This window comes from Adiantum capillus-veneris, chromosome 8 (genome assembly GCF_014529385.1).
Source record: "Adiantum capillus-veneris isolate H3 chromosome 8, ASM1452938v2, whole genome shotgun sequence".
NCBI classification, from domain to species: domain Eukaryota; kingdom Viridiplantae; phylum Streptophyta; class Polypodiopsida; order Polypodiales; family Pteridaceae; genus Adiantum; species Adiantum capillus-veneris.
In genome coordinates this window covers 32,994,120-33,066,208 of record NC_140938.1, presented here as the reverse complement: position 1 = coordinate 33,066,208, position 72,089 = coordinate 32,994,120, and positions in this window count along the sequence as shown.

Sequence of the window (72,089 nt, the reverse complement as noted above, 5' to 3'; positions counted from 1 at the left end):
TGCACATCAGTCATACCTCATGACACAGTCAGTTTACCCTTGGCTAATGGTTATATCTTATCTTGGCCTCTTTTAGGTTCACTTAGTGTTTCCTTATGACAATCACCTGTTTCTTTTTTTTTTTTTTTTTTGTTGGTTTTGGGCACAGTTTTTATGTTTTCTCGAGTGTTGAATCATAAATTTCAATGTCGACTCTTTTCACCCCTTTCAAGGGTATATCAGGTGGGTTTTGCTTTCAAGGCAAGCAAACAGCCTAATTGTTTCTTCTTTTTGTTTGTTTTTTGCGGTTTTACAGCGTTTTTCTACTCTATTTCTTCACAAGTATAACAAGCACTCAAAACCAAAAACCATAACTCCTCATTATCCTATTTAACTAAATCTAACTAGTCGCAGACCCTCGGCAAGACACAGGCTTCCTGGATATCCACTAGACCTCCGGATACTCTATCCTGGATCTTGTTCTAAAAGTTTAAGCTCTCTCTAGTCAAAACTAAAGTAAGCTAACCATCACACGAGTGACGTAGATCTCCCTACTTAAGGTCGTGTCCCCGGCAACGGCGCCAATGTTTTAGGGCTTAACTACTCCCCTGTTCATACTCACGTGCACGACACAGACAACATACTTATCATCCGATGACACGACTAACCCGTAGGTGCACGTAGGCAATCTCGTTAGCTTGTCAGGATGAGACCAATCTACACATACGCACTTTTATGATGCATCAATCACTAACCCTGGTAGAATGCAACCCACCCTATCCCTTAACTCTCACAACACAGTTTACACGTCCAATGAACTCAGAATCACATCAAACTTACTAGGAACCATCCTCTCACTAGGACATACTTACCTATGAGTCTAATCTCACCAGATTTGAACCCTAGCTATCTCGAATGCTGTCGCGATAGACCAACATGTCATAATCCAAAAGTGGGCAAAAATTAAGTTTATCAGTATCTATGTGTAGCTAATCTCTTTCTCATTCCATGAAGCACTTGATTATTGAAAACAGACACCGTTTGTGCTACTTACAAGCAAAACAAGTTCGAGGAAGAATCGATCGCGATCAACTCGAAACGGCGAATGCGTGGCGTGGGCGCGTAGCTCTCGGAGAGACTATCGCGGTGGTGTGGTCGCGTCGTGAATCTGGTGAGGGAGAAGCACGTAGCGAAGAGGATAAGACACACTCTCTCTCTCTCTCTCTCTCTCAGACTCGTACGACACAGGATTAATTCAAATGTTTTTCAAAAAATGGTTCTAAGGTGACTTTTATACTTTAGTCACCTTAGCTCAAAAAATGTACATGGGGTTCTCTTGCTCATGATTACAAAAGTGGGAATAATTCTGAGTCCTAACTAACTGACTAATTTTTACATAATCCAGACGAATGGATCAAACTGATAAGACGTCTTTGACATAAAAAAATGGAATTTGATATGCTTTACAAATGGGCTCATTACAACAGTTGGACCAATGGGGCTCCAACATTAGCATAGCTTAGCTTAGTAATTAGCATGGTAGAGGAGATGAGGATGCATTGAAGCTTGGCTCTTGGTTTGATTTGAATCACAAAGCCAAGAGTTGTTGGTGTAGGCCTCCCTTCTCACAAGCTTGGAGTAGGTGGTAAGCTTTCCATTAAAGCTTGAGAAGAAGAGAGAGAGAGTCTTCTTGCTTAACACATAGATTCTGTGAGTGTGTAAGTCAATAATGCCTTTGAAAAGTTAACACCCTCTAGGCTCTCTCTCTTGGTCGACCCCTCTTGCTATTTGCTCATGCTCACATCCTATTGGACCTCCCCAGCCTCAGCCAATGAAAATTAAGCAGCATAAGTGATAGCCTTCTGACATGTGTCCCCCTTTTCCCTTTTGTGAGAGCTTTAGGTAATTAATAAATGCAGCTAAACTCTCATTGGATCCCTTTGCCTCCTGGCCAATAAGAATCAGGCAAGCCATTGGGCTGCTGAATGCTCATTGGACCCCTTGGGAGACTATTCGATAGTCTTCTAGAGAGCTTAATTCTTATTGGTTCTTTTATTAAGTGTTTTTAAATTGATTAAACTAGATTTAATCTAGCCTAATTCTCATTGGTCCACCTCCAAGGTCATCCAATAGGATTTAAGTACACCTTGTGGGCATCTGGGCTAGGTAGTTGACATGTGTCCCTCATTCCCTTTGTGTAAAGGGAGCCTGTGTGTGTGTGTGTGAGTTTCTCTCTCATCTCCTACAACTAGGGCTCGCCCCCTCCTATGTAGGGCTGCATGAAGACTTTTGGGACACACACAAAGCATCCAATTTCCCTAATGTTTGACCTTTGGACACAACCTTTGAATTTTGGAACCTTAGCATTTTGGAAATCTTAATGGGCTGAACCTTAGGGTCTTTTAAGCCCATTGTTGCACATTGTTCTTTTGCAGATAGCCCCCCCTTTGGTTCTCTATTTTCTCTCCTTTGGATTCCTAATGTGGCCGGTCTGTCAGCTTAACCAATATTCTAGCTTTTTCTCCCCTGGCACTTCCCCATATTAAATGATCATTTTAACATGAGAAATTCATTTAGGAGAATTAGATATTAGTTATTATGACATATAGAAATTTCCATGAAAATAAAGTGGTAAGACAACCCTTTGTTGTTTGGTCAAGTTCTGGTTTGTCTCACACTGATGGTTGTTTGAGGGAAAAGCGCACACTCACACACCTATGTTATTGTCAAGGGGGGGACTTCTACAGGTGATTGAACTCTGCCATGGACTATATCAAGTCCATAGTAAGTGATTTGGGCTTGGGGGGGGGGGGGGGGGGGGGGGGGGTTGTTGGGTATGCAAGCCCAATTGTGGGAATGTCCAATGTGTTTGGTGTCTAGCTCATGGGAACACTGCTTATAGCATGCATGCAGGTTCAGTTGGAGTTGAGTTTTGCGTGGCAGCTTTTTTTTGGGGCTATATATTGTAAGATTTACAAAGAATAACAATAATAATCATAGCGTGTGTTGTTTTTTTTTCTCTGTGTCAAATTCTCTTTCTCCGTCTTGCTCGTTTTGCTCTTCTCCTAGCCATGGCACCTCACCGTCTTCACCCCCCATAGCCTCGCTCCTATTAGTTAGATGGCTCCCGTAGCTTTGGGTGATTTCCTTGGTAATCATGCAATTTGGTGGGTGGGGGGTAGTTGTAAATCTAGTAGGCCCGCTGGGATGTGGGTTGGTGATTATGAGAAAGGAATCAATTGCAAGTATCTAGAGAGAAATGTGGTCTGCATGGTGGGTTTCTTGAACACACATGCTTTGTACCCCAGTCAAGTCAAATATGGTTGTACTGGTATTGTGTGGTGCAACACCTGTCGAGAGTGGAATTCATGAGAGTGAAAGAAAGAGATTTGCATCTATGGTTTGTGCGCCAAAAAACGCTAGCCAACCATCAACACAAAAGTAAATCTCTCCTACTCCTGGTTATCAAGCTCCTCTAAAAACGACGCGATGACATATTGGCAAATATTAAAAATAAGTTATGAGAAAAAATAAGGGGCGCCCTATCGGGTCAATGAGTTTGGTGCATGACAGCCCCTCTAGAGGTGCATGAGGCTGGGTGTTTGGGTTGTTTAACTGTAATGCAAGTAGAGGTTGACACTGCCATGCAAGTTTGCAACTTTGCCAGCTTGAGCGGCCTATCTCCCTAGTCGATATTTTGCAAGTCAACGACAAGGGCTTCTACGTCAACCGCCATGTTAATCACCCTACACCATCCTCTATTACCTTGCCAACTTTGTGACCAGCCCCACCAGGTTGGGTTTATGGTTGGACTTGCCAAGGTCACTGGTTTTCATAGGTGGTGGTTCGGGACACATTATTTTGATGGAAAAATATAAATTGTTTCAAGTTAATTCTACTAGAGTGGTTTCTCACAACGATCAAGTTCTTAGTTTTGAGATCAAAGATCCCTTGAGATCATATCTTAGACATTAGAGCATTCTGTGCTACCTCTTCTTCTATCTCAATAATAACCTCTTCTCTTAGTGTGGACACACACACACACACACACACACACACACACACACACACACACACACACACACACACACACACACACACACACACACACACACACACACACTACGAGTCCAACATACAAGAAATTTCTTAGTTGATACGTAATAAATACACTACAAGAAGTTGATGAAGATACCAGGGGTGATATCTGGCAAAGTGCTATGCGCGGGTGAGAGGCACAATCATCTATGTAATAACTATGAACTAGAAATTAAGATTTCATGATACATATAGTTTTGTTTCTTCTTGTTATGCATGATTTTTAATCGATTTTTGCACTTAGAGTCATCACACTTAGACTCGTGGTTGTACTAGTATTATGACCAATTACATTCATGCACATAATTTTCTACTATTTTGGCTGATTTCACACGAATAGAATTGTGAGAGTTGCTACCCTCTTTCTTGCTTGTTGCTTTTTGTTTTGCCTGCAGTCACTGCTTTCAATTGTATGATTGTCTCCGAGTTTGATCCACTTGAAGATGGTAAAACCTCCACAATGTTCATTGCCACTTTTCCTACTTTATCTAGGTTTTATGGGAAATCTAGGTACATGTGTTTGATCCCACACTCTCCACATTATCCTTATCGCTCTTCTTCACATGAGGAGTTTTGTCTGCAACATTCGGCTAGTCCTTAGGGTAGTCTCTAGCTAAATGGTCTCCACCACATCTGAAACAAGGTCCCAAAGTTCTCTTTTTTCTTAATATTAATCTTTCTTGACTTAGAGTAAACCCATCACTTTAATTTTACATAGCCCGTCATCCACTTTGAAGCTTTAGAGGATGAAACAACATTCTCCTACTCATAGGATTCCATGACCCTTAATGGATAAGGATCACTTGAATGGTAGTGTCCGTGGTTTTTCTCTTTGTAATATGTATGTACCACTACTAGAGCATTGTCTTCTGGGTACCAATCTAGATACACATACCTCACTACTACATGATCTTCTTCAAATAGTGGTAGTTGATGGACTAACACCGGTCTTGGCCGTTCTACTCCTGGTTGTGGGGTTATTGGTCTTGATGCGTACCTCGACGGTGGTGGTGATGGTCTCTTCTGTTGATATTGAGGACTTGCTGGCATGTTCTGATGGTATAGAGGGTTAGGTTGATTTAGACTTTCCCTAACTTGTCCTCAATTGTAATAGCATTCCTCAATGGTATGGTTCGTCCATTTATTCTCAACGACACACCACTTCTGCTTAGGATATGGATGCGGCAACATAGTGCACGATTATGTTGAATGGTCCCCTCCATAGGTTAAGCATCACCTCAATGGTGGTACTCCATGGTTTTTGAATTCCAAACTTCTACCTCATTCTTCTCATAAGTTCCTTGGCAAGCTAATGTAGTATTCATGGGTGTTTGTTGATGTGGTGGAAATATTTGGCGTACTTGATCCATGTTAAGTATGGAGCCTGATTTACCCCTTGTAATTTTTTGTATTGAATATATAAAATGCACATTTGTAAGGCCCCCTTATGAGGAGAAGCCATCGTGCGTGAAGAAAAATCACTCGCCGAAAACCAAAATTTTCACAGCCAAGGAATATTCCTTTTTGCCAGAATATTATGGCCGGATGGCGGCCAAAAAACGACCGATTGTTTGGCCGGTGGCCGGTGGTCGGAAGCCAATAGCCAATGGCCGGTGGGGCTGAATTAAAAGGCGGACTTGTATTCTCAAGGGCGGCCACACATGGGTGGATTGGAGGGTGCGATTTGGACTTGTCTACACAAGGGCGGTTACACACGGCTGCCTCTCATGAGAGAGGGAAGCCCTTTTGGCCTATAAAAGGAGGCCATTTCTACACACATTTCATAGTGTGAAGTTGATGCAACAAGGTGGGTGTGAAGTGGTGAGAGTAAAGCAAGGCGGGAACTCTATTGAGGGTATAATCCCTTTGTAATCCACTTCTTGTTTGAAGTACTAAAGCCATTAAGTGGCTGCTTTCCCATGGATGTAGCCCACATTGGGTGAACCACGTATATCGTGTGTGCTCCCTCTCTCGCTCTCTCTCTCTCTCTCTCTCTCTCTCTCTCTCTATATATATATATATATAATCTCGTGTGTGAAAATTTTTCTATCTCCATTAAGTAACTTACTCAAATACCTATTTAGCTACATCCTATTTTCTAACAATCCACTAGTTGCAGACCAAGAATTTGTTGAATTCTCATTTGCATCTTGCAATGCTTCTCCAAAAATTTGGCGTTTGTACACTAATTAGATGGCTTATTTTGTGATCTTGTCCAACATCATACACTATTTCAAGTGCAAATTTTTCTTGAGGTGCTCATTCTTGAGCCCCTCAATGAACAACACTATTTGGCCAGTGCATCTCAAAATTCCAAGATGTGCTGCAATGCGTGAGCTGACATTCTTGAGGTTTCTCACAAGGTGGACATCTCTCAATGTATTGCTTGAATTGCAATGTGGCGTCTTGGAACTTTTCACCCCATTTTGCTTGAAGAAATGAGTATGTGACAAATTATTGTGCTTCATTCCTCTCATGGAAAACTCTTCTATGAAATCCTGTAGCAATGCTTCTATATTCCCATAGTCTTCCTTTTTTCAAAAATTCAAACCATGTAAGGGGATGTGCCTTCCTTTGTCAATCCAAAGCCTCCAAACTGGATGTGGAAATTTGTGACATATTCAGCTCTCAATACCTATTTGAATGATGTTGAATGTGCATGGGGATCACCTTATCCATTGCACTTTGAAGCCATGCATTTCACAACTTGGGACACGTGCATGGGCCTAATTGACTCAGCAACATATCTCACCATTCTTGGAGCTACTGAAAAAGCTTTGAGGAGATCCTTAAATTCTTGGTGTAGCTCTCGGTCCTTCTCTCATAGTCATATATTGCCTTACCTATTCAGTAAGGTGTGGTATGGATGACCCCGTAATCATCATATAGCCACATATGATAGGCTCTAGTTCTAACAAGTGACTTTTTCTCATCCAAGGATTTGGAACCTCTGATTTTCTTGATCCCATCCTAAAAGTACTCTCTACATAGGGTGGAATTTCAATGACTCAGTCCACTTACCTCCTTTTCATTTGACTTTTTGTGACCATTCGATTCAAGTAGATGACAAAAAACGGTTCTCTCCAATAGGAAAGCTTTTCCATGTTTGTCATATATGCGTATCTATACTCATGCCACTTGCTATCTACCAATAAAGTTGTCTTTTATAACCTGGCTCTAGGGTTTATGGTACAAAAGCTAGATTTTTCCACGATGATAACAAAAATTACATCTCAGGCTTCAAAACTACATTATGATAGCGGACATGGGTTTTGAAAAAATATATTACAGTCAGTTGGGACTACAAATATGATGAAACTACTTTTGGTACACACTTGGTTTTCATTGTCATTGGAATCTTCCACGTAAAAAAAGCAAAAGGCCTATGTCGATCTTCAAGCTTTGGAATGGAGGGCACCTTGAGCAGTGGATTCAGGCATGTCATCATGATGGAAGCAAGCTTGCAATCAGAGAGTTTCAACACACATCTAGAACTGTACAACAATTCACAAACAACATTTTACCGATATGCAACGCTCTTCTGTAGACAATGAAATTCGTGCATAGTCACGACTTCATTCACAATGATTTACACTCTAGAAATATTCTACTACATTTTGGCGAGCTACGAGTGTATGCCAACATTGCGAACTGGGGACAAAGCACACAAGAAAACACTTTGGCAACATTTTCCAAGCTGCCAAATCTCAACCCTCAAACTAGAGCTCAATTTGAGCGAGATTATCCATGGAGTGCTCCTTAAAATATCAGCACCAATCCTCCTCCTTTCACCAAATCATCTGATATATATAGTCTCTCATATATTCTTTGGGGCTTGGTTGCGTGTATTCTAGAGCCTTCCGAGGTTCTCAAGCACGAATTTTTGCGAAATGTAAACAAACATCTTGCCAGTGGAAAGTTCTCCAAACCCTTAGATAGACCCAAAAATATGGGATTTTAGCCTTTGTTTGAATGGAGCTCATAATGTTGGTTATCATATTGTAACCGAATCTGGCTTGAGGCCTGTTGATGATTAGAACAGTAACAAAATTTTTTGTCACTAATGGTGTGCAATGTGTGGTGATATTTCAAACTAAGGTTTTTCAAATTAAGGTTTTAAAGTATTTCAAATTGGATCGGTGAAATCTTATAAATCATCTCTCTTTTCTAAGTGCTAAGACCTGTCTCATTAAAGTTATTATTTTGCATTTCAGGTATGAAAGATATTGGTCCCGACCAGAATGGACCCTAATGATCCTTTGCTTAATCATGCATTGGCTCAAAAAATTTACAAAGAGGAAGAGATTCGGGTGGCTCAAGGAGATCTCAATGCTTTGGCTACGTCCCAAGAAGAGGAATCAGAACTTCAAGGGGAGCCACTGAATTACAGGCAATGCAGCCATCTATGCCCGAATCACTTTGTGCGCCATACATTATTTTGAGTCAGTGGAAATGCTAAGGCTTTCTCTCCCTTGAAGGTTTCAAATTTGCAAAACACTATCCTCGCAAGAAATACCCTTCTTTTTAGGATTTATCCAAGTGTACAAATTGCCACCAAATAATAATCAAGTGGCAATTTACTTTGTGCAACAATGCTATTGTTATTATGTATTGCGGCTCAAAGTAGATTGGAACGATCGTCCCACTATAGGAGGCGTTATCAAAGGACGCCCAATCGAGAAGATTCATGCACGGGAAGCCAATCAAGAAGATCCTCCTTGCAAGAGAGGTTACACATATTTGCCCAAAGAAACTGCAGTCATTGAGAAGATTTCAACCCAAGGTGTGGATTTGGCACGTCAAGGAGAGACCCCAACCATGCTGCGGGCTTGTATATCAGAGCTAGAAAGAAAGTTGACATGGTACGAGGCAAGGTATGGGCCTGTTAACAAAGAAGAGACGGGCAATGCGGGTCCAAGTGATTCAATTGGCTTCATGCATGTACGAGTAAACCCGTCCAAAGATAGAGGATTCTTTGTCCACCCATTGATCGTATTAGATGAGTGAAGGGTTCTGTGACAATAATGATTTTGTCTAAATTTCTCCAAAAAACAGGAGAGTTTACAAGTTGATAGCATTTGGAAGCAGCAGGTTCATACTTGGGATATTTATCAAGCAAAATGTCCCATCTTGTATCTGCCACTGTTTCAACAAGGGCTGCTTTTGCCTGTTGGAGTGTAGAGAGAACGTAATATGATATCGCAAAATGGGTCACACAAAAAATTTGTAAATTTTTGGTTGGGGACTTTGTTCTAAACAAAGCGTAAGAAAATGAATGCTCTCTTATAAACTTCACCAAGTGGTTTGCATCTAGAAGAGTTTGCTTAATAGAAGGAACTTTTCCAAAGTCCTTTAAGAGCAAATTCAAAGTGTGAGCAGCACATGGAATCCATGTAATCTCTGGATACTTTGCTTAAATTTCTTTTCTAGCTGCTTTGTAGTTAGATGCATTATCTGCTATGACAATGTCAGTCACATATTTAGGTCCCTCTGCTCTTTTGATCGAACACTCATATACACCAACAAGATATCCACTAGTTTTTTCTTTTAAGGATATTTTGATCGCTTCAAGAAAGATGGAATCTCTTGGACAAGTCAACATCACATTAATCAATGGTTTCTTATGACAGTTTGCAACCATCTAGAGCAATTGTGCATCCATACGCCGGCACATAATCAAGAGTTGTGCGCTGTAAAATATTCTCTGATGTAGTTTTTACTTTATCTAAATATTTTGTACTCATCTTATTATAATTAGGAACCACAAAACTCTTCTTCACTGTGCTCATTAAAGCATCTTTGAAGATAGGATTTTGAATGACATTAAAAGGAATTCCACATGCAACAAATGCTCACGTCCATTTAAGATAGAGTTCAAGCAGCCATTACTTCCCAAATGCCTGTTGCAAAGTAGGATCACTTGATGCAAATTCTCCTCCAGTCCATGCTTCACTTCGGCTTATGTTATCAGAGCTTCTGGTAGGATTAGATCTACATTTCCCAGTAAAGGATGACTGACACCCTCCTTGACCTGAAGCAGGGGTCGAGTGAGGGTTTTGATCATTCTCGAGTGTCATCTTGATGTCCCTAGACATAGATGGAGCCATCATTTTGGGACCTCCCTTTTTTCTGCCCTCAAGATGTGCTCTCTTTGCCCTGAGCACCCACTCGGGAAATTTTTCTTCAATACCTCTTGGGGGGTTTTTGCAAGTTGCCAAGTTTCTAGGAATTTTGAAAACATATTCTTTTATCTTGTAAGCATTTCCGCTAAAATTATGGCTGCAAGTCTTACACCTCAACTTTGATCTAGTCTTCCCACAGACCAATTCATCTACGTAGTTCCACTCGTATCCTTTCACCATCTTCTTCAGATCTACAAACTCAAACAAAACTAATTACTAAATACACATGTAAATTGAACTCTAATACCATTTACATTACTTTATTCGTAAACATTTGCAACCTCTGTAAATTATGAATAACAATTTTTTTTTTTTCAAGTGTGAGCTTTCACTTTACACCTGAATCATGATAAATAGATCGCTTGATCCATCTCAATAACTTCCAAGTGTGAGTAAACTCTACACAAAGTAAGATATCTTTAAAAAACCTATCTAAATTACCTCCAAGTGTGAGTGTAACTCTACACATGGCAAGCAATCAAACTTCACTACTTCTCTAAATCTCTTCTAGGTGTGAGAGTACCTCTACACAAAGAGAGAGATTATTATTTATCTACTTAAATTGTATGTAGTGTGAGTATTTCTCTACACATGATAGACAATCATTAGATAAATCTAACGTAAGTTACTTCCAAGTGTGAACATAGTTCAACACACAACAAGTAACTCTTAACTATCTAACTAAAGTTACTTATAAGTGTGAACATAGTTCAACACAAAGCAAATAACTGCTAACTTTAACTACCTTAAATCACCTCCGAGTGTGAGTTTCCTCTACACAAGGCAAGTAATCATTATTAATCTTACTTAACTTACCTCCCAGAGTAAGATATACTTCACACAGAGCAAAAAATTCAAAACTTTAAAGGCTAAAAAGGAAAAAATTATCCCAAAGCTCTAAATTTTCACTAAAAAACATATGACTAAATTTAAACTGACTTTTTAATATTTTTCTTGATGTTGTAAAGCTCACATATGGATGCGATAAGGGAAGAGAGATCAATAGAATGAGCAAAGCAGTCCGTTTTCATGGTATATAAAGAGATTTATTTTGATCTAAATAACATTTCGATCAAAATTATAAGAAATTATACGATACGATGGTTTTGCTGATGTGGCACCGTATAATATGATCGAATAAAAATATGTGTTGTATAATACGTCCTTTTAAAGAATATTATATGTACACAGTGTAACTACTAAAGCAACTTAATGTGCCTACCATGTCCTTACCCTTGGTACTACAGGACATAATGTAGGATCCTTTTGTAGGGATGCAAGTGCTCTTGTGAATTGAATTAGGTATCTAGAGTTCTTGTTCAACCAATTCTTTCTCCATTTGGGGTGGATATCGTCTTAGCCTTCTGCCTGCATATTGTTGTAAAGTCTTTCCTTAACCTGCAGTAGCTCCACCTTTATCAATGGGTAGGATAGTGATTGCTGATGCCATTGAGCATTGATTTGGTTGGGAGTGAGCGGAGTTACATTACTGAGTGGAGAACTCTCAACTCCCAATCCATTGCTGCTTTCCATTCAACATTTGCTTCCTCGACCATCTGCTCCTTCAGTGCATCTTCCTTAGATTTAGAAAGGTGGACCATTGGCACTTGCTCGGCTTCATTGATTGGTACTTGAAAATCTGAGTCTCCTCCTAGCCCTTCTGACGGCTATGTTTCCATATCATCAAAAGAAGTTGATGGTATGTCGATGGTTGGCTATTGAGAGGTTCCTGCCTCCTCGTAAGTTTATGTTTGTCCCTCTCTTAGCAATTGATTGACTCTCTTCAATTCTTCTATTTCCTTGAGCAATTGTTCTTCTCTTTGAACCCGCATCAATGCAAGGTTTTCTCTTTGTGTTTGTTCCAAATTCAGCTCAAGTTCAAGGTCCTTGTTTCTCTTTTCTAAAGTCTTGTAGACTTCATCTATTCCCTTGATTGGAGGCTACAATGAGGTTTTCTCTTATCTGTCTTAGAAATGCCGCTTGATCATTGATTTATTGCTCGGAGTACTGCAAAGAGGCATTAGCTACATTAAGTTGCACTTGGATATTTTGTACTGATAGAGTAGTGGTTAAAAGTTCATTGGTTACTTATGTCAGTTGTTGATCTTTGCTTTTGCATGCATCAGATAACTTTGTTAGGAGCTCTCCTAACTCTTCCATCTCTTGCTGATGTTTCTTCTTTGGAATCTGGTGTATTTCTGCTTCATTTTTTAATTCTTTAATCTGACCTTGAAGATATTCAATGATGTTCGTTCTGTCTTCAAGCTCTCCTTGCATAGCATCAATCACTTGCTCCAGCTCTTTAGCCTTGGAACTGCGGCTAAGTGATCCTGTTATCATCTTGTCTATCATCAGCTGCATTTGCTTTCCATACTCATTTACGTGCATGATGACTTCATCATTGGTTTTCTAGTCTTCAGGTTCTACCTAGGGTTGTTTAGAAGTTTGGTCTGTTTTGTTTTGTGGATTTTTTGTCTTTGCAGTGGCTTCTGCTTGTGGCCGTGGAGGTGGTTCTACTTCTCCTCCTTGAGGCTTTGTGGATTCCTTAGCTACTTCTGCTTCTTGAGGCTTCGTGGATGCCTCGACTGGTTCTACTTGATCTGTTGTAGAGGAAGGTACTGCTGTAGCTGTTTATCGAGGGGTTCACCATTCAATACCCCCTATATAATGTGCATTCACGCGGTGTTAAAAAAACCCCTCTTTTAACGTGTCTGAATGAATAAAATGACCCCTTATTTTAGGAAAATTTTCCAAAATTGAATATAAAAACCCTTATTTTAATGTATTTCTATTCATTTGCCTAAATTTTTTGCATTTAAAAAACCCTTCCGTTTGAACTCATGTTATACGTTAAAGTGAATACATAGTGCACCCCTCAAGAGTTGTTTTGGCTTCCTTAGGTTGTTCAAAATTTTCTTCTTCCTGTTGTTCAGGCTCTTTTTCCTTTGCTACGTTTTCTTTCTTAGATTTATCTGTTGGTGAAGGCCTTGGACTCGGCATGGGCTGATCTTCTTGTTCCGTAGTTGGTGAAGAGAGTCTTGGAGACATCTTCTCGTGGTCATGATGTGACTCACTTTGTTTCGCAGATTTTGCATGTCCTGTTGCTCAACTGCTTCTTCCGTTGCTTTTCTTTGAGCTTCTAAAGTGTCCTTCAGTTTCAAAGCTTCAGCTTCCCCATACATCCGCTCGAGAAAATCTTTGGGATCCTCTGGACCCTTCTTTGTAGGGTTCTTGGTTCTTGATCCCTTTACCTCTCTTGGACTCCATCTTTTGGGGTCTTCACTTGCATTTTGGCGGCCCCTTTTGTACGTTTTCTTTTCTCTTTCATATGTTTGCTTTTCTCTTTTAAATCTAGCCCTCTTTTGCTGTGGTTCCTCTTGAAGAGCTATCACTACTTTCTTTTTCATTTCTTCAATCCTTGCCCTTCTTTCTTCGTTGTAAGAGCTTTCACTGCTATGGGCTTCATGGGAACTTTTTGCAGATTCCTCATTTGATTTGTATATTCTCTTTCTTGATCTAGTGGTCCTTGGAGAAGTTTGGGTTGAAATGATCCAGGTGTTCTGATCTGGGGCTGGCAGTAAATTGTTGGCCATTTCAATAGCATGATATGCTATTCTTGTTAGCACTACTGGAGCACCCAAATATAATGTGATCTTTCCCTCTTTCTTTGTGACCTTCAGTGTTGTAAGCACGTACTACGTGTGACCTATTGCTTGTCTGGTTGTTGACTTCAATACTTGAGTGGAAGTAGTCGCAATTGCATGGTTTGGAGTTGTGTATTGTGATGGTCTCTTTGAGAGTAAGTGGAAATGTTGATGGTATAGGAGAGCTGGATCATCCACTTGCCTTTGGATGAGATCAAAAAATGTGGCAGCAGCAGTATCTTTGGTAAAAGTACCTGCTGTCTTTCTATCTCTTGCCCGTATAGTCACACCTTCTATTGGTAGCTTCAGTGCCTTGGCTACTATTTCTTTAGTGATCACCACTTCAACCTTTTGCCCTTGTTGATCCGCGATCTGGGCCGACCCATCTTACTTGATTGAGGATAGCATTTCATATGCCTTTTGAAAGTCCACTCCGCATGGTTCCTTGTCGTAGAAATCTTGAAGTCCCAACCTTCTGTTCGCCTCCTTGGTGTTTGGCTTTGCCGCTACATCATAAACCTCCTTAGGTAGCATTTGTAATACTACTTGGTGTCCTTCTTCACTCTTGAATTTGCTAGTGAAGACCATTGTGTTGTGTTCTTCGAGCTGCTCTTTAGACAAGTAGGTTGCCTTTACTGTCTTCTCACTGAGCTTGGATCTAACTTGTACGGTGGCAACTCCTGTAGCTTATCTTTCTGGGACACCCTTTTCTTTGCCTTCTCAGCCGCTTGCATTGCTTCTGTTAAGTGAATACAGTGAAGGTAGAAAATTCTGTGAATTTTGCTCTAAAATGCCCTGAGCCTGAATTGCTGACAAATGATGTCCATTTGGCTTCAAATCAATTTTGGAGCATGCATACATGGATAAAAACATATAGGGATCAAAATCATGCAGTTCAGGCAAAAATTGCAACAAAAGTAAATAATCATGATTATTTATAGTTGGGGATTTTTTCTAACTTTTTGCATTTTTGACATCATAGGCTTGAAACATATGGCATTTAGGTACTCTGAGTGAAGTGTTGGCTCATTTGAGTGCACTGGCTAGAAATGGTACCAGATTTAAGCTTTCAGACTCTAAAACAGTAGATATAAAGAGATTTTGAGTTTTTGAGTTTTTGAGATCCAAACTTGCTCAAACTTGATTAGTGGGCTTGGGACATCATGTTCTTTGGTCCCATAAGGTCAAAGTTGCAAATTGCATCCATTTTGCCAAAAAAGTAAATAATAATCAATTATTAACTTTTCCATCAATTTGTACATTTTTTGTTGCAACTTGGTTCTAGGCATGATGTAGAGTCTATGTTTGAGATATTGGGTGACTTGGATCAAAAAATGTAAGAATTAGCTCAAAAAAAGTGGATTGAAAAGACTTTAATGCGTTTTTTGACAAATTCAGAGTTTTTCTTGTTCATGTTGGCTCATACTTGACATGTGGCATGTAATAGATGTGTACAAATGATATGTGAAGTGAAAAGATGAAATTCAAGCCAAACAAGCATAAAAGTAAATAATCACAATTATTTAAAACAATTATTTTTTTTGCAAGAGTTGACAATCTGATGACCTAAAAAACTTTAATACATCTAAAACAAGTCCTCAATTGGTAAAGTTTGGTCATGTCGGCATCACTTCATGCTCTTGTCAACTCTGAAACCCCCAATTTTTGTGACTACTTGGCATCTAGAGCTGGTTAGTCACTTTTGAAGCTATGGACTTGTCCGCTACATAGTCTTGATGCTACTCATCCAGTTTGGGCCCATTCGGAGTCAGTTTGACTTCATATGTCAAATTTGACGCTTTTTAGCCTTCGAGCTGTTTTCTGTTGTTCAAGAGCGTGCCTTGATTGTTTCCATGAAACCATCTAGGTATATTGTGTATAGACCCAGTTTATAAGCTGGCCGTGGAGTCAAAATTCAATTCTGGCATATGGCAAAAACCTAGATTATTTACTTGGGACCCCCTCAACCCATGGAGTGTGTTTTTTTTGCGAGCTTCTGATTTCGAGCTTTTGCAATGAAAACCATTTTTGTGAGCTTTTTGACTATAAGATTGGATCCTTTTCTAACAACACAAAAAGGTTAACCAAAAAAATAGACATAACTCATACGATACACACCAAAAAATAGGTATAAGTTTCCAAAAGTCCTAACTTTGAGCTTGAATACCTGGCAAGATATGAACCACGAAGTATACCTCTATAACGAGAAGGTATTGAAAAAAGACTTCAAAGGGTGGAGAGAAGTAATTTCTACAAACAAAATGGGGTATAATTTCTTTATTCAAATTTGCATCTAAGTAGTTACAACACACGTCACTATGCAAATGTAGCAATATAGGGCATGCATTCATATTGCTAATGATTATTGGAAACTTTTTTTTCCTTATAATAGCCATCAATGTTTAGTTCCACTACAATTTCAACACAGATCTTGTGGTGTCCACCCAAGCGATCCCATGCAAGCTCCCACCGAGCCCCTTGACGTTGACGTTTCTAGTGCCACTACTATTGTTGGGGTCGAATTCCAACTTGCAGGCATCGGAGAACACCCACTTGGTGTCTGCATCCTTCAAAAACGTCATGATGAATCAAAGCTTCTTAACCCTACTCAAACCCTTGGTGTCACTACCTGTGATAAGGCCCTCCTATCCAACCACCCTTTTCCTGAGGTCCCACTAACTCAAGCATGGCTAGTTACGGGGAGTGCCCACCCAACCAACCATAACCTTGCTACTCCAGTTATCACCTCGATCCAAGAAATCCACAACTGATAATACTCGAGTGTCCACATGCGGGACTACAATATCAATGCACTCCACTTTGTCTATAGAGTACTAGTTACCAACCTATAATTATATTATTTTCCTGTTTCAAGAGCGACCATTGAGCTTCATTGATATACATAATCTACCAATAACCTTGCTATCAAATGGAACATTTGAGCTTTGGAGAACCAATCTAACGATTGATGGCTACTACACTTGTCTTATCCTAGAGATCCACTTGCATACTCCTATAGTTTGAGCCGACGACTAGGGCCTAAAGGACTTCCTCTACCTCATTGCCTTGACAACTAGGTTCTCCTTTGACATGTTCCAAAAAGGCTAGGATGCTAAAGAAACTTTGGTCATGTTCTTATAGGACGTGAATTTTAGAAGTTCATTCTCCATGCCATGCTATTTCTAGTTGTCCTTTTTGATCAAGTGACTTTTGATTTTATAACCAAGTCAAGCAATATCATGAAGATGATAGGAAGTTATAGGGCCATCGTCTGCTATGTTTGGCCTAGTGTAAACACGAAACCCATCCTAATATCTAGAACTTAGCAATAGGATGGCATGCTAAGGAACCATATACATCAATAAGACCCTCCTTGTTAGGAAAAAACTTCACCTTCACTACGAGTTGGCATGTAGGACAATCACGTCTGCTTGCCTTACCGCCAATCACCTCTGCTTGCCTTACCGCCAATTACCTACTCTCCAATCTCATTTATCCAAGAGAGCTTGACATCATCTCTTGCTATAGCTGTTTGCAAATTAGAAGAAAAAAAATTTGCATATGAATTCACCACCCATTATCAGTGCCAATAATATTTCTCTTACTTGCTATCTGAGCAAGTAGGCCTTCTCTCTGCAGCTCAAGGTCCCTCACCTCGACATAATTGGCATCCTACTACACCTTCAATGCAACTATATTCCCCCCTCAAGAGAATAGCAACATTCTCCGATAATCGCATGTTGATATGATACCATGTATTGGTGGAAGAGCGTTCAACCGGCTCACTAGCGGACCCACTATTTGTTGTCAAAAGGTTTTTGAGAAAATGCAGGTGCCCTGAATTTTTATATGGCCTTGAGAGGGACATGTTTAAACCTAGTGCATCCCTCAGCATGTCTGACATGCATTCCTTTTCTAGAGCAGAGCCATAAGTCCGTCCACCTGTATCGAGGTGTAGGTGCCAATTGTCTTCTTCTTGGTTGCGTCCTTTGAGATCTTGGAACCGCTAAATCCATTTGCCTTATCTCCTTAGCAATCTCGCTCTAACAACAACAAACATCTGTCCTAGCCACCACCACAAGAAGTTTTGGACAAATTCTCACAATAATTCCCACATTGTGACTTACCTCAACATCATGAGCTTTAGTGAGGGAGGCACCACCGGGCCGGCAGTCCCCTACCCCCAATCGTACCTAGCTAGGTATGCAGTGCCTCTCGAGCAGAAGCTCATGATGTTGTGCATTGTATGAAAAACACTGTAAAAGATTCTGTTTTCCTACATGAGAAATTTTCTAAATCTTCTTGTGCACAAAAGGGGACTTATAATTAGTGACCTATTCTAACTTCTAAGTATACCTTCTAAGATTGTGGAAGCTGATTGGAAACTAATTGTCGAATTTTTGTTCCATCACAAATATGTAGCAATTTCTAGAAATGCTTCAGGTTTCAAAGCTGTAAGGATAGTTCAAGGCCTTCGAAAATGCAGTTCAGTTAGACAACTTAATTGTGTCTTCACTACAAACCCCTGCACTGAAGTTCTGAATTTGTACACCTAGTGCATGCATTTCCCTTTGCGCAACCTCAACCGTCGACTGCATCAAAGGGACCGCCCTGGCGCGCAGAGAGCGGTGATGAAAATTCTCTTGCTGTGCATTTTTACACCTAGTGCGTGCATTTCCCTTTGCGCAACCTCAGCCGTCGACTACATCAAAGGGACTGCCCTGGCGAGCAAAGAGTGGTGATGAATTTTTTTTTGCTGCACAACAATAGGACGCAATGGTATCATCCTCCTCGGAGGTACTTGCATAGCCGTTCTCAGCGGTCGCCTGTGGGATATGCCCAATTGGGCAACACCAAGAAACTAGCAGTTGTTTTTGGCAGATGCAGAACAAGGGTGTCTTCCACTCTCTTGATCTCTAAGCGCCAAAAAAATGGGAGGGCCAAGAGCCCCCCCATCGTCCGCGCGCGCGCTGACGATGGAGGGGCTCTTGGCCCTCCCATTTTTCAAAACCAAAAAGTAAGGCCATTGTTACACATCTAGTTAACAAGTGTGATCTGGTTGCTTATGGAGGACTACCTTTTTCATAGCTCAAGCCGTTTCCGCTCATCACAGTCACACAAGGAGGTATCCGGCAAGTCATATACAACGTGCTCAACCAAGCACGTGTGCTTTTCTCTAGACGGACGAGGGAAGGATGGCTTTGGGGGTGGCCATGACTTGGCTACAAGCTCGAACGCTACTTCTCTGTCCACCAAATGGGGTGTCACCCACATCAATAGTAATCTCGTCCATGTGGATGCCATTTGACATAGGATTAAGTGTTGTGAGATATTGACAATAAGTGTTTTCTACCTTGCAGAGATATTGGATGTGGAGAGAGAGAGAGAGAGAGAGAGAGAGAGAGAGAGAGAGAGAGAGAGAGAGAGAGAGAGAGAGAGAGAGAGAGAGAGAGAGAGAGAGAGAGAGAGAGAGAGAGAGAGAGAGAGAGAGAGAGAGAGAGAGAGAGAGAGAGAGAGAGAAGAAATGAAATGAAATGAAACGCTATATTAATGTCTTCAAAAGGCCAATATGACCTATGACCTAGAGATATGGCTTAGCAAATTTTTAACAGATAAAAAGGGGGTGAGCTAGAGCCTTCCCATCATTCGCATGCAAGCGGATGATGGGGAGGCTCTAGCTTGCCCCCCCTTTTTTCTAATGCAAAAGATCCATTGAGGCCCATTAGAAGATACAAATCGAAACTTTGCAAAAAGAAAAAGAATGTGCAAGCAATATTAAGGTATGGTAGAGTATAAATTCAAATTTTTGGGGAGAAAATGGGGACAGAAGCCCCCCAATCATCCGCGTGCAGTGAGCTCCTGCACCTATATTTTTCTTCAAATTTTGGGATATTTTGATCGTTTATATACCTAAAAATATTTTTGATAATATGTAATTCAATTTGTCAAAAATATTTGTTAAAGTTAGCTAGTTAAAACAAATTGTAAAGAGATTTTGATTTCTCAATTTATATATTAATGATAAGACTCTATCTATATTTGCATTTATTGTGACCTATATTGTGCGCACAAGCGGGGTGGCATGGGCTTTTTGTAGTGTTTTTCTTAGGACACATGCAAGAAAAGTGTGATGGAGTTAAAAAGCACAAGAACTAAAGCACAAGAAGTTCTTACAGGGATTTCTATCTGGAACATCTTCACTTGGAACATGTTGATTGCAAGACTCACATGGCTATGGCAAGGAAGCTTTGCTATGTTTGACATGAATGTTTTAACCAGATGCAAAGGGATTTCCTTACTCCAAATGCTTTCCTCTCCTACACCCTCGTCTCCTGTCACTTAGAAGAGTTTCATCGATGGTTGGACACTAGCTCGCAGTAGTGACACGTTCACAAGAAAACGAAGGAAGGAGCACCCTTATCGTCTATGCACCCACAAACGAGTTGGCCTATCGATCAGATCTTATTTTTACTTGGTTGGCCTACTAATATGGAACTATAGCTTCAAAAGTGTTTTTGGGGCAAGAGCCACGTGAGGACGAGGACCCTATCCTTGTTTTCTTGATTGGCTACGGAGTGTATCAAAAGTTCTTAATGTAGTGGAAAAGCCTCAAATTTATGTACTTGATGGTAGAGGGAGCAATAGAGATATGTAAAAGGAATTTTAGCATGAGCCTAAGTCGAAAGAAGAGGACCAACACAAAAGTAGTCGATGGAGGACATAATACTAGAAGTGAACATGATGGCAAAAGTAATAGAAGAGATGATCATGGAGATCATGGTAGACACGACCAACATGAGAAGAAGTATGAAAGACAAAGAGACCATGATATTCAAGATGAACATGGAAGGGATCATAGCCACATGGATGATGATCATTGATGTCCAGATTCACACAGAGAAAGATGATTGCTAGATACAATGGATATGCTGGCATTGACAATCATGAAAAACATAGAGACCCAATCAAGAAGGATCAAGGTAATAAATACTTGAGCCATCCTAGGGTTTCACGTGTCATGATCATGGCCATTTTGCCTAGCTTTCTAGTACTCGTGATCACAAGAAAAGAATTGTGCATGTATTTAAGGTTATAGTAAAATATTCTAAAATTATCCTATATCTAGTTGGGTGTTGCCTCGTCCATAACGACACTCCTAAAACACAAAAACCTCTTGTTATCCCACTATGTCTTCCGGCCCCAAAAACCTCCCACTAATTCACTTTCTCCTACCCCCAAAAATTGTGTACTCTCTCTGTGAGGGAGTTAGTCTGTTAGTAGCCAACAAAAGGAAGGGTGGTGCTCCTCATAAGGTGACCCTTCCCACCTCACACCTAAAGCTAGCACTTCATCTCACATCAATCACTTCATCTTCAATGGACTCATCTACTCAGGTTAATTTCTTGAGGTTTTTCTTTGTTCTAACATCAATAACAAGTAGGAGCATCTTATGACACCTTCATTTGGTCTAACATGATGCTTTTTCTCTGGTCTAACATCAATAACAAGCAGGAGCATCTTTAGAGAGAGAGAGAGAGAGAGAGAGAGAGAGAGAGAGAGAGAGAGAGAGAGAGAGAGAGAGAGAGAGAGAGAGAGAGAGAGAGGGAGGGAGCTCTTAACAAGAGCCTTAGTTGTAGGCTTACTTTCTCTTTGACAAGCATCACATTGCTTTGCCAATTTCTTGGCATCTTTAGACAAAGAATCCCATCATAGTCCCGTCCGACAAAATTTCATACAAGTGATTATGCTTGGATAGTGTTCTCATGAATTTACTTCATGTCCTATTGTCAGAATGTAAGCCTTTCATCTTTAAAGACACAGTATCAAAGAACCCTATCCTTGTCTAGGAGATTAAGGATGTAGTTCATCAAAGAAAATTTCTATGAGTGTAGTACTAGGGTCCTAAATTTGAAATAAATTCCATGTGGAAGCCTAAGGTGGGGTGGATAGTTTGTTTTGAAAAAGTGTTCTCCGTATAAAGCCTAAGGGGGGGTGGATAGTTTGTTTTGAAAAAGTGGTCTCCGTATAAAGGAGACTCTGAAAACATTTTTAAAACTCATATGTCCTCTTTCGTTCGTTAATCATTTGTGATTCTTTTTAATTCTAATTGCATGTGCTTACAAAAGTGGACGGTGCATAAAACTTTGTGTAGATGGATTGTGTAATGCATAGAGGAGCGGCAGTTGGATGCAACCACAATATTCACTATAGAGTGGATTAATGCACAATAAGAATACCATGTATTCTCCAAATTGTCTTGAGAGAAAAGTGATAACCTACGAGGTAAATTTTTGCCCTTGGTGATTGGACTATCCAGTGGGCATAATTCCAAAGCAAGAGATAAAATTACAAGAGAGTAAGTACTCCAACACGCGTGAATTTTATATGGGGCTTGTATTCTATTGGTCCACTACTCAAGGCGGCCCTTCAATAAGTGCATGGTGACCATATGACATGGACATGGCATTTTGGTGAACATGTGACAAGGTAATGTGATTAGAGGTTTATTATGATAGTATGAGATGCATGCTACACTACCACTTGGAATGTAGTTTGGTTTTGAGGCTCCTTGAGTTGATTTGATAGGTAACTCTCTCTAGACATTGCATTTTTTAGTTTTGATTTGTGTGTTTTGTGTACATGGTGGCGACATGATGTGGACACAGAACTTTGGTAATGGTTACTAAATTGTCTGATTGGAAGTTTACTATGTAGTATGATATGCATGTCACACTACCACTTGGAATCTAGTTTGGTTATGAGTCTACTTGGGTTGACTTGGTAGGTTACTTTAACACTATGTGTGTTGTTTTGTATTATTCACAATCGGATATTCACCCAAAACTAATTACAGATGAGGCTTTTTAATAAGTTACATTTAAGTCTAATAACAGAGTGCTTAAGCTTACATTCCCTCAAGCATAGACATGCATGCATGTCACATTTGATTGTTTGGTAATTGGAGAAATGCACAATCTAGTGTAGACTTTTTCTCATGCCACAATGATATTTTAAGATATCGCTAGTGTAATGCGGGCGTTAAAAAGCTCAAAAATAAAGTTTTAATTGCAAAATCTAGAAAACAAAAGCTCGCAAATATAAAATCCCGGCCCAACCCATGCCAAATTGTCATCTAGTGATATGAAAGTGTTCTACTACATAGGGGCATGCTACAGTTCAAGTCTCGTCCAATTTGGTTAAGTTGACAAGACGCTATGGTAAATTTTGTGTCGTAGTACTTTGTGCACAACTGGGTTTCTAGGGTTTTTTCTTGAGCCTAAACTTGCTACCCGGCCATATAGAAATGTTCATCGATAAGTTTAGAACTTATCCCTCATGTTTTGTGTGAGAAGGCACTGTAAATGGACGATTGTAGACTCCAAAAATCGTGCGCAAAGAAGGCAAAAAATCTCTCCCAAGAGTGACTAGTGGAAATGAGGTGCTTTTGGGCTACCTTGGATATCTATACTTGGACATCCTAGACTATTTTTCCCCAGATTTCCCTGTTAGTCCTACTAGGCCGTGAAATCTATGTTAGACTCAAAAATTTCTTCAATCAAAAATTTGTTAGCTCATTCTGCAAGAATCTGCGTGAAAGGGCGGTGGTAATGCGTGTGCTAGTCTCCACCCAACTGTGCTATCTTACAGACTCCCCCTAGCGTACACACTGTCCGATAATGCCGGTGGCCTTGCCCATAGGACCCATGTCCTTACATTACCCCCCCCTTGGAGAATTGTTTTCGTCCTCGAGAATGAACGTAGGAAAACGTTTCTTAAGTGTGGAGACATTCTCCCATGTAGAACCTTCTTCAGGTCTATCCAGCCATTTTACCAATACCTGTCGTCTGACATGATGTCTGGTGCGAAGTTCATGAGAATCTTAAATCTTTTCGGGCTCATGAGGAATGCTTGGTGGTTCGATAAGGTCAACTAACACACTTGTGTCAATGACGTTATCATTCCGTCCTAGCTGTTTTTGTAAACGGCTAACATGAAAAACAGGATGAACTCGTGAGTGCTCTGGGAGAGCTAACTTATAGGCCACTTGACCTATATGTTTGAGAATGCTAAACGGTCCACAATAGCATGGTGAAAGTTTAGCAACTTTTCCCGTCTTCAGATTTCCTGAATGCTCCGAAAATTTGAGGAAAACTTTGTCTCCTTCTTCAAAAGTAGCAAGATGACGATGATCATCTTCGTACTTCTTATATCAATCTTGAGCTTGCTTAACATTTTGTCGAGAAACTCGAAGCATGTCAAAATGGTCTTGGAGAAAATCCTTCGCTTGTTGTATCTTCTCCTTAGCTAATCCCACCATAATGGGTGATCTAGGTTGAAATCCATATAAAAGCATAAATGGACTAAACCCTGTAGTCACATGCTTTGAACTATTATAAGCAAATAGGTAAGTAGTCTTCTCAATTGGTTTGTTTCTTGCTAACGTATGCTCGTAACATATCCTCTAGCACTTGATTAACTCTTTCTGTTTGACCATCTATTTCGGGATGATCATCTATACTTAGATTAAGTTTAGTTTCCAACTTTTGGAACACAACTCTCCAGAAGTGATTATCAAATTTTCAATCTCTGTCACACTAATGATACTAACTGGAAGACCGTAGAGTTTATATATATGCTCTACAAATAGCCGTGCTAATTTTGGTGTCTTAACCGTAGTCTTAGTGGGAATGAATCGACCCATCTTTGTGAGACGGTCTACAATTACCCAAATGGCATCATGGCCACAATTTGTAGTAGGTAGTCCTACTACAAAATCCATACAGATACTCTCCCACTTACCTTGTGGAATCTCTAAAGGATGTAAAAGGCCACCTACCTTGAGGCACTCTGCCTTATTAACTTGGCACTATTGGCAATTTAGTACGTACTCTTGAATATCATGATGTAAGCCCGACCAATAAAATTGCCGTCAAACTAAGGAAATACCTGGATGACGAACACTTGGACTATTGTGACACTCAAATAAGATTTGGTGCCTAGTGTCTGAGTCCTTTGGCACACATACTCTACCTTTGTGGAGTAAGTATCCATCATCAACGGAAAAATTCTTCCATCACTTAAGCTCTTCCGGAGTAGGGATGGAGCTCTCTGTGTTGGAGTTTTTATCTGTGCGTGCAGAGACCTGTTGATCTGGCTATTCAGAGACATGTGAGTGTGAGGAATCCCTTTTTAAAATTGCACTCTATACTTTAGCATATGATTGATTGTGTGCACACTTGCCACGTAATGACTCCAAAAATCCACTCTTTAGTTTCATGAAAGTGAGTGAATTAATCTAAGGCATCCGACTTAGTGCATCCGCTACTACATTATATTGCCCCTTGCGATATCGTAGCTTACAATCATAATCTTGAAGGATTTTTGCCCATCTAGCTTTACGTCCCTTCAAGTTTTTTTGAGTAGTAAAACATTTGATACTCTCATGGTCAAAAACTACTTCAAACTCGACACCATATAAATAGTGTCGCCACTTCGTAAAGCGTGAATTATGGCATAGAGCTCTTGCTCATAAAAATAATAATTCTGTTGAGCTCTATCTGACTTTTTACTTTCAAAGGCTATAGGTCTTTCCTTTTGGAGAAGTACCGCACCACTGGATTTATCACTAGCATCAGTCTCTACCACAAATGGCTTAAGTGGGTCGATGATTGCTAGGATTGGAGCAGTGGCTATAGCTACCTTGAGCTGTTTGAAACGCGTTTTTGGTCTTCTTCTCAAGAAAAGGTCTTACCTTTTGCTTTAAATTGATCCGTCATAAGAACAATGATTTTCGCGTAGTCAAGGATATACTGTCAATAAAATCTAGCCATGCCTAAAAATATTTGAAGCTCCTCAACCGTGTTGGGATGTGGCCATCGAAGAATGGAAGAAACCTTGTCAGTGTCCATCTTGATGCCAGAATAAGAGATCACATGACTGAGGTAATATATCTCTGTTTTAAAGAAATTGCACTTGCTTTGCTTAGCATACAACACGTGAACTCGTAGCTGTTCAAACACTAATGTAAGTGTTCTATGTGTTCATCTTCAGTCTTACGGTAAATGAGAATGTCATCAAGGAAAACCACAACAAATTTTCCAAGATGGGGACGTAAGACACTATCCATGAGTGTCATAAATGTAGCTGGAGCATTGGTTAGACCAAAAGGCATAACCAAAAATTCCAAATGCCCGAACCGTGCTCTAAAGGCAGTTTTGGAGATATCTTATAGTAGGATATGTACCTGGTGGGATTCTGAACGAAGATCTGTCTTTGTATAGTATCTTGCCCCTTGGAGTTGATCAAACAACTCATCCACTCGAGGTAGAGGATACTTGTTCTTGATGGTTATCGCATTTAATCCGCGATAATCTATGCACATGCGCATAATACCATCTTTATTATTTACCAATAGAATTTGTGATGCCCAAGGCAAAGTGCTAGGTCTAATGAAACCACGAGTGAGGTAGTCAGCCAACTCACTCTCAACCTCCTTGGCTTCTTTAGCACTCATATGATAAGGTGGTTTACTCACTGGTTTAGTGCCTAGCAAGACATCTATGCCATGCTGCACATCACGTGTAGGGGGTAAACGCAGTGGTAAATCACTTGAGAACACATCACTATACTCCATGAGTAAGTGAGTTAGCTTTTGCCGTGCAAAAGGAGAAAGTAAACTAGAGTTATGTTGGGATGGAGAATCTTGTAATATAAATGTTTGTTTTACAACAGTTGCATGTTGCTCTATAGAATTAAAATTGAGAGCACTTTGCTCATTAGATTTTTTAACACTTTGTTTATCAGTAGAATTCATTGCACTTTGCATACCATTAGAACTCATTGCACTTTGCATACCATTACTAGAATTCATCGCGCTTTGCTCTTGAGAATTCACAAGACTTGGAGACAAGCAGTAACACAAAAAGACTTCATATATTAAATTTTCTTTTTGCAAAATAGAAAACTCAACTGTACGTATAAGAGGTGCAGATGGCATATTTTTCTCACCAAGCAAAAGCACATGTTTACCATTGGCCATAAAGGATAAGGAGTTGTGTTCATAACTAGTGTGCAATGTGTTTCCTAAACCATGCAGCCACTCCACTATATCATCACGGTCCATGGTCATAACTTGGAAGTCAAGGGTCATCGTATGATCTTGAACAATAAGCTCAACGAAATACCGTGTCCTATACTTCTTTATCATTCCCAGACATCTGCTCCACCACATACTTGTGAAAGTAGGGAGTCTGTGTAAGCTTCAATTTCTTAACTAGCTTATAGTTCAAGAAGTTATGAGTTGCACCATCATCCACTAAAATACAAACAGGTTGTCCGTTAATAGTGCCATGCATGCGAATCAAATCATGGGAGCCAAAGGTGGGCTGTCACATTGAAGCAGGCACACAACACTTGTGCTTTTCTTCCATATGAAGAAACTCTACAACACAATATTTAGGAGATGAATCTAATGTGAGGCGTTGCACCATGTGCATGGCCTTTTCTTTGCCTTGCAAAAGAGGAAAATCTTTCTTGTTATGTTGGTCCGAAAGACATCTAAAACACAAATTGTGTTTCTTTGCACGCTCAAAATCAGCAGTACTGAGAGACCCACACAGAGTATCTCGTAATTACTTAGGATTCTTAGCCTCTTGTGGGCGTGGAGAGGTAGATTGTCTCTTATTCCTCTTGAAACGTGTGGGAGATCTACCACACCATTGGATCTTAGCCACATTGCTCTTAGCAAAAATATTCTTAGAGTAGGGAACATTTCCTTTCCTCTCTTGGTCATCATCATATCTTTGGGCATGACTGATGGCTTCTTCTAAAGTTTTTGGATGTTGGGCCATGACATGAAGACTATAATATTTGTCAAGACTCTTATTAAAACCCTGTATCTTTTGGAATTCATTTAGACATTCTAGTTTTTATATGATTTCTCGATACTTCAAAAGGTACTATATGAGAGAGAGGCCAGACATGCGGCATGCATCCCATGCTAACTAATTCTTATCTTCTTCATTGGAGTCCAAAAATTCTTTGGAGAAAGAAGCTTGAAATGCAGCCCAAGATGGAGGACGAGTATCTATTGGAAATGTCATCCACCACTTATAGGCCTTTCCTGTAAGAGGTAGACTTGTTTCCACAGCCGTCTTTATATCCGGGGTGTGTCTCAATCTATGAATATCACTCCATTTCATGTGTAAGAACGTATTGACCACATCCTTGTTGCAATCACGCTCTTCCATGTGAAACTCTGAAATGGTGATATTATTAAGTAATGCATTGCTACCTTCTGCATCTTTGGAGCACTTGGCTCTTGGACTCCTTGAGTTGTGAGAGTTTGGTTCCCTTGAACCGTGCCACTTGTGGCTCCTTGAGGCGTCTGTGAATTCATAAATTTCACAAGTAACTCCGTAAGATTGGTAACATTTGCATTGAGTGTAGAGAGGTTGCTTTCAAGTATGCTTTGGTGATGTTCCAAAGTTTTGAAAGAAGCCATATCTACAAGCCCATGATCTCCTAGATCATCATCATCATGCATATTAGTGTCAACAACACCCGTGGTGCCCTGATTTTGATCTACGTGCTCAAAATCAAACGTGTGTGTAGGTGGGATATCCTCACTGGCCATGGTAAACACACACTAATGCAAAGAGAGAAAAAAAAAAACGACAACTTGTACCTTGAGAAATTGAAGTCTTTGTGTTTTGTATGCTCCGCGATTTGCGTTGCATGCGAACCTCGCCTTGCGAGAATTTGAGCGCTTCACTTGTCGTTCGTTGTAAGAACACCTTTGATGATTCTTCACGAAAATCCGTCGTTTTTGTGAAGGCGTTAGTTCACCTTAAAGCTACCTCCTTGAGGTAAAAAGAATTTTTGGAGAAAAACTTGCTTTCCTCCAAGAAGTGAAAAGGAAGGGTGAAGCTACGTCCTTGAAGTTTGAAGCTTTCCCTTTCCTCCTAGTTTTCCTTTTAACACAAGTAGGCTATCTTTACTTGTTATACATAACAAGTATCAATAGCTTGATAGTAAAGTGTTGGCCTCTTACCCTCATGGGGTGGGTTCAACCCTCCTTCATGCAAGGGTTAAGCGGGCCTTCCTACGTGCACAGCCAACAGTGCCAACGGAAGCCTTTGGAGCCTCGGTGCATCGAGTTGCCGGTTGATTTTGCCTTGGTTGCCTGTTGTGGAGGGCGTAGATAGGGCGGTCGGCTGTCGATGTCTGTCCATGTGTTCTTCGCACAGAAAACTATGCCTGCCTTCTTTTTGCTCCACAATGGAGACGTCGTTGTCTGCAAAATGTGGGAGAGAAGCAGAGCATCGCACGCACATACATTGTAGCATTTCTCTTTCAAAGGAGATTTTAGCCCTTTCTTTTGAGCTTCTTCCCTGGAAGTCATCTTTGTTAAAATATTTCTTTTTTTGGAATATTATGTCCAAAAGGTGGTCGAAAAGTGATCAAAAAATAGCCTCCTCCCAAAAATAGCTCTGATACCTGTGAAAGGGTGGTGGTAATGCGTGTGCTAGTCTCCACCCAACCGTGCTATCTTATAGCCTCCCCCAAGCATACACACTGTCCGGCCGTGCCGGTGGCCTTGCCCATAGGACCTGTGTCCTTACACTGCGAAAGTAGGCCTTGGTGGCCTAATTTAGGCTTCTCGCTTCTATCTATCAATTCGATTAATTTTTTTTGTGGCTGTCCACCTTGTTCTTTTGATCCTCAACGTATCTTCAGCTTGCTATTTATTATTAATTTTTGACATGTTTATTGAAAAAATCAAAGAAAATAATAAAATGCGCTAAAAAAGCAAAGTGAAAAATCAAAGATTAAGAAAATCCATTGAGAAACACCGTTTTATTGTTTTTTGGTGGATTTCTCCAATTATAAGCTACAATATTAAGAAACATGATGAAAATAAGCAAAAAAGGCTATTTTTGATGATTTTTTTGATAGTATACATCTATGTACACTCATCGGGGAGATGTTATTAGTTAAATTCCCCTCTTGATGATTTAAAAAACAAGGATATTATTAGGTATTTTTGCAAAAAAACACACGTTAACATTCAACTTTTTCCTCCCTCTTCAAACAATGCCCTTAATTACTTAGTTCCCTTCCACCCCTCCTAGATGGCGTACTCCGGGACGACTGTGTAGATGGGTTGAACAATCATGGATATGCATAGCCTTGGCTGGATCTACCATGCTTCAAAGATCAATGCAATTTAAACCATTGTGCTGTGCAAGTGTTGGATCTTGAGCAATTAACTCAAGGGTTTCTGGGATCGAGATTTCCTGTTGCTGTTTCCCAAAGAGCAAATCTTGTCTCTTGTGTGCTCTTTGCTTTATTGCATCGTCAGGATGCTTTGGCACGCTGATTTCTTGAGCTTTCGGTATCAATGATGACGATTGTTGAGCTTTAACTCACCAATGGTATCTTGGTTTTTCATTGATGAACTGTTGTGGTTGAGTGTTTTGAGACTTAGCTCTCCAATACTTCATCGGTTTTATAGTTTGCGGAGAAGATAAGTACTCCTTTTTCCTCCAAATCCATCTTGTGTTATGTTCCCTGCTCAAAGATGCTCTTCTTTGTGTCTTTAACTTTGGAACCTTCTTTGGTACGATAGATAATGTCTTGGGCATCCAAATTTGAAACAGCTTGTCCTTAAGTTGTGCTTTTGGTACCCAGATATGCCTAAATCCTTGCATGCTACTTGTAGCATTTTCTTGTCTAGAGGATGAAGAAGATCGATTGCTTTGTGTTTTGTTCTGCAGGTAATCTCTTTTCCATTCTTCTTTGCTTGGTGCAATTGGAACAATGAGTTGTCCGCCTTTAGGTGATAGCTTGAGTTGATTGGTATCCCAATCTGGTACTGCCTTGTATGTCCACATTCATGAGACTCCAAGAATCATTGTTTCATTCATGTGTTCATCTGGTAAGCATACATACCGATGAGGGCAAAAACATCCATGTACTATCACATTTAAGTTGACTACTTCCAATGCCGGCGTTGGTTTCTTGTTGCATCCTTTGTTAGCCAATATTCCTGATGCCAAAGACTGATTTATTGCTTTCTTGTACGTGGAATAGCTTATTTCATTCACTTGAGCTCTTGTATCGACCAATGCATTTGTGCTATGATTGTTCAGCTGTACTTTGATGCGAAGGTCCATTATATCTAACCATTCATCCTCTGTTGACACTGCATCCTTATGTAATTCCCATAGTCATCTAGTTCGAGAGTGTTGATGGGAATAGGTACTTGTTGATTTTTGAGAGAAGCTTTCCTTTTGAGTACTCAAAGTCAAGCTTCCTCTTGGGCTTCATCAATGACCTGCTGTCGTTTTATCTTTGTCTGCTTTGTTGCATACATCTCCTTTAGCAATTCATTGGTTAGTGAAAAATTGTACTTCTTTAAATGACATCCAATTGGCCATTGTTTTACCATCTAGAGTGGAAAACTTGACATCCACTAAACCTGCGGGGAGGTCACCTAATAAAAATGTAACCTATCACTTGAGTTCAACAAAAGGGTATTTAAAGTTCTTGAAACTTACAGAAATATATATACAGAAGGGTGTTATTTTTCAAATTTGAAAAAAACTTAAAGATTTATAAAGAAAAGGGTACATTGTATTCTTAGAAAAATTCACAGATAAGGGGTTTTACAAATATGTCTTGAACGCACGTGATATGGTAGTTTTACACATAGTGAACCCCCCGAGACTAAACCAATTGGCCATTGGTTTACCATCTAGAGTGGACAACTTGATTGCTCCACTTGGGGATACATATTCAATGATAAATGGTCTGTTTTCCTTTTTCTTAAACTTAGGTTGTGTTGTTTAAGGGAGTAGACTAAAACTAGGTCCCCTTTTTTGAAGATTTTTGTGACTAGATGGGAATCAAAAAATATTTTTGTTTTTGCTTTTGTGCATAGATGTGAGCTACAACAGTTATCCTTTGATCATCAAGCTTTTTTAAATCTTCGAGCCTCTCTAACAATTCATGTCAAGTCCACTCAAGATCCTTAGCTACCCTTAGTGTCGGCAATAGAAATTCAACCAGCAATATGACATCAAGGTTAAAGGGTACGTGTAGCATTTAAAGTTGTCTTGAATGAAACTCTATAAGCCCATAGAGCGGCATGAAGATTCATTTCCCAATCAATCTGTCCTGAACTAACCACTTTAGTCAATACCGAGCTAATAATTTTATATGTGTGCTTAGCTTGTCCATTTGCTTGTGGGTGATAGGGAGCTGATTTGTTATGGACGACCATAAATTCATTAAACAGATACTCAATTACCTCATTGAGGAAACGAGTTCCCCTATCACTGACAATTTATCTTGTGAACACATTCTCATACAAGAATGTGGCTGTGGTTCTGACATCATTCTTTTGGGTTGCCTTGGCCTCTGCCTACTTGGTCAAATAGTCCGTAGCTACAATGATATATTGAGATGGGGTTCTATAAGTAGGTGATTGTATTGGCCCAACAAAGTCTATACCCCATTTTGCAAAATCTCTAGCTCCCATCAATGGTCTTAAAGGCATGCTATCTACACGGGTTGGCATTTTTGCTTGTTGACATGCAGCACACCTTCGAACATATTCCTTGGCATCTGCAAAAAGTGTTGGCCACCATATGCGTGCCATTAAGATTGCTCTAGTGGTGGTTTCACTAGAGAAGTGACCTCCAGCTAATCCAGCATGTGCTTGTTCTATAATGGGAGTATATTCGTCTTCATTTGCACAAAGACGCAGATGTTCATTCTTCCCTCTTCGATACAATTGGTTCCCAATAAGAGCATAGTCTCTTGCTTCAGTTTCAATTGCTCTTTGGCGGCGTTTACTCATATCCTCGGGAAATGTTTGGCTTGATAAGTAAGTAACTAGATTGTTACTCCACTTAGGAGCGAGTGATACTTGGAACAATGTCACATGAGGTATGGGTGCTTGTTTTTGGCATTAATGACGTTTAAAAAAAAATGAGTGAACATCACTCCTCATGGTTGGCCAAAATACTCCAAGTCTCAAGATCCACTACATCTTCCACAAAGTGAAGTGCTACTATGGTAACATGTGCTTGACTTAGGTATTGGGCTTTCTCCTCATGATAATGCATAAAAGCCATATTCCATCTTGATTTCTTTTGTATAGCCTTCCAACTAGTGATTGATACATAGCCAATTGCTCAATTAATCAAGTTGTGATAGGAAGTGGTATTTGCGAATCCACTTGAGCTATGGTCATCAATGATACCATATTTTTCGATCATCGGGGTATCATTTCCACGGAGAAAATATATGCATTTGGTAGATCATCATCTACTCCCTTTGGTGGTTCTCTTGAAATAATCCTTGATAAATGATCTTCTCTTTGGTGAGTGGTGCCCTTTTTCACAACTACAGTGAAATCAAATTCCAAAAGAATGATGAACCATTTCACTATTCTTCCTGTTTTGCATGGCTTTTGACCAAGTACCATATGGCTTGGTTGTCCACAAAGAACAAAAATTTGTTGGCTAATAGGTAATGTCTATACTTTTTTATGACATAGATCATTCCTAATCCTTTCCTTTTGGTGGTTGTATAGTTTTTCTCTGCCATATTCAATTGTCTACTAGCATAAGAAATAGAAAAATCAAATTTTTCGTCTCTTGGCAGCCAGTATACACCCACTGGAAAAATTGGAAGCATCTATGTGAAATATGTTATTCCAATCTGGTGCTTTCAATATTGGGGCTGAAGTGAGAGCTTGCTTAAGCTTCATGAAGGATTCTTCACACTCATCAGTCCATTCAAAGAGTGTAATCAAGATGTACATGGATTTTGCAATTATAGCGTACATGTAAATAAATCGTTTGTAATATCCACAATGTCCCATGAAAGCTTGAACCCCATTTGACTGTTATCGGTTTAGGCAATTCAGCGATAACATAAGTTTTATCCATATTAGTAGCTATGCCATTTTTTGACACTATATGTCCAACAATTTTTCCTTGTTTGCCCATAAATGTGCACTTTTCAGGATTTAAGAAAATCCTATAAACTCTACATTTTTCAAATACCTTTTTGAGGTGTTCAAAATGATCAACCCTAATTGACAAATGTACACATAGATCATCCATATATACTTCCAAGAAATTTTGAAGATATTCTTTAAAAACATGGCACATCAATCTTTGAAAGGTGGCAGGAGCATTAGTTAACCCAAAAGGCATAACCCGATTGTAACGACTCCAAACCCACCGACACCAAAAAGTGGGATGGATCCTTGACGGGTCTCTAGGCCTAATAAAATCAGAGTCTCTAAACAAGAAGAATCCAGAAAATGTACCTTTACCATTAACAATGGTTTGGGTTTATAGCCCTAGAAGGAGACCTAGTCCTGTCTCACACAGTGAAAACGGTACAACTTTTGAATTTGTAAAACTATTTCGGCCCTATAACTTCCATCATTTGGATTAAGGTTTCCTTAGCCAACGTTTTTTCCCCCGTAACATATGTGAGGGCATAGCCGCTGATGGACTCCTGTTCCAAGTGGAGAAGTTTCTAGACGTTTTCAGTGCGCAAGAATGGATAGTTACCTAACTAATCAGTTCCACCCGTCCATGATTGACAACCTTAGTCAATCCCCACTTACCACCCCGCACTCACACATGTTACTTTGTTATTTAATTACTACCACGTTCTTATCACAATTAAAATAATGGTTCCTTTTATCCTTCATAATAGGATTTTATTAAAACAGTATTGAAAACATTCTTTTAGCAAATAGACATCTTTAGACTTAAGACAAGGTACTGTCAATTTGGAGTAACTCTGACCAGTACTGGCTTGTCTCAAGACCACCTATACAGGGGTGAAAAAAACCAGCACCCATTCCTTATTTATAAAAATCGGGGTGAAAAAAGTCATCAGTCAAAATCCGAGCGTCCATACGCCAATCGGTTGCCCATACAATCGGGCGGTTCCTCTAGGATAAAAATGATATCCTAAGTAATATCCACCAGCATAGACAAGCACAGGGTAAAGAATCCACATGCATTGAGGGAACCGAATCATCCATGACTGATCTGCCATCAATACTCATCACATGGAGTAAATTATTCCAAGGAATCAGAGGTGTCTTGAGACAAGTTGTCTTTAAAATGATCAATCATTTCTTTCCTAGGTCAATCAGTTGTAGCCTAGACATTTCTTTCCTATTTAAAACCAATGCTCCTTGGTTTCTTGGAAGTTACCTTTTGTTTTTGGCCAGTTATTCCTTCGTAGTTTTTATGTATGCAATGTTAATTTATAAAAGAAATTTAAGCTATTTAATACTTAAGTGAATAAATGGAAATCCACCTGAGACTAGTCATCCATCTGCTACTGCATTGGCGCTTGCAGACTCTCCTCCGTAGGCCTATGACTAGGCCCAGCCCTATGGTCATGGGTTGATCTAGTCCTTTTGTGTGTTGTATCTACTTCATTGGACATAGGATTTCTTCGAGTCCTTTTTAGAGCCATAGTGGTAGCCTTTATAAAAGGATACTTAATTGATTAGATAAGTAAATGAATAATCTCTTTTATCCAAAAATAGGGATTTTTGAAGTAAATAGGTATCTTTGATAAATATCTGGGTGATATATTTTCCCCTTAGCTTACTAGTAGTGTTATTATCTTCACATACTTATCTTATAATTATCGGAGTTATTTTTCTAATTTCTCCCTTTAATTTATCCTCAAAAACAAGGTTTTTAGCTTAAGATAATTAGCTAAATTAACCATCTATGGCTAAGCTAATTATCACAGCTTCTTTAACATGAAAACTAGCTCTGATAAATAACACATAATTGTCTAGCATGTTTTTCTAATTTTCTCTTTTAATTTATCCTAAAAAATAGGGTTTTCTACCTAAGATAATTAGCTAAATTACTTTTTTGTTTCTAAGATAATTATCATTGCTTCTTTAACATGTAAACTAAGTTTTTAAAATAGCACATAATTTTCTAACATGTTCTTCTAATTTTCCCCTTTAATTTACCTTAAAAAACAAGATCTTCTGCTTAAGATAATTAGCTAAATTAAATTTCTATGGCTAAGCTAATTATCATGACTTCTTCAACATGAAATATCTTCTGATAAATATCGCATAATTATCTATCATTTTTTCCTAATTTCCCCCTTTAATTTATACCAAAAAACAATTAATCTTAGCTTAATTAAATATTTAGGTTAATTATCTATTAATGAGTAATTTATCCTAGGTCTCTAACAATATCTTCTAATTGAGATAATTAATCTAAGAATTTTTGAGCTAATCAAATAGATTTCCCATCAATTTTAAATTAAAAATAGCTAAATTTTGCTTGATAAATTACAAAAACTAATTGAAAAATTAAGAGATAATTTTTCTAGCATATTGATAGTTTAATATAGCTTTGACAATTATCCTATACAATTCTAAGTTCAACTACTATAATTACCATTAATTTATGACTAAAATGATTAATTTCAATCCTAATAGAGCTTACTAATTAATTAGATTAATGTCCCTAAGTTAATCTAAATAATCAATAGAAAATTTAAAATTAGGAGAGTAATTTATATTGTAAGTAAGTTTAATATTCTTAATTAATTGGATTAATTAAGAAAATATAAGTAAATTAGCATAATTTTGCTAATTAAAAAGGGTTAAACTAATTACCATGGATTAATCAATTATAGTTTTTTCTCTCTAGTAATTTTTGAGTAGAGTTCTTTCTAGGTGAAAGAGAAATGGCCAGGAGTCCAAGTTTGAATTTTTTTTTGTGAAGAGGGGGGACCTATTTATAGGTTTTTAGGGCTCCTGGTCTGATTTTGGCGGTCTCTTCGACCTCAAAGCCAGCCCCCAGCCTCTCCCTGGCGCCACCTGCTGCCAAAATTTGCATGAACCAGTTCATCACTGTCCCACACAGCCCCCCGGATCTATATAATCGATTTTTTGCTATCTTTTAGACTTTTAATGATTATTTTTGGAAATATATGCAATTATTTATAAATATCTAGGAACTTTAGGATAAAATTCTTTTGCAGCAATGATTACTAAAACCTTATAATTTTATTTAATTAACTTAATTCACAGTGTAACCTTCCAGGCCCCGTAACTTTGCCAGTTTTTATCAGAATTCAGTTCTGAAAATTCCTAACCATAGTAAAGTCATGATCACGGTTCCAAAAATACCAATATTTGCCACAATTGAATAATTCTACATTTTTTTCTTAACAACCAAATTAATTTGATTATGCTTTATACAATTTCTAAGGTTTTAGAAAGTGGAAACCTTATCTCAAGAATACAAACTGGTTGCAGTTCAAGAATTCCTTGCTTCTGCATCTCAATCTGTTCGTCGTCTAGAGTGTGATTGGGGTTTGAAATATAAGGTTTTGGAAGACTGGTATGGAATACATTATGGACCTTGAGGTGTTTAGGTAACTTTAGTTTATAAGCTTGATCACTGATTACCTTTATCACTTCATAAGGTCCACAATATCTGGGGCTAAGTTTTTTGAATTTTCCCAAGGATAGATTGCTTCTCTTTGGCCGGACCTGAAGGAATACTTTATTCCCTTGCTTGAAGAACCAATCAGACATTTTTGATCATCATAATGTCTTTGGCGGTCCTTAGCTGCTTGAATGTCCTGTAGTATGGCCTTAGTTTGGGCATTCATCTCATCCAACATTTGTTTTGAACCTTCTACTCTTGTAGTGGGGTCAAAAAAGTTCAGGGGTGATATACATTCATGTTCATAAAGTGCATTAAAAGGTGACATCCCAATGCTTTTATGGAATGAGGAATTATAGGCGAATTCCACCAAAGGAAGAAATTGTATCCATTTTCGGGGTTCTCTACTACAGTAAGCTCTAAGGATGTCTTCAATAACTTGATTCACTCTTTCTGTTTGACCATCAGTCTGAGGGTGATAAGCTGTACTGAAACATAGCTAGGCACCTAAGGCTTCAAATAAAGCCTTCCAAAATTTTGAGGAAAATTTTGCATCTCTGTCACTTACTATCCTTTTTAAAAGTCTGTTAGTAGCTAACACAGGCTACACTGAATATGCATCAAGCGGGAGATATGCTATGGATGTGACTCAATACTTCCCACTCACTTTGTATAAGCCTTGGGCTCACTTGGAGTTCCAAATTTGTATATAGTAGTTTGAGGGCTCAAGATTAAACCCATAGTAGAAGGGATTGTGGTGAAAGCCCTTAAAAGGAAGCCTTTAGGCAAGGAGGCTTCATTCTTGAGTATCCACTCTTGAAGATCCACTTTTGAGCGCTCCCTCTCTCTTGAGTGTTCACTCTATGGCTTAGCCTTGAGCTTAATGTTTATGCTTGAGAGGCTAGTGCTAACCATTGTAATTAGAGTAAGCTCTTCTTGATTAATCTAATCGCTATTTTCTCATTAATCTACTTCTTCTCTATATTCATTATGTCACGAAGTAGTATTACACTCTCATTATTCTAGATTTGAGAGAGGTATGTACTTCTTGCTATTGACCACTCTTATTCTTTCATAAGCATTCAATTTGTGATATTAAGCATCACTAATTAGGTTGATTAAGTTGGGTCTTAATCTTGTAATTAGTGTGTGTGCCCAATTGTTTGCTTGTGTGTAGATAGGTTTTATGAAACTCTAGCTATTGATGAAGTGCCGTGATTGACATGTGGTAATTAGTGTGTGCTTATCATTAGTGTGCTTGGGGTTTCTAGTCTATGGTAAGTCGGACTTCGGTGGACTTGATGTGTATAGGAGTTTTTAGATTAGTGATTAGATAATGATTAGAGTTAGTCTTTCCATGTCTAATCTCTACTTGCATTGGAGAGGTGATCTCTTGAATCCTCTATTTCTATTCATCCGATGCTTGTGCTTCCATACCCTAGCCGGGTTGCCAATCCATGGATTTGATAATTTTGTGTGGGTTGCGATTAGTTTGTGCTACAACCCACACAAAATTATTAAATTTGTGGATCGGCAACCCGGCTAGGGCATGGAAGCACGAGCATTGGATGAATAGGATAGAGTATTCAAGAGATCACCTCTCCATTGCAAGTAGATATTAGCCATGGCAAGACTAATTCTAAACCTACACTAATCACTAATCAAATAACTCCTACACACATCAAGCCCACTGAAGTCTGACCATAGACTAAAAACTCCAAGCACACTAATGATAAGCATACGTTAATTACCACTAATCAAGCATGGAACTTCATCAATAGCTACACACACGAGGTAAATGGTGCTAGAGCTTCATAAAACCTATCTACACACAAGCAAAGAATAAGGCACACACAAAAATTACAAGATTAAGACCCAACTTAATCAACCTAATTTGTGATGCTAAATATCGCAAATCAATTGCTCGTAGAGAGATAAGAGTAGTTAATAGCAAGAAGTACATACATCTCTCAAATTTAGAATAATGAGAGTGTAATACTACCTTATGACATAATAAAATGTAGAGAAGATAAGACTAATGAGAAAATAGGAATTCGATTAATCAAGAAGATCTTATTCTAATTACAATGGTTACACTAGCCTCTCAAGCATAGACATTAAGCTCAAGGCTAGGCCATAGAGTGAACACTCTAGAGAGAGGGAGCTCTCAAAAGTGGATCCTCAAGAGTGGATACTCAAGAATGAATCCTCCTTGCCTAAAGGCTTCCTTTTAAGGGATTTCACCACAATCCCTTCTACTATGGGTTTAAGTTTGAGCCCTCAAACTACCATATACAACTTTGGAACTCCAAGTGAGCCAAAGGCTTATAAAAAATAAGTGGGAAGTATTGAGTGACATCCATAGCATATCTCCCGCTTGATGCATATTTGGTGTAGCCTGTGTTAGCTGTTGCTAACATTCCCCCCTTCCTAATTGGTGCACGTCCTCGTGTGCCGGTGAAGCAAGACATGGTGACATGGTAGAAAGCAAGTCCATGGAAGAAATATTGAGCTGCAAAACATAAGAACAAGTAATGAGCATCAAAGGCCAACAAGGATACAAAACATGAAGTACAATGAACAATCATGCAAAGTGAATTTTTTGCTTGCAAAAGATGGGTGAATCATATTAAAAAACTAGACAATATAAAGCAAAAAAACACCTAAACTATCGTGAAGATTAAACAACTTGAAACTTCACGTTTATGCATGAAACACAAGCAATCAATTATGACCCTAGGCTAATGCAAATTCATAAACTTACTAGCCTAAAAGCTATGTGACCAATATTAATATATCATTCAAATCTGTCATGTCTACGGGCAAAAAGCTCCTAATCTATTCGTACTTTGTCACAGCTTTTTGAAGCTCATGGAAGTTTTGGTTTTGTCATTCATTGAAAAAAGTTAAGCACAATACAAGGCTACCACTCCAAGGCAAGTCTAGGTGCGACTCTCGGCTTCTTGAACCCTCAAGAAGGTGTTCTAAAAGCCTATTAGCCTACCAAGGTGACGGCTAACCCCTATCAGCCCAGGGCATCTTTGAACATCCTTGAGCAAGCATCCCCTTTGTGTAGAGAAGTCTCTTGATCTTTTTTATTTGCAAAAGAAGCTGATTTGAAGCTAAGTATAAACACAACCTTCAAAAAGGCCTTTCATTGAAAGCCAAAAACCACAAAAAAACATTAATGAAAACCTAAAGCTAGGGTCTTGAATACTCGAATTGCCAAAGGGAAAAAACCCGAAGAAAAAAAGTGCCTTTGATTATGCACATGATGCTCTTTGTAGAAAATTTATGCATACATAACAACCATGAGAGATAAAATGAGCTTTTACATAAGCAAATTTTGCAATTTTTACAACCTCTCATGCATGATTCAAAACTCGATAAATTTCTAGCTCAAATGAATGTGAAGATTTAAAGCAAGCCATGACCTAGAAATAATGCACTTTTTGAGTGAAATGAAGTGGCTCTTGATAGCCAAATTTTACAATTTAAAAGCTTTTCAAAAAGTTGGCTAACAACTAGCTCACATGAAATTTTACAGTTTTTAGAGCAATCTATGAGCTAGAGATGACCGCAACTTGATGAAATGAAAATGAATGGCTCTTAATTGCCAAATTTGTACTTGAAAGTTCCCAAAAAAGTTGGGTAAACAACTAGCTCAAATGAAATCATTTGCGTTTTAGACCAAGCTATGAGCTAGCATGTACAACTTTTAATCCAAAAATTTGGAGTGGCTCTATTTATCCAAATTTTGCAATATTTTGCAATGATGACCCCTTCTTAGATCAATGAAAGTACACTTCGCCACATACCTTCAAAATAAAGCTCAATTGATTAGTGCTATACATTCATATGGTCAACACGATACAAGCACTACAAATGTCATGTTCAATCACAAATTGTGCTATTGCTGTCTCATGATCTTTCAAACAAGCTCAATGATTTAGTGCTTTTGCAAGAATTTGCATTCATATGAAGCACTAAAATGCACAGAATACCTCTCAACCAAACCTGAATGCATACACGGGCTATCACTGGTTCTCTCATGCACCAAGTATGGCATAGAAGAGAGTCATCATGGAAAGGGACCCACAAATTCAAATTTCTCTTAAGTGGCCATTTGCAGCTAGCATGCATAGTTCTCGGTCACTCAACGAACAACCTCAATTGAGGTAGCCAAATATTCAAATCAAATGGAATTATTCTTTGAACTTGCAATCTTTATTAAAATCTTCATCTATTTTTGGCCAATGCCTGGCTCATTAGAATACTTCCTGTTGAGTCACTTGAAGAGTGGGAACCCATCCTAGCCCTTTTTTTTAAAATTATTAAAAAAACATGTTTTTGTATGCTCGTGTGTCTCAATATTGCGCAGTCAGAGGACGGTGTACTGGTGAGCATGGTGCTCGAATTTCTCAAGAGCACACTGTATCTGCGTCGAGGGCACAGAAAAGATCAAAACTACCGAGGCCGAGCCTGCAGAGGTGGTGCGTGGCAGTTTGTGCGCCATGTTAGCGCTACTCGTTGGGGAAAATTGGGCTCGTCAACCAGCAGTATCAGAGTTTGTGGGTGTGTGTGATGGCGTGGATAAAGCCAAACCGACTCGGGACCAGCAACTGGCGGGCCAACGGCCCAGCTTGCGTGTGTCTAGCTGGACCAAGGATAGCGAACAGAGCACGTCACAGAGAGTGTGCACTGTGTGTTGTCGTGTATTGTTTTAGTTGAAGATTTTTTTAATGCAGCGGCATGAGCTGAGGGCCTTACGGACCCATGTGTGTTTGTCTGTGTTCATTTTTGAAGGAGGTCGTCGGGCTACAGCCTGCAACTGTGAGTCGCAACTTTTAGGCCTGGGAGATGATTGTGTAGCAAAAAGACAAATCGCCACCAAGCATTCAAGGAGAGAGCAACCTGAGATGGGGTGTTACAACCTGGCGACTCGCGAGTAGTGTGGTGTAGGCTTTGGAAGGCAACGGCTTGGAGCCCAAAAAGGTTGCAGCCGAACTTGGACTCCATGTGTGTGTATTTGGTTCAATTTTTTTAATGTCCTTTTTTTTTGAAAAAATCCACTAAGAGCATGTTCAAGCTCAAAGCACGCTTGGCACTTGTAGTGGGTACGGTTGGGCACACCAAGTGTGTGGACATTTCTCATGATGACGCACACACCACAAATGAAATCACTTAATCATTATTGATTTCTAAGTTTATTCATGATAGCCTTTCAAGTATCCATTGCTTTTGCACAAATTACATAGATATGGCAATTCATTTTAATGGTCATGCACAAACCTCCTTCCATTAGGCATTATTGAGCATACCTTAGCCAAATTCAAGCCAGATATCCATGTAGCAACACGTTCCTTAATTGAGTTACGTTGGGAATGTCGTTTAATGTCACTCATGCACCAATACTCCTATGCAAGTCCGAACACGTTTGCTTTTCAATTGAAAGTAACTTGGAATCAAGCATTGTATACATAAGATGCAAGGTAAAATTATTTTCCCTTTTCACGACCATATGCATAATCATAGCAATCTTGATTGCTCATATCCTTTATTAAAGACATTCAAACCGCAATTGAATTTTCCATTTTGGTGCATGTAAGGCTATGCACATTTGATTATGGCAATTCATGATTGCGCAAATTAGTACTTGCTTTACGATCTTCAATCAAATTAGCAATTATCATTCTCAATCGTGTACCAATTGAGTCATCAACAATCATGCACACCAGCGTTTAGGTGTAATAATCATCATAATTGGTAATTGCTACCAATTATTAATTTTCTCATTGGATGGATCATGCCATTGCGTAGGCACACATATCCAAATTTAGGCCAAAATTTTATGTAAAAATTACATCAATTCCACATTGCAATGCTCAAATTGCAACTCGATCAAGCATAATTGAATGCATGCATGCTCAATTTCTGAAAAATTAACACTATTTTTACCCAATCAAGCAATGCACACACTAAAAAATTAAGCACAAATGATCGATTTTTTCTCAATTGGAAATGAATTTAGGCTTATACCTAATGATTTCACACACTTTTCATGATCATTTTGCAATAAAAAATCATTTAGGTGCCCTAATGGACCATCAATCATAGAAAATCAAGTGGTCTTGGATAGGCACACACACTCAAGTTTTGCCCAAATTTTTGGCAATTAGGCTTATCCAATGATTGAATTAGCTTAGCATACACATCAATTACATCGTTGCATACTCATGTATCATTGATTCCATCACTTTATATGCATGCACACACTAAAGATTAGGTGCACACACTTGAAATTTTTGACAATTTTTTTCCCTCTTTGGTACATGCACACACACAATGATTTTTATGCACACACATGAATTCTTGATGAGAATTAAGCATTATTTGGATACACGCAAAGTTCATTAGTCACAATTTGACTATCAATTTCCTTCCAAGTGTATCAAATTAGGTGCAAAGTGTAGGTCAATTTGTGTTACACACCTAATTTTAGCAAATAATTAGCAACATTGAACCTCATTAATCAATCAAGAATTGACAATGATAACAAGTGAGTGCTTACATCGTACTTACACTCCAAGCTATTCCTTTGCTCCACGTAAAAATGCATCATTGCACACACAAGTGTGTACACCATCAAATCGGCTCCAAAATGGACCATTTGTAGGTCAAAGTCAAACACTCAAATCATCAAATTAGGCATAAATTGGTACAATTAACTTGATTAGAGTGATGATTCCACCTATAAAAAGGGGATTTAACATTCATTACACTTTAATTTTAGTGGTTAGGCTAGCAAAGGTAGTCAACAATTAGTAAAAATTAGCATGGAATTAGTACAATTAGCATGGAAATGAAGCGAATTAGCAAGGGTTAGCATGAAATTAGTGAAATTGGGGGTTTGGGGTATTCATAACTCAACATTAGCATCAATTTCTTGCACAATCATCATCAAATCACACCAAAATTTGAGTTACACACACTAAAAAAACCGAGAAATTAGTAATGAAATTACTCTATTCTACACATCCTAAACTCACTAGCTCAAGTTATCGATCCCCGGCAATGGCACCAAATGTTGGGAGGTGTTGTAGCACAACCTAATCACAACCCACACAAAATTATCAAATCCGTGGATCGGCAACCTGGCTAGGGCATGGAAGCACAAGCATCGGATAAATAGGATAGAGAATTCAAGAGATCACCTCACCATTGCAAGTAGAGATTAGCCATGGCAAGACTAACTCTAAACCTACTCTAATCACTAATCAAACAACTCCTACACACATCAAGCCCACCGAAGTCCGACTTACCATAGACTAGAAACCCCAAGCACACTAATGATAAGCACACGCTAAATACCACATGTCAATCAAGGCACTTCATCAATAGCTACACACACGAGGTGAATGGTGCTAGAGCTTCATAAAACCTATCTACACACAAGCAAAGAATAGGGCACACACACAAATTACAAGATTAAGACCCAACTTAATCAACTTAATTTGTGATGCTAACTAACACAAATCAATTGCTCGTAGAGAGATAAGAGTGGTTAATAGCCAGAAGTACATACATATCTCAAATCTAGAATAATGAGAGTGTAATACTACCTCATGACTTAGTGAAATGTAGAGAAGATAAGACTAATGAGAAAATAGGAATTTGATTAATCAAGAAGATCTTACTTTAATTACAATGGTTAGCACTAGCCTCTCAAGCATAGACATTAAGCTCAAGGCTAGGCCATAGAGTGAACACTTTAGAGAGAGGGAGCTCTCAAAAGTGGATTCTCAAGAGTGGATACTCAAGAATGAAGCCTCCTTGCCTAAAGGCTTCCTTTTAAGGGCTTTCACCACAATCCCTTCTACTATGGGTTTAAGCTTGAGACCTCAAACTACCATATACAACTTTGGAACTCCAAGTGAGCCCAAGGCTTATACAAAGTGAGTGGGAAGTATTAAGTCACATACATAGTATATCTCTCGCTTGATGCGTACTTGGTGTAGCCTATGTTAGCTGCTGCTAACATAGTCCGTTTAATCTAAAGATCTCTTTGACAAATAGATGGCTTATGTCTGATGTAGTGTAAGTTGTTTTCACAGGCATCAAATGAGACACCTTGGTCAGCATGTCCACTACCACCATAATGGAGTTGTAACCCCCTTGAACTGTAGAAAGGCCTGTTACAAATTCCATGCTAATGAGTTCCCACTTCATTTGAGTAATGTCAAGGGGTTGAAGTTTCCCTGGCATCATTACCCGTTTAACCTTAATCCTTTGACAAGAAAGGCATTGTTTGATGTAGCAAAGTATGTCTTCTTTCATACCTAGCCAAAAATAGCTTTTCCTCATGGCATTTACGGTCTTTGCATAGCCATGATGGACGGAGATTGGAGTGTTGTGTCCTTCATAAAAGATTAACTCCTTCAAGGTTGGGATCTTAGGAATGTAAAGTCGATGCTTGTAATAGAGAAGCCCATCTTCAAGTGAATAATCCTTGATTTTATCCTTCTCTAGTGTCCCCTTTAGGTCCTTTTGATTAATAACCTTTTGGAATTTTTGATAAACCTCATCTTCCAGGGAGTCTTCATTAACCTCGTCTAGAATTGGATTTTCCACTATGGAAATGGCCCCAAGAAAAACCTTGCGGCTAAGGGCATCAGCAACCACATTCTCGTTTCCTGGTTTATACTTTATTTCAAAATCATACTCTTGTAAGAGTTCTATCCATCTTCGTTGCCTCATGTTGAGTGTTGCTTGAGAGAAAATCCACTTCAAGATTTGATGATCAATGATTAACTAAAATTTCCCCCCTAGAAGATAGTGCCTCCAGAAGCTTGAGAGCATGGATGACGGCTTGGAGTTCCAAATCATGAGATGGATAATTCAGCTCGTGGATTCTCAATTTTCAAGAAGTGAAGGCAACTGGTCTGCCTTCTTGGTTTAAGACTCCTCCTATAGCAAGGCCGTTGGCATCGGTTACTACTTCAAACTCTTGAGTGAAGTTTTTTGTGGGTCGCCGCGATGGACGTCCATAGCATAGCTCTCACGCATCAACATAAAATATCAATACAAGGGAAGCGAATAGGATGAGGCATGGAAACTCACTAGGGTGTTATTCCTAATGAAGTGAACTCGATGAGATGCAACTACTAACTCTGCAAGAAAATCATACACACGAAAGCCAAGTAATCTGCCTATGTCCTTCTACACAGCTCTACAGTCATCACGCCCGTTTACCATGCAAATCATGTCGGAATCGCACGAAACTTGAAGGGAAGCTACACGGGACTATTAGGAGCATATCCTATCACTGTCATAGCATTCTGGAGAGGTACAAAGATCGCGATCGTTCATCCCAGAGTCAGCAAAAACAACGAACATATGATCCTAAAGGGTTGTTTTAGGGTCCCTGAAGCCTCTCCTAGGGTCAAAACAACATAAAATACTCATATAAACACTCAAAACAGCAATTTAAGGTCTCAAACTTGTAGTTGAACACTTACGCCAAATGTTGAATGATTACACTTGAATGGAAGAGCAAAGTAAGAGGAACACAATGCAATAAACGAATCTGAATTCGGATTACCGTAGCCACAATAGCGAAGATTACAAGTTGGAGAAAGAAGAAGCTCTCAAACATACGCTATCTTCTCGGTTTTCCATCAAAAAGATAATGTTCAAACTTCCAAAAATGACCTTTATAGTTTAGGTCTTTACAAATGGCTTGTCCGGCCAAAAGCTCCTAAACTTCTAACTGGCTCTCTTATATACATTTGCTCCCAGAAAAATAATCGTAAATTCTTTTGGCTCAGAGAAGCTCTTTTACAAAAGGTCAAGATTTTTGAAAAAATGTAGATTCTATCTTTGGAAACAGTAGCTTCATCGCTTCGTCCGCCAAACACTCCCCCCTTCCTTATCCTTGCACGCCCTCGTGCATGTTCAGAGCTTTCGTCGTTGATGGGGCTCCAAGGAAGCAAGTGTTGCTGAGAAACTCCGTGTTTGAAGGACAACTTCCAGGGCTTCTTGATGCTGTCTGAAAGGATTTTTAGATAAAGTGTGTTGTTATGCTATGTACCGTGCCTTGAGGTCCTTCGCAATAGGATGGAAGATCCTTGAGTCGATTTCGAAGAAACCTATGAGACGAAGGCCTCTTCAAACGTCTATAAGTAATGTGAAGGCATGTACATTAGCCTTGAGTACATTGCCATCAGAATATGTCATGGTGGTGAATCTTGGAGATTCCAGCAGATCCCTCTATGCCCTTCCAAGAACAGATTCCACGGATGATCGTCGCCTTCAGTGTCTTTGAACACGTGGATGTAGGTGATGATCATCCGGGCTATCTTTACTAGCATCTGACAAGCCACATCGGGGACATCCTGCAGCATGGTGATTGTCGAATTCAGGGTGTTGACTACATAGGCTACTGTAGGAGGATGATGTGCCTCAGGACTGGGTAGTTCAGCTTTTTCTACCTTGCGCCTTTCCATGTGGCAAAGTCCTTCCACGTGCGTCTTCTAGGGATTGGTCAGAAAGTAGGATCTATCTGAATGTGCTGAGGAGCGTTGTGGTAGTTGGTTAGATCTTGTGGCCGCTTGTCCAACCACTTCTGCCTCCACTTTGGGTGGTCGTCCGACGAGTACCTGTGCTTCTTCAGCCGTTAGTGCTACACCTTCATAATCCCCGTCTTTGTTTCATGGCAGGGTCGGCCGCATCTTCTCCTTCCATAGGATTGCTTCCTGGCATATCAAGGGAAATGGTAGGTACTCATGGCTAAACCCCTCCACGTGCTCTTCACGCTGTAAGAACGCCAGGGCCGTTGACTCCATTATCTTCTTTTCGTATATCATGTAATATTTTGCTGGTTCCTTTGGCTCATCTCTAATATCTAGATCTACCTCTGTTGATCCTTGCTCTTGTTCTCCGTGGTGTGATGTTTTAGGCAAGTCAGGAATTTCTTGTCCTGAAAGCAGTCGCGGTTGCACTTGGGCTGCGTCTGTTCTGATTTGCTGTTGAGAAATCAGGTCTTCTTTTTCTTTCAGCAGTGTCTCATTGATCTGTTTCTGAGTCTCTAACTCGGTCCTTGTTTGTGCGAGTTGCTGCTCCAGCTCTTTTACCCTTTGCTCGTTGGCCGCCGTCTGGATCATCATTCCCGATAAGAGCAGCTGCCTTTGAAGTTTTTCTTGCTCTAGCTCCCCTTTCAGCAATGCTAGGATGTTCTCTGCTGTAGCATTGTCTAATGTGGAGACCAATGCTCCAGCAGGTTCCTGGTTCGCCATCAAGGTTGTCAGAGTACTTTTGACAGTGATGTATGAACTATTAATTCTCTGAAACCTTGCGCTTTCATAAGCAAGCTGCTCGCTACTCGCTGCTTTCTGTACCTTTGCTGTCAATTCTTGGCATTCTTTTTCCTTGGTGGTCAACTCTGTCCTGACGTCCACCAGATCTCTGATCAGAGACTGAGCCTGTTGTCGCTTAGTGTCTCTTTCCTGCGTTGTGAGCTCCAGTTGTGCCCACAGGCTCTCTAACTCCTCTTGCCCAGATGCTTGCTTTTGTTGAGCCTCCTGTACCTACTTTTCTTTTTCTCTCAGCACCACGTGCTGGCATTGGAATTGTCTTCCTAATTCCTGTAAGGTTTTTCTGTAGTCAAAATCAACAATAGCCTGATAGGCTTCTTGGTATCCTACTGCTTCTGTAGGCATAGACTCTTTTTGTGAGGATGAAGGAGGAGGAGGTGGTGGTTTTTGGGTTGATGGAGAAGGAGGAGGAGGAGGAGATTTTGGAAAAGGAGGAGGAGGTGCTGATTTAGGCGAGGGAGGAGGTGGTGATTTTTCCACTTCTCGTACACGCCTCTTCTTCGATGCATCTTCCCTTGGCTGTGAAGCAGAAGCTTCCGCTTTTCTTTTCTTTTAAATCTTTATGATTCTTTGGCGAGTCAAATCCACCGCCCGCCGTGCTTTCACATTCCTCTCTCTTTGAGCTTTCTTAAGCTGCTCTGCTTGGTTTGTATCATCAGCCGCATCTTTTTCCTTTGTTCCTTCAGTGGACTGCGAAGAAATGTCCACTTTTGCAGCCTTTTGTTCCGCTTCTAACCTTTTCTTTTCAGCCCGTATACGAGCTGCATTTTCTATTCTTTCTTGTCTTTCCTTCTCGAACCTTCGTTTTTCTGTTTATTGTGTTGCAGCAGCTCTTGCCTGTCTGTCAGCCCGCAACTTGGTCATTATTTCCTCAACTCTTTTTTGGGCCTCTGCATATGCTTTTTGAAGGTCAGACTGCGGCACTGTACTTCTTTCCCTCTTTCTTTTCTCAAGTGGTGTGATGGTGTCTTCCTCCTTGCTTTCTTCAAACTCAGATGGTCCTTTGTCTTTAGACCCTTGAGAGTTTCCCTCTTCTTCGGTCTCAGTATTTTCTTCATCGCTTGAGATCTTGTTGGATGCCTTGGTCGAGCGCGATGATGTTGCACTAGTGGTCGTCCTAACTGAATGAGCAACCAGCTTTGCTTTCTGAATCAGGTCCATTTGAGAAATGGCCGCCGGCAGATCTTCAATCATTCCCAAAGCTTGGTATGCTATTCTTGTTAGCATTTGCCTTGCACTCATGTAGCATTTTCTCTTTGCCGAGCCTTTCAAATTTGCTTTGACCAGGTTCTCCAAGATTGAACCATAATCACAGCGGATGGTTCTATTTTCAGTTGTTGCTAGAGCCATGATCACTACGATGTGCAGGATTGGCTCGGTGTAACGAGGAGGCTTTTGTACTTTGAAATGCTGAGAGATCAATCTCATCGGTAATTCCAGCTCCCCGTATATCATGTCATTGTATTTGTACTTGTTTCCTTTTTCTTTGATAAATGCCTTCTCGTTATCTAGTGACTTGGTCTTTGCCAGCAAGTCGTGTTGCCCTGGAAGGAAATGCAAAGCTTCATTGATGATTTCTTTTGTGATCTTTACTTTTACCTTTATCCATCCTTGTTAGTGAGCATCAATGGCCCATCATACTATATCGAGCTCATGAGCTCGTGGGCCCTCATGTAGTCAGCTCCCCATGGCTGCAATATGAAAAACTGCTCCAAATGCATAGCACACATGGCTTCTGTGACCTCCGGCCTTCGGTGGAGATTCCATATTTCTCGTGGCATGATAGTCGTCTTTACCATGTCACCATCAATATCCCTAAACTTCGCGATGAAAATGTGAGCAGGGATCTGAGCTAGTATTTCATCCGAGATGTGAGATTTTTTATTTATAGCGAGCTCGTCCACTTCATATGGTGCAGCTGTCCACTGTCTTTCTTTCTTTTGGCGAGGCATTCTGTGTTAGTAGAATCACAAGCTGTTAGGATTTTCCTTTCGCAACCAGTAGCATTTAGACTTTTAGTAAAAAGCAGTTCAAAAGTAAAAATTGATCATAACTTGAACAAATCTCATCCATTCTTGTCCATATTTCACCAGTGGGACTAGGAAGACTAGAGCTATGACTGATTGAAATCTGAGCCAAATCTGGGCCTGAGGTACACCGATCGTGATTGTAGTACAGAGGCCAAAATGAGATCTGATCACATGAGTGGTTTGCTGATAGCTAGAGGGTCATTTTGGTCCTCTCTGTGTTTTATTTGAAGCACTTTTGAGTTTATAGGTCCCAATTTTGGGCTACAAAGGAGTTTTGGACTAGACTTTGATTTTTCATGGGTTTTTGATGTCCAACTGGCTTGAAACTTGATGTGTGACTTGCACAGGATGTGTACAAGAGATTTGTTAAATTTTGGTCAAAATCTGATACTCAGGTACATCGATCGCGATTGTAGTACCTAGGCTTTTTTGGGTGAAAACTGGATGGCCTTGGTCCCCTATGCCTACCTAACCCACTGATAATTTATTTTCAAGTTTGGACTTAAAATGAACAAATCAGAGCAATTTTTCACTGTTTGACCTTATTTTACTAAGTCTAACCATATTTGGTTTTCCTGATGATTTTTGGTTGGAGCCTGGAGTTAGGTGGTGTTAGTTTTTGAGCTTTTACTACTTCCATGATGTGTTGCTATCATCAGCCTACTCCGTTGTCTGATTCAGACTTGATCCGACACTTTTTACCCCGTCTTGGAAAATTTTCCAGACTTGTGCATTTTTTAGGCATTCTTTGGATACCAATGTGATAATTGGGCATCTCTAAGTCGCCTTTTAGTCTTTGACATTAGTTCGGCCAATTTCTTCCCTTGTGTGATCACTCGAGACTGAAATGGTCATCTCTATTGTTGTAGGGGACTCTGAGATCCATTCGGGGTTTTCTACTACCGTGCTGGCTCCTAGTCAGACATGTATGCCTTTCAAACCACCCGTCATAATTTTCAGTCAAATTTTGGTAGTTGTAGGTCAGATTTTCCCGATTCGGGTGTGTTTGACAAATTTGGCCCATTCTATGAGAAAAAGTTTTGCATTTTCCATGAAAATTCAAGAGAGTGTATCCCTCACTGAGTTCTAAGCCTGGGCCAAGCTAAAAGTTGCAAAACCTGCATCTGGGGGCACCGATCGCGATCGTACCCTGGATCCCAAAATGAATTTTGACACTTGCAGTTCGTTGGCAAAGCTGAGAGGATGCCTCTTGCAATTTCTATGCCAAGTTTGGTCAGTGGGGTACACTGATCGCGATCATTGTACCACCACCACACTCAGATTTTATTACATGGATTTGTTCCTGACATTGTGGGGAGCACATTAATGTGTTCTGTGCTTGAAAAAAGTTTTGTTTTGATGCCTCTAAGGGCCCTTGACCTATTTGACTCAATCTGACTTTGATTTGATCCATTTGCCCGTTTGTGCAATGATTCGCGCTTGCATGCGTAATAGACTTGATCTTCACTTGATAAGGAACATACCTGTGAAATCTGGTATGAAATGCTGGCTCCGACCGTCCGTACGGGTAGAAATGTGGCAGCTCGCTCTAGGTCAAGAAGCTCTCTTCTTCTCTCTCAAAATGTGAAAATGAACAATGAGCTAGAATTTTGGCCTACCTGACCTATATCTCCTCGAGGTTTTCGTGACATAGGGCTGATTTTCCTTACCTTTGATCTCGAGATAATCTGCATACCATCTGTGGGTCGAACCGTTCGTCATTCTGGCGTCGTATGACCATTTGATGCGATTCTGGCGAAATGTGGTCATGATCATTAAGGTTGAAAATCGACATCTTCAGATTAGCTTCATATCTTCCATGCTTGATAACCCTATCATGATACTTTGGCGTTTGCTTCCAGAACTCGATTTCGACACTGTGGGAGATATTTTTAAAATTTTGGAAGGTTATTAACGAAAATCAAACAAATAAATTGAAAATACTTATTAACTGGCGCAAATTAGCCAAAAATTATTATACTCACCCCTAAGCATATATTTTCACTAGAAGCATCCTAATGCTCCGGAATTTGTCATTACAGCTCATTATTATGCTGGTTGGATGATAAAAACGCTAAAAAATGCCAGATTTTGATCAAATTTGTTCGGAATTGAACTCTAAAAAATGAAAAAAAACAACAAACACACGTATTATGTACATATATACATGTTGGACCCCTCAATGGTTATGACTGCTGCTAGATTCAGCAGTTACTCCCCTCTTCGTAAACTGTATTATGTACATATATACACGTTGGACCCCTCAATGGTCCTGACTGCTGCTAGATTTAGTAGTTACTCCCCCCTTCCTAAACTGAGTTGTCCCGGACGAAGGTTGAGTGCATGTGCGTGGGTTTTGAAATCTGTGTCTATGCACGGCCGTGTAATGTGGCCATATCCTCATGTTTGAGACAATCCATTGGGTAACAAGGTGCTGTGCAAGATGCGGGGATTGAATGTAATTTTCAGTGGCTTTGGATGGCGAGGCTAGCTGTTTATGGAACAGAAGAGCTTACAGTTCAATTGCTCTCTCCTTGATTGTCGATTTTTTGATGGCAACTATTTTTGGAATCCATTTGTATTTAGTGGTTTTAATAGTTGCAGATTTTAATGTAGATTCTTGAATTTTCTTAGGTTTCCATTGCCATTTTGTTAGTTCAGGCTTCCTATGTTGACTTTTTGGTCTCCCTTTGATCTTGGTCACCGAATTGTTGGTTGTCTTCAGCTTTGGTTGCCATTTCCTCTCTAGATTAGCTCATGAAGGTCTTTGATATGGTGTTGCTGTCGTCTTGAGTTGTGCCTTGGGCAGCCATATCTGTCTTGGTTTGTTTTGCACGACGGTTTTCTTTATCCTTACTTTTCGAACAGCCGTTTTCGGTGTTTTTGGCTGATGAGCTGATTGCTTTTTGTCGACGGGGATAATCGGCCACGAGTGATCTGTTTTGGCGAATGGAGTCATGTACGTGTTAGAGTTGTGTGTGTACATCAGTGCATGTTCTGACCATTCAGTGACTGCATTGTATGTTCTCATCCATGGAACTCCCAAACATATTGATTCTCTGATCCATCTGTCTTTCATTCCGTGAAATTGATGAGGACAACTATTTCCATCAATATTGATTGGTAAGTTTACTATGCCAAATGTTGGCATTTTTGCCCCGTTCGCGGCTTGTAAATATCATGTGGATTGCACTAGGGCTTCATCGCTAAGCATTTTGTAAGGAGAAGTTGACCACATTGACTCTTGCCCTTGTGTCAATCAATGCTTGTTGAAATCTGCCATTCAGAAGTCTGACATTGATGCGAACATCGATTCTATCTCCCATTGCTTGTCAGTGTGAATTATAGAAAGAGGAATTTGAGCCGTATCTTCTGGTTGAGGAAGTCCTTGTTGTTGTAATTTTTGTTTCCGCTTAAAAATCCTGATTCTGGCCTCCTCTTGTGCTTGAGCTTTTGTCTCATTTGCTTTGTCCTTGCGCTCCTTCGCAACGTGGATTTTGGCAAGCATCTCTGAGGTTAGTGGTAGGTTGTACTTCTTTAGTCTACAGCCACTAATGCAATTAGGCATCTCCTCTCCCTGTAATGTCGCAACTTAGCTGAATGGCACCGCTAGATGATATGTCATGAATCACATAGGGTCCATTGCCTCGATTTTTTAGTTTTCGGGAATTTTGTTTTAGGGTATACATTAAGAGGTAATCCCCCGTAGCAAATTCCTTGCTGATAACATGTTGGTCAAAGAATGATTTCATGTTTTGTTTTTGGGCGTAGATTGATGCAACTGCTCTCAATTTAGTTTCATCCAATTTTTCCAGGATATCTATTTGATTGGATAATTCATGGCCCGTCCATTCTAAATCTTTAGCTACCCGAAGTGTGGGGATAAGAAATTCAACTGGCAAAATCGCTTGAATTCTATAAACCATGTTGAACGGAGTCATTCTGATTGAGGTTTTGTATGCTACTCTATATGCCCACAAAGCTGAATGCAGCTTCTGATCCCAGTTGGCTCTCGATTCGCTAACAATTTTCGTGAGAATTGTCACCAAAATCTTGTTCGTACTTTCTGCTTGGCCATTAGCTTGTGGGTGATAGGGAGCTGACTTCTTGTGAATTACCATGAATTCATCCAATAGGAATTCGATCACTTCATTGACGAAATGAGTCCCTCTATCGCTCACTATCTCTATTGGTAAGCCATATCTGGTGAAAATGTTCTCATACAAAAACTGTGCTGTCATTTTCGCATCATTTTTGGTTGTTTCTTTCGCTTCCACCCACTTTGTTAGGTAATTTGTTTCCACAATAATGTATTGAGCATGCGTTTTATATCCAGGAGGCGCAATTGGTCCTACAAAATCTATTTTCCATTTCGCAAACGCTCTTGCCCCCATCATTGGCCTCAAGGGCATGTCATCTCGGGCTCTAGGAATTTTGTCCTCTGGCAATCGTCACATTGTTTCACAAACGCTTCAGCGTCCATGAATAGTGTAGGCCACCATATGCCAGCAATAAGAATTGCTTTGGCCGTTTTGTCAGCTGAGAAATATCCTCTAGCTTTTCCGCCATGTGCTTGCTCTAAGATAGGAATGTATTCCTCTTCTGTCGCACACATTCTCAATTGATTGTCTTTTCCCCTCTTGTAAAGATTGTCCTCAATCAATACATAGTTTTCTGCCTCTTTCGTGATCGTCTTGATGCGTGATCTACTCATTCCTTCAGGCAGTATTTCGGTGGTGAGGTATTCAACAATGTAGTTACTCCATCGGGGTGCTACAAATAATTTGAATAGAGTCATGTGTTCTATCGGCTTTTGAAAAGTGCAGATAACACATGATTTGATATGCATATGAACACTTTGTTGCATTTTCGGCCAATATACACCCATTCTCATCAATCTTTGATACGTTTGTGCATGCCCATTGTGAATCCCTGTTGTTTGTACATGAGCCTGGTTGAGATACAAGTCCTGTTCACTTGATTCAACACACAGCCTAAGGATTTGATCCGAACCCTATTTGTATAGCCTTCCAGCCAGCATTACCAATGATCTGGATGCTATAATGGTAGATGGTTGTCTTGTCAAATTCAATGACCCAATAGTCAACAAAGGAATTACGCCCTCGTTCCATCTTGGAACCATTTATATGTTGAAGAGATATGCATCTGGCAAACCATCATCAACTCCTACAGGGTGTTCTCCATGCATCATTCTAGATAAATGATATGCTCTTTGGTGTGTAGTTCCTTTTTTTTACTACAACCGTGAAGTCAAACTCAAGCAGTATGATGAACCATCGTACAATCCGCCCCGTACTGCAAGGTTTGTTTACCAAGTACAGCAGTGCTTGGTGATCAACGAAGAATAAAAATTTATTGGAAAGTAGGTAATGTCTAAACTTTTTCACAGCATAGATCATACCCAAGCCCTCCCTTTCAGTTGTCGTGTAATTCTTATCTGCACTGTTTAGTTGTCTACTGGAGTAACTGATTGGAAAGTCCATGTTGTTTTCTCTAGGTTGTGCAAGTATGCATCCTATAGCATAGGCTGATGCATCTACGTGGACGTGGAATATCTTTTCCCAATCCGGAGCCTTCAAATTGGAGAGGATATCAATCTTTGCTTCAAAGTTTGAAAAGATTTCTTGCACTCATCTGTCCACTCAAATTTGGTTATCAACGTGTAAAGTGGTTTTGCAATTATAGCGTATGAGTAGATAAATCTACGATAATATCCACAATGGCCCATAAATGCCTGTACCTCCTTTACCTTTATTGGTCATGTTAGATCAATGATTACGCTGATATTCTCTATGTCTATCGAAATACCATTTTTGGACACTATATGTCCCAATATTTTGCCTTGTCTTACCATGAAGACACATTTCTTCGGATTCAGGCAAATCCGATACAGTCTGCATTTGTTGAACACTTTGGTCAAGTGCTCTATGTGCTCCAATCTTACGAGAGAGTGAATGCACAAGTAATCCATGTAAATTTCTAAGAAATGTCTTAGATATTCTTTAAAAGCATGACCCATCAGCCTCTGAAATGTGGTTGGTGCATTCGTTAAGCCAAAAGCCATTACCCTGAATGCAAAAATTCCCCATTCAGTTGCAAAAGCCGTCTTGTGTTGATCCTCTGGCTTAATTGCGAGTTGGTTGTAGCCTGAAAAGCCATCTAAGAAGCTATAAGCTTCTTTTCCTGCCACTCTTTCTATTACATGATCAGTAATGGGGAGGGGATAGTTGTCCCGAATTGTAGCAGCGTTTACTTTCTTGAGATTGACACACACTCTCAACTTTCCATTTTTCTTCGGGACCACCACAATCGGTGAAACCCAGTCAGTGTGCTCAATTTCGTAAATAAACTCTGCCTCTTTCAGCTTATCTATCTCCTCCTTGATCTTCCTTGCGAATGTCTCATTGTAAGTATAAGGACGTTGTCTGCTTGGTTTGGCGTCATTCTTAAGGGGTATTGTGTGTTGACAGATACTTGAATCCACCCCCTTAAGATCTTTGTATGACCATGAAAACACATCCCTATACTGTTTAAGAGTAGCTATCAAAAGCTTTTCCTCTTCTTCAGTAAGATCCGTGGCAATATATGTAGGTTTTGGATCTTCTCCTGGCTCTATTAGATCTATTCGTTTGGCTTTTTCAGGACCGTCGTAAGATATACCAGGTTCCTTCAATTCACTCATCGGTTGTTGCACTATGATCTTTATATCTTGTATGGTATATTTCTTACAATGGGACGGCACATCCATCTTGTCAGAATTCGTGTCCTCATCTGTTTCCATTTTAGTTGTCCATATGTCTTTGAGGGTCCGTTTGAGATTATTGTACTCTGTTTTCCTCTCTGTTTTGGTCATTCTAGACCCTGTTTCCCCCTTCTTATGTGTCTCAGTCGTTTTCTTTTCACGTTTGTTCTTCTTGTTGTTTTTCCATTAGTTTTGATCAACCGGCCAGTGACCTTGTTTTTGATACAATCGTCAGCTTTTACAAGCCTTAGATATCCCATTTTGTCATTGACAAGAGGCATGGGTTTATGCTTATTCACCCGTGATTTCCTTGTTCTCTTTGATCTATACCGCTCTTGTCGTCTAGGTTTTTGATTAGGAAACTCATAAAACCTGTCCGGTCTCGACATATACTTCCTATTCGTCTCTGATCCGCTCGATCTTTCGTCATCAGCATCTATCATTTGGATTTCATCACCCAGTGATGGAAGATCATTGCTTAGTGAATTTGTGAATTCCTCCTCTGTTCGATTCCTATCGTCCACTATAGATATCTCATCAACTATTCTTTTACACTCAGTCTCACGTAGTGGTTCTTCTTGCTCGCTCTCTGATCCTGATTCAAGGATGACGCTAGCCATTTGCAATGTTACTAGGTCGTATCCCTCATCGCCACAAAATTTCGTATGCGTGCATTCGTTAACACATACATCCAAGGTTGACAATATTCGAGTCCACCCAAATGGCTCAAATAAATGTTCAAGGAAAGGTTCTGGAAGATAAGCCTCGTCTTCTACTGACCTTTCCAACACACATTCCTCTTTGATTAAGTCTCCACATTCAGATGCTCCACACATCCAAACATGTACTTTCATTTGTAACCACGCAGGTATTTCCTTTCCGTTCACTGTGGTTGAATCAAATTCTTTGTACTGGTGTTTTTGGAACGTCTCTATAGCTGTGATCCTTCATGTTGATTTTTGTTATTAGCTCCTCATGCCTTAGGTAAATTTGGTTGTACCCCCAATCTTGTATCATTTTGAGTTGACACATAAAAGGTCGCCCAAAAATAATATCAAAGTTGTTCGTTTTTCTGAAATCTACCACAACAAAGGTGTGCTCATAATTAATTCCATACGAAGTTACAACTATTTGGTCCAGGATTCCCAATGGTCTCTCGACATACCCATCTGCGAGTTGCAGTTTCATTCTCGTCTTTCTGAGAGCAGGACGGCCCCATATCTCCCAGATTTGCTTAGTAGCAATCGCAACTCCCGCTCCACTACCTAGGATAGCTATCGTCTTTATATCCCGATATTCGACAGGTAAGGTTGTATTACCTTCCTCGCCTTCACAGTAATCTCTGACCTTGTTTATGGGCACAGGTTGGGCTTTGGGTTGAGCTTCCCGTTTGTTTTCTTCTACCGTAGGGTTTGTCTGAAGAGGAATCTTTATTCCTTTGTTCTCCAAATGTTTCCCCATGTCTTCCCATAAGTGTGGTCTGACTCTCAAGAATTTTGACAGGGTGATTGTGCATGTTACAGGTATCGACAGCATCTCTTGAAGACTTTTTGAGTCAATCATTTGTGGAATAGTTCTCATCTAGGATGGAACTAATCTTATCTCCAATTTTGCCTCGTGTTCACCTATAAATGAAGGCAGGGTTTTCAGGGATTGAGCTTTGCTTTCCATCGAAACCTCCGTTCCTGCATCTCCATACAACGATTGTATATCTCTTGGAAAAAATTCGTTATCCATATTAGCCTCAGGAATTGGTGCAGACTGTAGCGTCGGGCTTCCATTCTTTCTATTTCTAATGGTTTCCTATAAGTGTTGTGGAATAGTTCTCATCTAGGATGGAACTAATCTTATCTCATATTTTGCCTCGTGTTCACCTATAAATGAAGGCAGGGTTTTCAGGGATTGAGGTTTGCTTTCCATCGAAACCTCCGTTCCTGCATCTCCATACAGCGATTGTATATCTCCTGGATAAAATTCATTATCCATGTTAGCCTCAGGAATTGGTGCAGACTGTAGCGTCGGGCTTCCATTCTTTCTATTTCTGATGCTTTCCTATAAGTGTTGTGGCCATGGTTCTTCCACTTTTGGAATTGGCATTATAGTCATCGACTTAGCATCATCAGTTCGGCACCACTCGGTGATCCAATGACACTATTGCTTCAGGCTTGGGTTTGTTTACATGTTTTGATTCATTGACCTTCAGTTTTTCTTGCTCTTTGTGAATCAACACTTCTTGTTATGGGGTTCTAATCACATTAGGTTCCATCAATGCCTGGGATGCTTCAATGAGGTGTTTACACATTTCCAAACGCTTCATTTCCACTTCAGGTTGAGGATAAGTCAACCATCTCTACTCTAGGGTTTGGTTTGTTTTTAGCCTCGCGTCATACGCTTATAGTAGAGAATCTAAAGGCTCTAGCGCTTTCTCGACCAAGACTGATCCCCTTGAGGAAGCTTTCCTTGGCTTGTTGTTGTCCTCAGTAGTTTTACTATCTCTCTCTTGTTTCAGTTTCTCTTTCGTTTCATGTAACTCATTTTGCATGGCAATTTGGGTTTTCATCCTTCTTGTTTTCATTCTATCTCGTTTCGCTTTGTAGGATTTTCGATGTGTTCTCACAGATAAACTCTCGTTTTCAGTGGGTATTGGCAACTCGATCTTTTCTTCCAATGGCTTGTTTTTCTCTAAGTCCTTGGCTTGGGCTCTGGTTATCGCATTGATTTGGATCATGGGTTTGGTTTCTGATCCACTGTTTGCACTTGGTAACACCCCCACAATATTTATAGTTGATTTTTCCTTGTTGTCCAGATTCTTTGGGCAATCTGGCAATATGTGATTCACACCACACCCATCACAAAACCCAAAATTTTTCACTCTTTTGCCTTTGAAAGGACAATTACGCTCCCAATGATCTGTACTTCCACAGCTATAGCACGGTCCAATTGGTGCTTGATTTTGAGGAGGTGGTCCCATAGGTTGTCCCACCCTGTTAGGATACCCTCTTGGTTTGTAGTACTGGTTCGCAATGAACATTAGCGTTCTTTCTTCCACCAAATATTGATCCCTCGAAGGTTGTGCTACATATGTTGGTGGTGCCATACCCTCGTTATTTTCCCACATTTGATAGGCTTCTTCTACGTACATCTGTGGTTCATGTTCAATTATGTAATGCTCATTCGGTTCCTCGTAATAAGAAATTTGAGGCATACTATTTGTTCTTGGTGATGGTTCATAAGGTTGTGCATACCTAATCATGGCCCTATTTTCCTGTGGTAAAGGAGGTTGTTGACCCAACACAGGTTGAGGTCTGTCTGCTCCTGCTACCATATTCACTTTTGTCCCAACTTGATATCTTGGAGGAGGTGGATGGGGTGGTCCTGCTGGAGGTCCATACGGCCTTTCCCTCACATAGTTTTTGTTGTAAAAACACTCATCCGTGCCATGGTTTGTCCATTTTTGCTCTATGGCGCACCATTTCAGTACTCGTCCATTCGCAACTGGTACTTTTGGCTATTGTGTGCACCACGGCATCGGGTGATCTCCCCCACATATGCCACATTTCCTCATCTGAGGCTGTCTCATCCCCGGATTTGATCTCATATGTTGCTGCATTCTCTTTGTTACTTCCTCTATCATTTGGTCAGCTGTCGGCATCAAAGAATCCTGAGCCTCTTTCTTGGTAGAGGGTCCACTCTTAATAGATGAAGAGCCACTCGTTACTAAATCAGTATCCTCTGACACTTCCCTATATGCTTTGCAGTTATCAACAAGATGTAACACTTCCCTTGTAACCTGTTCAAATGTGCTACAGGCTTTCAAGTGAAGGTCCTTTTTTAAGGTTTTGTTTCTAAGTCCTTCAATGAAGAGCACAGCCAATCTCTCGTCTTGCGGTAATTCTCTCCCTGGGCACCTCTCAATGTATTGCTTGAATCTCAAGGATGCTTCCTTCACTTTTTTGTTCTCCTTTTGTTTAAAAGCATATATCTGTGATACAGTATTATGCTTTATACCCCGTTTGAAGAATTCCTCCGCGAACTCCTGTAATACATGTTCAATATTCGGACAAGTTTCAGGGTTCAAAGGTTGAAACTATGCTAAGGCCATCCCTTCCAAGGTCAGTCCGAATCCCTCATATTGAGTATGGAAATCACTGATCTGCTCTGCTCTTAAGACTTGCTTGAAGAGCGATACATGGGAATATGGATCCCTGATCCGCTATACATCTTTGGCATGCACTTCGCTACCTGGGATGGCCTCATCCGTCTATTGTCTGCGACCACTCTCAATGCTCCCGTGTCTCGACTTAATCATTCTCGTACATCATGGGTGTCGTGGGTTTCTCTCGTTGGCTCCCCTGCCACAAATCTACTACTAGGAGGCAAACGTGATGGTGCTGCTGCAAATGTCGGACCTACTGCGGTATGTGTAGAGATAAGAACCGCACTACCTCGATGCGTTGCCATTGATTCTTTGGAACCGCACTACCTCGATGCGTTGCCATTGATTCTCTGGAATGTAATGTTCCCATGGGGCTTGGCATAGAATAAGAGGTCGACTGAAAGAATCTGCTACATGAGTTCTCTCTCCACCTGTTGCCATCGGGTCTGGCATGAAAGTTTTCGGTGCTGGTCTTAGTGGGCTTGGAGTGACACGATAATGGTGGAGTGGTCCCCCAAAGTACGTATATCCTTCCAAATCCTTTTTATCAATTTCTGTGTATTGTCTTCCATATTTGTCGTATGCGGTGATTTTTGTTTCTGATTCCTCTGTGTAGGTGAAGACATAAAGTATTTTTCGCTCCGTCAACTCATTGACGTAGGGTTCCTTGCATCTATAATAGAGATCTTACTCTCCATTATTATACTTCTATAACCCCACGTAGATGTTGTCTATGTTGATTCTCAAAGTTTTGTTTTCTCGCCTTAACCTCGCATTAGGGAAGCTCATTGTTGGTGCTTTCTCTGCAGGTTCCTCATCTACTTTGGCTTTCGAGCCCATCAATCCCCACTTGTCCACAATGTTAGGATTCAGGACTACCAAGTACATGATACCTTCGTCATTTATGTACCTATCTCCGCTATAGCTCACAGGCACTAAGTCCTTGAACTCACTTGGTCTATCTTCTATTTTCACACTGTAGCGGTCCATACCATCTTTGTGGATCTTGGCTCCTTGCTTGTTGTCATATTGATTCTTGATGAACAATAGATTCATTGTGGCCGAAGGGTCTGATGGTCCTGCTGCCATGTTTTCTCTTTCGTTTAGTTTTAACTGTCCCAAGTGTTCCGTGGAATACTCGTAAGATCTCTTTGAAGAAGTATCGGAAATACTTTCTTCAGGGATCGGCTCTAACGGTCGTACTACACCTTGGTTTACACTCTCCTCCATTGATAGAACACTTGATTGATCCGCTAAATTTCGGTGTTGGTTGTTGATTTGTTTTCCCGATCTCAAAAACATGAAGAAAGTGGAATTTACCGACGATCACTGTTTCACAATGACTTCAACACAATTTTGCTTGCAGATTATTGACAATATGTCCAATTTGGGTTTTGACAACTCCTGATATCTTAAATAGTCTAGGTTTATGAACAGGTAAAAAATGAGTCAAATCTGGCACAGAGGTACACAGATCGCGATCGTACTTCTGAGTCCAAATTTGATGATACTTCACCAGCTTGTTTACTAGTCTATTTTAAGGCTACCCACCTGATACTTTTGTATTCAGACTCCTAATAGTCAAGCTTTTACCAGTTCTTGGTTGGAAGTGTCTGTTTTTCTGAATCTGTCAGTTTGACTTGATTTTGGTGTTTGTTTTGGGATTTGAAAGCTATCTGGGGTTGTCCTGTGCATAGGCTATCCCTCTATACGGTTTCTTCCCAGTTTTGATGTGTTTTGGTCTACTGAAAGTCAATTTCTATGTCAGTTTAGCAGTTTTTGACTTTGATCTGTATTCAGATGGTTTGACAGGTATTTTGATGTTTCTGGCTCTAGGTCCTTTAGACTTTTATGTTTGTATACACCTGAGGATCTCGCAGATGAAATCTGGTCAAAATCTGGGACTTGGGTACATCGATCGCGATCGTACTTTTGAGCCCAAATTAGACCAAATTTGGCATGCTTGTAGGCATTGATGTTTTAAGGCTATCCCCCAAGTCTTTTTGCATTTGGATCACCAAAAGCCAAGATTTTGCACTTTCTGGGTTTGTCAGGCTAGTTTTACCCAAGTGGCTTGATTTCCTTGATTTTTGATGTTTTTGGGTGTGGTTGCTTTAGACAAGCTTGTTTAGAATCCTATCAGGAAGGCACACAACAAATCTTGTCCAATTCTGGCACAGAGGTACATCGATCGCGATCGTAGTACCTGGGCCAAATCTGATGAAATTTTGTCTGCTCTCTCTGACAAGTATTTCCTAGTGTTTTGTGCTACCACTTGGTGATTTGAATCAATATCAACCTTGTTTGGTCATATTTTCTAAATTTCAGACTCTTATGGCCTTTTTTGCCAAAGTTATGGTTTTCTGGCTTCTCGACTCTAAGTTTTGCCCCAAATCTGACTGGAATGTGATTTACTTATCCTACTCCTAAGTACAGAAATGAAAGAACATAAAGAAATGAATCAAACAAAACTAACAAGACGGATTTCGGGTGAGATTTCAATACTCAATCGAACTAGAGAAATTGAAGCGAAAAAATTCTTTGAACACTTCACTCACATCTCCCTAAATCTCCTAAGAGAGGATCTAGCCGGTCCACTGACTCTAGACTCCACTAAGCTCTAACCCCTGTCTAGCAGCCTAACTGCGGTGTAAAATGGATTTGTGGATTGATCTTCTTTTAAGGAAGCTAATTGCGCACTCAGTCACTCATCACCTAAGGTTCATTCCCCAACAACGGCGCCAATGTTTGCTGGTCACCGCGACGGACGTCCATAGCATAGCTCTCACGCATCAACATAAAATATCAATACAAGGGAAGCGACCAGGATGAGGCATGGAAACTCACTAGGGTGTGATTCCTAATGAAGTGAACTCGATGAGATGCAACTACTAACTCTGCAAGAAAATCATACACACGAAAGCCAACTAATCTGCCTATGTCCTTCTACACAGCTCTATAGTCATCACACCCATTTACCATGAAAATCATGTCGGAATCACACAAAACTTGAAGGGAAGCTACAGGGGACTATCAAGAGCATGTCCTACCGTTGTCACAGCATTTTGGAGAGGTACAAAGATCGCGATCGTTCATCCCAGAGTCAGCAAAACAGCGAATAGATGATCCTAAAGGGTCGTTTTAGGGTCCCTGAAGCCTCTCCTAGGGTCAAAACAACATAAAATACTCATATAAACACTCAAAACAGCAATTTAAGGTCTCAAACTCATAGTTGAACACTTACGCCAAATCTTGAATGATTACACTTGAATGGAAGAGCAAAGTAAGAGGAACACAATGCAATAAACGAATCTGAATTCGGATTACCGTAGCCATAGTAGCGAAGATTACAAGTTGGAGCAAGAAGAAGATCTCAAACGCACGCTGTCTTCTCGGTTTTCCATCAAAAAGATAATGTTCAAACTTACAAAAATGACCTTTGTAGTTTAGGTCTTTACAAATGGCTTGTCCGGCCAAAAGCTCCTAAACTTCTAACTGGCTCTCTTATATACATTTGCTCCTAGAAAAATAATCATAAATTCTTTTACAAGTTCTCGGCTCAGAGAAGCTCTTTTACAAAAGGTCAAGATTTCTGAAAAAATGTAGATTCTATCTTTGGAAACCGCAGCTTCGTCCGCCAAACAGAAGTTAGGGAGTTTGAGTACATGGGCTAATGTGAGATTTTGTTTTAATTTGAGGAAACAGTCCTCCTGCTCTTTTTCCCATGTAAGTTTGGCTGTCTTTTTAAGAAGCTGAGTCAAGGGTGCGGCGATGACTACGTAATCTGTGACGAAGATTCTATACCATCCTGTAATGCCCAAGAATCCTCAAATCTCACTGACCATCTTGGGTTGTGGCTAATCTATTATGTCCTTAATCGTTGCGCCGGGGTCTACAGAGACTCCTTCAGGGTTTATAATAAATCCAAGATAGCTAACTTCAGGAGTAAAGAACACACATTTGCTCATCTTAGCATATAACTGACGTTGGCGTAGAAGATGAAGTACTTTACGTACATGGTCTTTATGCTCTTTTTCATCTTTGGAGTATACCAAGATATCATCAAAAAATACTAATACAAAATTATCCAGATATTCTCTGAATATATCTTGCATGAGTCGATTAAAGGTAGCCAAAGCATTTGTAACACCAAAAGGCATCACTATGAACTCATAATGCCCATATCGGGTGTAGAATGTGGTTTTGTAAATATCTGCTTCCTTAATCCGGATTTGATGGTAGCCTGATCTGAGATTGCTTTTTGTGAATACCTTTGCCCCATGTAATCTATCAAGCAATTCATCAATGCGCGAGATATGATACTTATTCTTTATAGACACCTGTTTAAGTCCCCTATAATTGATGCAGAGATGTAAAGATCCATCGTTCTTTTTTTGGAATAGAATGGGCGCTCCTCAGGGTGAAAAGATTGGTCATATGAATCCTTGTTCAATAAGTTGACAAAGCTGTTCTTTCAATTCAATAGCTTTAGGGAGTGAAATTTTGTAGGGTCTTTTTGAAATTGGTTCACTACCTGGAAAGGTTTCTATTTCGTGGTCTATGTTCCTTGGGGGAGGTAAATTTGAGAGATCTTTCGAAAATATATCCAAAAATTCCTTAAGCCTGGGCTGTCCTTTGAATCATAAGCCTTATTGAGTTTTACTATAAAGATCTGTTGCCCCTTGCATAACCCTTTCAAAAGTCGACTAGCCTTAACTAAATGAGCCTTAGGTTTCCCATTGGATCCTTGTACTAATGTTTCTTCACCTAAGTGATTTTTGAAGGATAGGCTCCCTTGAGCACAATGAATATGGGCTTGATTTTTGATTAACCAATCCATTCCCAGAATACCGTCGTAGATTCCCACTGGTGGGGTCCAAAAGTAAGATAAGGTGAGGTTTCCTCCTAGTTGGAATTCTACTTCCCCTGCTATAAATTGAGATAGAACCTCTTTCTTATTTGCTAGTTATACCACTAATTTCTTGGTGGGGTATTGGTTTAAGTTGAGCTTCCTTAAGCATTTAGGGGAGAGAAAAGAGTGTGTGCTACCACAATCTATAAGTAATTCAAATTGTTCACCTTCTTTGTTCACAGTGGTTTGGATGACTTCATACTATTGCCAAGCTCTAGGGTTATCAATGGAGGAAAAAAGAGTAGCTCTTTCATCTTCTTCATTCATTAAGGTTGGCTCTCCCACTACAACATAGACTCTAGCTCCTCTACCTCTTCCTCTGCCTCGTCCTCTATTTCTTCCTCCTCTTTGATTATTTCCTCGGCCTGTCTGAGAATGAGGAGTGATTCTAGCAGCAACTCTGGGATTTTTCTCCTCGGGGCATCTACTCCTGTAGTGCCCCATTCGATTGCATCCATAACATCTGATATTTGGAAAAGTCTGTTCTATATTAGCTGCAGTTGTTACTACCCTTTGTTGAGTTCCTTGGTTGAAATTTCCCCTTGCCCTTCCTCTAAAGTTATTGTAGTTATGATAGTTCCTTGCACGGGGTTTTCCTTCAACGGCAAGTGGTTTAGCTCTGAGAAGGGCACCTTGAATTGATGTGGGCCTCATAGCTTCTAAGCGTGGACTTAAAGGTTTGTTAAGGCCCTAGTAGAAGCGAGCAATCTGTTGTTTCATTGTCATTGGTGGTGCATAGCGCCGTAAGGACACATATTTGGTGTAGTATTCTTCTAAAGTAGGCCCTAACTGTCTGAGGGCAAAAAAATCATTCATTCTTATAGCTTGATGAGCCGGAGGAAGATATCTCTCTTTCAATGCCTGTTTCATTTTCTCCCATAATGGACTATTGGAAGGATTATCCCTACAATGTTGTTTCCACCAGAGTTTAGCATCTCCAGTGAGTCAAAACATTCCTAGCATTGCCTGATTTTCTGAAGCAATTCCTACCGGTAGGAAATAGTCATCCATGGCGTCAAACATGCTTCAGCATCACGTTCTAAGTTGGTTCCCTCTCCCTTGAAGGTCGAGAGTTGAACCTGTTTTAGTAGTAGTTTCTTGTCCATGGTGGGATTGTAAAGGTTTTTTGCATTGCCTTGAGTTTTTAATTAATGAAAATCTTTTAGTGCTAAGGATTAATTCGTTTTGTCATGAAAATTTCTAATCTATGTATATACTTTCAGACTTAAATGAAAACAGAAATCCAACAGTTTACCATAATCATTCCATTGCATTACTCAAAACATGTCATTATCATAAAACCATGGTATATACAAGAGTTAATACAATCACTGACTCCTACTATGTACAAGATGGACTCATACTATGTACAAGAGGGTAACACTCTACACCAAAATCTTCTTAACTACTGATGGGTCTGACAGGGGATCAAAAAATATAACATCTTTTGGTCCTCTAAACTTAGGGACTACCCTCAAGGGTCTGATTCTACCTGGGTATATAACTTTAGCTACCTGATCAAATACCCACTGATTCTGAGACAGCCCTATCCCATCTATAGAAATAGTATGATCCTGATCTCTAGTCCCGCTGAAAAAGAAAATTTCGATGGTTCGAAGTGTTTCTGCCCACTTGAGTCTCTTCAAGTAGTGCCAATCCCTCTATCAGTCCCGCATCAATTAGGAAAATCCTGCAAAACTATGACCAACTGATTCCCCACATAGGAGGAGGAGAAAACATCTCATCTAATAATTGCATGATGCTCTTGCAAAATAGGAATTTACTAGATTTGCAAGCAGCCTCGAACATGATATTGAAGATCATAAACTTTTGGTAAGCTTGGCGGAAGTTTTCCTGTATTGATAGGGAAATTCTCATTTCAAAATATACTACAATTAAAATTGCAAAAATAAATTATTGTGCCGTATTTGTCAACCTTTTTCCCTAGGGTCAGGACCTTATTAACTCATGCTCTGATACCACCTGTAAACGACTCCAAACCTGCCGACACCAAAAAGCGGGATGGGATCCTTGACAGGTCTCTAGGCCTAATAAAATCAGAGTCTCTAAACAAGAAGAATCCAGGGAATATACCTTTATCATTAACAATGGTTTGGGTTTATAGCCCTAGAAGGAGACCTAGTCCTGTCTCGCAGTGAAAACGGGACAACTTTCTGAATTTCTAAAACTATTTCAGCCCTATAACTTCCATCATTTGGATTAAGTTTTCCTTAGCCAATGCTTTTCCCCCCCTAACATATGTGAGGGCAGAGCTGCTGGTGGACTCCTCTTCCAAGTGGAGAAGTTTCTAGACGTTTTTAGTGTGCGGGAATGGATAGTTACCTGACTAATCAAGTCCACTGTCCATGATTGACAACCTTAGTCAATCTCCACTTACCACACCTGGCTCACACATGTTACTTTGTTATTTAATTACTACCATGTTCTTATCACAATTGAAATAATGGTTCCTTTTATCCTTCATAATAGGATTTCATTAAAACAGCCCTTGAAAACAGTATTGAAAACATTCTTTTAGCAAACTGACATCTTTAGACTTAAGACAATGTACTGCCAATCTGGAGTAACTCTGACCAGTACTGGCTTGTCTCAAGACCACCTATACAGGGGTGAAAAAAACGGCACCCATTCGTTATTTATAAAAACCGGGGTGGAAAAAGTAATTACTCAAAATCCAGGCACCCATACGCCAACCGGTTGCCCATACAACCGGGCAGTTCCTCTAGGATAAAAACAATATCCTAAGTAATATCCACAAGCACATGCAAACAAGCATGGGGTAAAGACTCCGCTGCACTGAGGAAACCGACTCATCCATGGCTTATTCGCCATCATTACTCATCACCTGGAGTAAAATATTCCAACTAATCAGAGGTGTCTTGAGACAAGCTGTCTTAAAAATGATCAAACATTTCTTTCCTAGGTCAATCAATCGTAGCCCAAACATTTCTTTCCTATTTACAACCAATGCTCGTTTGTTTCTTGGAAGTTACCTTCCATTTTCAACCAGTTATTCCTTCCTGGTTCTTACGTATGCAATGTTAATTTATAAAATAACTTTAAGCTATTTAAAGACTTAAGTGAATAAATGGAAATTCACCTGAGACTGGTCAGCCATCTGCTGCTGCACTGGCGTCTGCAGACTCTTCTCCGTAGGCCTATGACTAGGCCCAGCCTCATGGTCATGGGTTGCTCTAGTCCTTTTGTGTGTTGTATCTTCTTCATCGGACAGAGGATTTCCTCGGGTCCTTTTTGAAGCCATAGTGGTAGCCTTTATAAAAGGATACTTAACTGACTAGAGAATTAAATGAATAATCTTTTTATTCCTTTTATCCAAAAATAGGGATTTTTGGAGTAAATAGGTATCTTTGATAAATATCTGGGTGATATATTTTCCCCTTAGCTTCCTAGTAGTGTTATTATCCTCCCATAATTATCTTATAATTATTGGAGTTATTTTTCTAATTTCCCCCTTTAACACTAGAATGGTAACCTAACAGGACATAAAAGTGTCCTTTCAGGGTTTTGGGAAAAAATTTTCAAAACCATAGTAGATCCACTCATTTTGAAAAATCCTTTCATGAGCTTATACGTAAATAACTAATACATATCGAAAAAATGAGAAACTTGTAATTTTTCTCATCCCTTGGTCACTACAAGCCTACAAAGAATATGGACCAGTGCATTTTTCCCAAAACAGCAATTTCTTACGGTTGATTGCATATAAATAAGAGTGGAGATTTTTGTAGGACATGAGATAAAATGCCTCGGTAACTTCAATGGGTTGGTGACCAAAACATATGGTTGCTTTTACCTCAATAATTTTTTTTTGGGCAAAAACAATAGGTACAAAAAAGTAGCATTTTTGCCATTCTGCGGACCTATCATCAAAGTTTCTATAGTCACGCTCAATATAGATACTATATACATGTTTTCTTAGTTCCCTTTGGGCCTCTGGATTCAAAAGGAGCCATGGAGCATGTCAAAAGGATAATGGATCTCTTACAATTGGAACCTTGGGGGCATTGATAAAGTGCTAAATACAGCAAACATGAAAAAACGTGGTTTAGCATTATGACCTCTAGAAACCCATAGAAACTACTCAATATCTAGCCATGTTTGTATTCTATGATTAGATATGGTCATTACCTACAAAATACACACAATTGGCCTAAGAAACTAGCAATATTGAGAAAGTTATACTTGCTACCCTAAAATGTATCGTATTCTTCAACAATCAAAAAACTGAACCATCATCATATACTATGCTATATAGCATATTAGGTCCCCCAAAACTCAAGGAAGATTATCTTTATGTTATACATTACACTTACACAATCAAAAGTGAATTTGGATATCAAGAAAGCCACCAAAAAAATCATAAAAGTGCTAATTTTGGCCAAAAAACAGGATTATGCAATTCTTGTAAATTGGTCATAACTTTCAATTTTAACACTTAGCTCTCCCTACAAGCATGAAAACATGTTCAGAACTATGAAGGCCTAACCTCTAGACATCTAAACCTCACAAAGATGAAGTTTAGAGTGGTATAGTTGCCAAAAATTGAAAAAAATCCAAAAAGAGGACCCGTTTTTTCACACAGTTTAGGTTCAAAAATGTTGTGCAAGAGTAAGGTTAATGGTGAGATTGATACTCAACAAAAAATGCTAAGTTTTTTTCAGCTCATAAGGCAACTTTGTGGATATATAGCACCTAGAAATTCATTTTCATACTCGTCAAATAGTTCAAGCAAAATGGTCACTTAACAAGACACAAAAGTGTCCAAGGACATAAAAGTGTCCTGTTACCATTCTAGTGTTAATTTATCCTCAAAAACAAGGTTTTTTGCCTAACATAATTACCTAAATTAACTTTCTGTGACTAAACTAATTATCATGGCTTCTTTAACATGTAAAATAATTCTGATAAATAGCACATAATTATCTAACATGCTTTTCTAATTCCCCCCTTTAATCTACTGTAAGAAATAGGGTTTTTTTGTCTAAGCTTAATCAACTTTCTATGGCTAAGCTAATTATTATGGCTTCTTTAACATGTAAACTAACTCTAAAAAATAGCACATAATTTTCTAACATGTTTTTCTAATCTTCCCTTTAATTTACCCTGAGCTTAATCATGGGTCTAATACCTTGATTAGCTACATAGTACATTGGTGCAAGCTCTAGTGTAGTATAAGTCGCAGGTTCTTCCATTACTGGTGGATGTGAATTATACCACTCTCCTTCCACCATATTGTAGATGGACTACGCTCAACATAGGGTGTAACAGGCATTAGTGCTTGTTCATCTATGATTACCTCTGAATGCATATACTTTACAGGCACTGCATTATGTCCAAGATATGGAGGTTGTTGACCCAACACTCGTTGAGCTCTTTCCATACCCATTGGTGGTCTTTGGGTTGGGGCCATATTAGACTGATATCTATACAT